The 72,089-nt window shown below is 33.0% G+C and overlaps 4 protein-coding genes across 6 annotated transcripts in view; 2 read left to right on the top strand and 2 right to left on the bottom strand.

Annotated features, from left to right (window-relative positions):
* Positions 1 to 43, top strand: part of LOC116342296 (nardilysin-like) — a 4,585-nt gene extending 4,542 nt beyond the window's left edge. Inside the window, exon 10 of the mRNA XM_031769819.1 lies at positions 1 to 43. This exon is cut by the window's left edge and continues 570 nt beyond it. The gene's annotated coding sequence lies outside the window, so the exon portion shown is untranslated.
* A 27,376-nt stretch (positions 44 to 27,419) lies between these two features.
* Positions 27,420 to 56,298, top strand: LOC116342381 (putative uncharacterized protein DDB_G0279653). 3 transcript variants are annotated; one of them, XM_031769962.1, is made up of 12 exons: positions 27,473 to 27,543; positions 27,660 to 27,693; positions 29,985 to 30,304; positions 40,209 to 40,390; positions 43,312 to 43,373; positions 48,797 to 48,886; positions 50,305 to 50,562; positions 52,423 to 52,607; positions 52,945 to 53,051; positions 53,253 to 53,406; positions 54,499 to 55,601; positions 55,694 to 56,298. In XM_031769962.1, the coding sequence occupies exons 3-12, from the start codon at positions 30,243 to 30,245 to the stop codon at positions 55,720 to 55,722; spliced, it is 2,232 nt and encodes a 743-aa protein (XP_031625822.1). In that variant the 5' UTR covers positions 27,473 to 27,543; positions 27,660 to 27,693; positions 29,985 to 30,242; the 3' UTR covers positions 55,723 to 56,298. The 3 variants fall into 3 exon arrangements, with proteins under 3 accessions (XP_031625821.1, XP_031625823.1, XP_031625822.1); XM_031769961.1 differs by lacking the exon at positions 27,660 to 27,693 and having other exon boundaries at positions 27,420 to 27,490; XM_031769963.1 differs by lacking the exons at positions 27,660 to 27,693; positions 40,209 to 40,390 and having other exon boundaries at positions 27,420 to 27,490.
* An 8,074-nt stretch (positions 56,299 to 64,372) lies between these two features.
* On the bottom strand, positions 64,373 to 67,562 carry LOC116342560 (17-beta-hydroxysteroid dehydrogenase 13-like). Its single transcript, XM_031770225.1, has 9 exons — positions 67,502 to 67,562; positions 65,779 to 66,122; positions 65,551 to 65,703; positions 65,305 to 65,481; positions 65,093 to 65,234; positions 64,988 to 65,034; positions 64,857 to 64,921; positions 64,665 to 64,796; positions 64,373 to 64,578 (listed from the first exon to the last, which is right to left on the bottom strand). The coding sequence occupies exons 2-9, from the start codon at positions 65,998 to 66,000 to the stop codon at positions 64,473 to 64,475; spliced, it is 1,044 nt and encodes a 347-aa protein (XP_031626085.1). The 5' UTR covers positions 66,001 to 66,122; positions 67,502 to 67,562; the 3' UTR covers positions 64,373 to 64,472.
* Positions 67,563 to 68,228: 666 nt separating this feature from the next.
* Positions 68,229 to 70,041, bottom strand: LOC116342525 (17-beta-hydroxysteroid dehydrogenase 13-like). Its single transcript, XM_031770179.1, has 9 exons — positions 69,802 to 70,041; positions 69,676 to 69,730; positions 69,503 to 69,526; positions 69,366 to 69,439; positions 69,143 to 69,295; positions 69,048 to 69,071; positions 68,904 to 68,946; positions 68,481 to 68,823; positions 68,229 to 68,399 (listed from the first exon to the last, which is right to left on the bottom strand). The coding sequence occupies exons 1-9, from the start codon at positions 70,006 to 70,008 to the stop codon at positions 68,282 to 68,284; spliced, it is 1,041 nt and encodes a 346-aa protein (XP_031626039.1). The 5' UTR covers positions 70,009 to 70,041; the 3' UTR covers positions 68,229 to 68,281.
* Positions 70,042 to 72,089: the final 2,048 nt, after the last annotated feature.

Below are 72,089 nucleotides of genomic sequence, written 5' to 3'. Positions count from 1 at the left end.
ACTCATCAAAGAGAAACATATAATAAATATAATGGAATTGGAATTTTATCTTTTATACAATTTAATTGGTTGTTAAATATTTATTCAAATCAATAAAATAGATTCAAAATCTCAATTTATTCTCATACAAAGACTTGATTTCAACAAAAAAAACTCATTCAAATTTAACTCACAAAAGCTTTCATTTGAGTGAAACTTATAATAGTTCACTAAAAAACTCAACAATCATCGCAGTTTTGTCAGCGGCCAATAATAATACATTTACAGACAGACAGACACATACAAGTAAATACATGCATTAAATGACTCTTAAAAGACTCATCATTTAAGCGAATGGTTCCCGCCCACTTTTGAAAAAAAATATTGCTTTCTGTTTTTTTCTCTTTCATGTTTCGCAACTCAATCCACACAATTTGTATATTTAACAATCAAGAATCGCTTTTCATAAATTCTGAAGAAAAAGTTGTTTGGTTTATGAAATTAATTTAATAATAATTACAAATCTTTCAGCTTTTATACAACAAAGATTAAGAAATATTTTCAGTTTTGAAAGAAGTTACATTTTTGCAAAATATTCTTCTTCATATATATGCGGGAAGACGAATCAGAACATTTTTTTTCTAAATTCGGAGCGTGGACGATTTTAAATTGTTTTTTTTTTTAAGAATACAATAAGAACGAATAGCATGAAAATTCAATAAATTCGAGAGTAAATTAAATATTCATAGAGAGGTGCACCGACCGACACACACAAAATATTATAATTAAGGCGATAAATTATATTGTTTAATTGAAAAATTTGTATATTCATGGGATTTGTTCGTAGCGATTATTGGTATGAGCCAACCAAATTCACACCTGAACATAAAAATACCATCGCCTTCGAAAACAATGACAACAACCACGATGTGGCAGCCAGCGTTGATTTTTTTGGCGTGCATTAAATACGCGATACGACAAGTTCGCATTTGTGTATTCGATATATTCAGTTTAAATATTGGTCGCGTGTTCGACGTGTTTTGAGTCGACAAAATAATTGTGCACGACTTATGAATGGTTTATAGTCAGCGACCAATAGTCATCTTAAATGCCTCAAATCGATTCAATTCGATAAAATGTATCGTTCTTTTTTTCTTTTTTTTTTTTCTGTGTATGTTTGTGTGATGTTACCTCAAAGCTTTGAACAAATATGCAAGACAACGAAAAATCATCCGATTGTGTATTCATATCATGGTGTGGTAGTCGTGGCGCATAACCTTCTGAGTGCGATACAGTAACGAGTCTAATTGGTGAGAGAGAAAGACACAAATAAAATAAAATACATGAACTTCCGGAACAATAGAATTTCAGAAGGGATTAACGACGGCGCGATCTGTCGCTGTTACTTCACACTTTCGTGTTTTTCTTGTGCCGCAATCCTTTTCCTTATTTAATTGTTTTTCATTATAAATCAATTCCTATTGTATTCACAACATTACTTTACTCATTTAAGGTACTTGGGCAAGACCACAAAATCAGGCCTAGCGATATTATAATTATTATTAAATCAAAAATCAAAAATCAAAACTAAAACTAAGAAGCTGCTGCATTTGGCTCGGCCTCAACCGCGTATGTATTGAATCCGTCGAAGTGTATTTCGATTCCCGCATTCCTTCTGAATATATCTGAAGTATAACCCATGAATAATTCAAAGCGACCTGAAATTAATTCAAAGCAAATGTATATTCTTAATTTGTACATAAATGTATACCAATAAAATATTACCTTTGTATAAAATACATCTAGAAGCCGCTATGTCGCAATGGCAAACGGTTTTCAATACTCTTTCCTCTTGATTTTGTTCTTCTTCGGCAGTATTCGCCATTTCAACATCAATCGCGTTGTCATCGGTAACATGCATTTCGGCCAATTGTTCAGCAACATTCTCCGCTTCAGCATTTGGTTTAATGATTGGACGCCAGTTTTTTCGGTATACTTCAACCTTAGACACCAATCTAAATAGAAATGGATCAAGAATGAATTTTATGTTCGTTTTCACTTTTACCTCAAAAAATAATATAAATACCAACCGATTGAGCATTTGATGATTTGGATTTGTTTTCTTAACGGCCTTTCGTTCTACTTTCAATTGTCGACGGCTCTTTTATGTCACAATTATTATCGGCAATTGAAAGGCTGGTTCTGGAACACAATTATGGCACGTCTTGAATCGATCACTTCTTGTATGTTGTGGATATCGATTTCCACATCTTGGGCATGTTTGTGACGTATAGTCTTCTCCCACGTATCGAACAACACAATTTCGTTTCTTCTTAACGCTTTTCACAAATTTCCGTGTGCCCGGACAGCGGACATGCTTCTTGATTTTAATCGGCAAATTTGGCGAAATCTCAACCGCACCCATGTAGAATAGGCATGCTTTGTTTTTCGTTAGCCGATTCACAAAATTGTCCATTGCTCGATTCTTCTCAACGTACTTATCAAATCGAAAACGTGCGTATTTACGAGAATCGTATGTTTCCATGCCACGTTTCAACATTCGCAGGCGATGACGAATGTATGGTAACCATTGTGAACCTCGTGGAGATGGCATCACTGGATGTGCCTTTAAGTCATTTTGCTCAAATTCAGTGAACTCCCGCCTGAAAAGTTTCATTTTCTTGTTGCGTTTTGGATATTTGGCTTCCCAATGGTAACGCTGACTACTGACTTTGATGTTTTCCTTATAAGTTGGGATTAAAAGGAAAAAAAATATATTAATTGTTTCATTGTAAAAAAAATTGCCGATTGAACAAATATGATATAATTTAATGTAAAATAAATAAAATACAACTCACTTCTTTGCAACGTTGCATGTCTACGTGATTTAATGTGCGTCTTACACTGGCATGCCATGTACGCATACCTGGATCGATGGCAATATCGTAGAAAAACTCAGGATACATTGCAAGAATATCCTCTGATGACATTTCTTCATTTTCTGGTATTGGTATGTTGAACAATACCGATGCCGACACGCTGTCAGTGAGGATTCTTCGGCGAAATGTAAACTTTCCTTTCACTAATTTGATGATTTTTTGCATGTCGAAATATGTTGCCCAATATTCATCACGATGTTCAAAGAAATAATTTTGTTGGAGTTTCGGTCCTTTTTCGCCAATGAATTCGTTGGATATGTACAGCAATAATTTCGTATCGATTGGGATGTGTTTTAATTTGAAATCATTCAATGGCACAACAGTAAAATTTCTCACTTTAAATGAATTCGGCGGTCGAAGCGCGCTCGGCTGCGGCATCATGCGATTTTTCATGTGTTCTGCCCATTGTATTTTTAAGCCGGCCGTATCGATTAGAAATTGTTCGATTTGACGTTGAATCCGCTTGAAGAAATAGAGTGATTTAAACCAATTTTCTGTCACAAATTTAAACATTTTGTCGTTCGTCGGACCACCCAAATCAAGTAAATCTTTTAACAATTCATCATACACTACTCTCTTTGCGTCGCTGTCAGGATTCAATGGTCGCTCATAGAAGAGAAACTTCAATATTCCCGTAATGTCGGCGTCACTTAAAAGTACGCGATAATTAGGATCGTCTATTTCACTCATTTCATAGTTATTCCACTTCCACATTTTCATATTTAAGTAAAACCGAAGTCTTTTCCATCGATGCACAAATATATTGTTTTTAACGTTCGTTTCATACATTTCATATGCATGATTCAAAACATTGCTGAGCAAATGTTCGTCGACCCATTCGAAATTTTCACCAATTTCATCAATAACCATTTGGCGGAAATTGGGATGCATGAACATAATGTTTGACTGATTTTTTCGGATTGTTGCATAAAAGCATAGTTTATTCTGTTCTATACCAGGGTGAGTAAAAAACAAAGCACGGCAGTGACAAAAAATGACCGACGCGCTCGCATCGGTTGCCAGATGAACTATAGCAATCCTATTGGTTGCTGGTACAAATTTGTGCCATTGTTGAGCACAAATTTGTGCCATTATTCAATGCTGCGTTGCCCAACTGTCACTACTGCCATGCTTTGGTAAAAAAACTTGTATGTCTGCCACTGATTACGATGTCTGTGAAATAATTAATGTTGTGTAAAAATAATAATGATGCCAGATTTAAAATTTTTGTAATTCTTTCACTAATGTCGGCGATTGTTTGCAAAAATCGTTCACGCACATATTCATCTAAATTTGTATTCACCAATGAATTTAGGGCACATTTACGGGCTACTATCGTTGTGCCATTCGTTGTGTCTTCGTCTACTTCGACGTATCTTCTTTTTCTACCCATTTTTTTCATTTCCACGAAACAATCACGATGTACATAATATGAAAACTGTCATCGAAACAATATAAACTAAAAAGCGAAAATATCAAATGTTCATCATTAACAATATCGATAAGTCTCTAACAATTTTACAACGTATGCTACTTTTCGTGTGTGTTCACTTGTTGATTTCTGATTTGAATGTGTGGCACAACAATCGATGATGCTGTTCAAATTCTCAGACTGAAATATGAAACGATGAACATTCGAAAAAAATACAACGCTGTCAGCGATATTATGTTTATCCAAAACACTCGTCACACTAAAACAACGACAGCGACAAAACACAGCGAACGTCGGAAGCAACAACAGCATTATAACGAAAGAAGTTCACTCGAGTTCAGAATATTTTTTATAGCGTTGTGAGTTTATGTTGCGTTGACAAACAATCATCGCCAAAAATGGACGATTGATTCAATTCAATAGTGTTTCTTAGGTCTTGTATTCTTTCTCATTTATTATTAACAGCAACATAACAAAAACAACGGTTACAACGAAATATGACAAGAATATTTCGAACGCATTGTGTCCAATGGACTGTCCATTGTTTATTTAAAGACAATTTCAAATGAACATTGGAAAATGGATTAAATAAAATCTGAATTTGAAAAGGAAAAAAAAATAAACTAAATTTGTTCAACCACTATGTATATTTCAAATGACACAAAACAGATTAACCATATCACTCATGAATACTAATTGATCTCACAAAATTATTTATTGTTTTTGTTTTCGTTTCCAATCCAAAAATTAAGAGCGCCTTCGTGTCGAAAGTGTATAATTTGCAGTTAAAAGCATGAAATGCACACCGCGCACGTGTGTCGTCAATTGTTTGGTCCAAGTCCAAGTGATATGTGCCACTGATGAATTTGATTAATGGCTTCTTTGAAATAATCTCTCGACGTTTTTCTCTCGTTGTGATTCGATCAAAGAAATAAGGAATATAAAAAGGTAGAAACAAGTTATAAAAGGAAATGCCACGTACTTAAATAGTTTGTTTACAAATGTCTTCAATCTTATCAACAGTGACATTAATTACTTCATCGGTATTCGGAGTATTTTGTTTCTTTGTTCTTAAATGCCTTTAACACAGAACTCTGAAAGCATTCAAATGGCAGTGATGTACAGAGAAAGAAATGATGACTTTCTTTTTTTTACCCCAAAAAAAATTGATGGCGCCAAATTCAATCAAAATTTTGCGTAATTCAACGAACGGATCAGTTTTCTTTTACACAAAAAATTATGTTGATAAATCTTAACAAATTATAATGTATATTGGAGTACGTCATGGAGCAGCGCAAAACAGGCACATTATTTATACTCAAAATTATGGTCCCGAACCAAAGAAAAATATGCAAATAATCTATACAAAAGCCCGCTTGCCAGCAGTTTGTGTGTGCTATGTCTGACCATGGATGGGAAACAAACAAATAGCTACTTGCAATTGTTGAACTAGCTCGATTTGAAAATAGAAAAATGAAGAATATTTGTTATGTGCTTATTTCGTTTTATGAAACCATGGAATATTTTTCTTTCTTTTCCTATGAAATAGATACGATACTGCTGTTGTTTTCACTTGCATATTGCCTTGCAGTTGAAACTGTTAAAATAAAATATAAATATTAACTTCAGCTTTAGGTTGGAAGTAAATTTCAACAGTTAACTCACAATTAAATCGACCATTTCAGTGCAATACTGTCTTTGTTGATCGTCAGTCGAGTACGAATAAAGTGGTTCAACTGTATGCAAAACCGCAAATGAAACAAAAACTGAAACGATTCATATTGTTATTTTGGTTTTTGTGTTTCTCGCGCTCAGTTTCTCGCGTTTGCAGACAGTAAAAAAAAGACCAATACTCGTCGAATTTTTTATTTTGCTTCTTTTTCGCCCGTGGACGTGTGACTCTCTTTTCATTTACCTTGCTGTATGCACTGGTTTGCCATAATATGTGGTTTTTTTTCTTTCGCTTATAATATTATGCATACATATTTTTGTTTGGGTCTTCACAATTTTCTCTGTTGTTTTTGTTGTTGTGCATGTGCATTACATTCACTAGATTGTTTGTTATCTTTGTCGCGAAGTGTTTTTTTTTGCGAGCGTATTCTCTGTTGTCTTTTACTGTTTAGCTCGCGATTTTGTCTTCTCTAAATTATACCAAGAAGCCTGCACACAAAAACTAAAGAAATTTAATTTCTACAGTACATTGCTTTCAGTTAAAGTCGTTTGGTTGTCTTGTGGAAATTCAAATGTTGTCGAATTTAGCATACAATGAAATTCTCACAGTGTCAAAAAAAGTGGAAAACATTTTTTTCTGTCCTGTATAGTATTCGGTTAAAAAAAATTGCCGTTCTTGAATGCATTTTCGGTTTCACCATACATATTTTTTGTCACTGTAGTCGTTTTCACTTAGATTATTTTCAAAATGTAAATCGTAAATGTGCGCGTTCATGAATGGGAAAATTCTGTTTTTTTTTTGCCATTCGTGGATGAAGTGGCTTGGTTGGTGTATGCTTACCACAACATAAAATTTGTCTGAAACGAAACAATGTAGAGATCGACATTGAATGCACCGAAAATTTGTCTAAAAGCAACGAAATGTCAGATTAAAAGAGACAAAAACAGTGACCACATATTTTGGGGTCTTCCAAGGAAAACAATCGATTGTTATGCACTTTATGGGGTGTGCCACGAATTATATGTTATGAAATGTATCGCATTGAGATTAATTCTTTGTTTTATGATTTATCGTGAATATATCACCAAAGCGTACCACAGCACTGTAATCGAAGGTCATATCGATTGTTTTGAGATTGACATCGTTTATTCGCAATGGGGTATCCAAAACTACCTTCTAACATTCATGTAACGAAATCGATAAATACAATACTGAAACAATTGAAATTTGTTGCGCCCGAAAAAGTTAATGCAAACATAGAATTTGCTATTTGGACTTTGGCTGAAGGTGATTCTTGTGTGCAATGAATTTAGCCAAAATATCCATAATTAAATCGAATTCGTTTTCATATTGGAAGACTCAATTTATAAAGCGTTCGCGACCTTCTTATATATATGGACACACTTAAGTGTCCCCAAGGCAAAACTTTTGCTGCATGCAACACATACATTACAAATGATCTTGATATTGAGATTAATGTACAGTCTATATTTTCAGCTATCTGCATTTACTTTTTCGTATTGAACTTGCAAATTGTACCTTTTGAAGTATATTTACATTTAGAATCAATAGAAGAAATCCATACATACAAATAACAAATAAACAATATTTAAATTATATTTTTTGCTCGTTTACAAAAACCGTGTAAATGTTTACAGCTTTTTTTAAAGTCAAACATCGCGTTTCAAATTCTATATTTGAATGGAAAACAATATAAAGAAAATCTTGCCATCGAACGAATGAATGTTTGAATATTTAAAGTGAATATGAATTGAATTGGCAGCAGTCTGCCGAGCAGAAGCAAATGCCACAGTCAGGCCAACTGAATCCAAGTTGCTCATAAAACAACATCGGAAGCAACATATTTTCATATATGTTGCATAGATATCGAGTTACCAATAAAACATCTAGACAATAAATATGCGAAAATGTAACCATAAATAAAATTCTGTTTGAAATAGTTTTGGTCTGTGTGAAATATCAAGCACAGGGTTATTGAATAGGTTAAAAAGCATTACAAAAAAAGACAAAAATGAATTATCCAAAAGCCATTGGAGACTGACAAAAATATAGAAAGTATTTGTGATTTTGATAGAAAAAAAACACTCATTGTTCATTGAAGCTGAGAATGACAAGAAATACATTTCTTTTTTAAATTGTTGTTAAGACAGAGATTTTATTCATAAAATCAATATTCCAAATCACTACAATCATATGATTAAATCATTAATTCAAAAAGTTTCCATTGAAATTAAAGATTAAACAGACAATGCATATATCGAACATGTTGAAAAAGGATCTGCCGATCAATGTGCCTTATCGCACTTGTATATTAAAGTCATCAGCCGATATTTCACTGTAAAATATTCAATAAATACATATCCACGGTGTATACCATGCAGCAAATGCCATTTTTAATTAACCTAGGGGAAAATCACAAAAGAAAAGAATGAATTAATTATTACTTATAATGGCAATAATGAAAAAATTCAAAAGAATTTAACTAATTAAAGTGATTTTTCCCTTTTAATTAACCCATCTATTATTTATTGTTCGATAAAGAAATAAAATGTTAAGAACAGCGATCGGTAATTCACCCAAACGTCGCATTTGCATGCACCAATAATAACAGCAACAAGAAATGGCACACAATATTGAGTTCAATCAGGTTCTCGCATCTCGTTTCTGATAAAATGTAATTCTCTATGCTACGCTTTTTAATTACCTGCGGCCAAGGAGGTATTGAATATTGATTTGGTTTGGTTTTACGCTGGTTAGGAGAATCCCGATTTTATAAAATACGTGTATTCTCTTTGATATCGACCGGCGCAACGATCGCGCGCGAGCAACTACAATTTAAAATGATTTAACAAATCTCTTCGTTTCGAATAAAATGAACCTTTGTTCTGCTTTTGACAAAATCTATCGAAACGATACGGATACATACGTTCGATGTACAAACGTTCGATGCCATTGTAACAAATATGAACGATGAAAGTATAAACTTGAAATAAGAAGTTTCTGTTGCGATTGGATTTTGGTGGCGCGAAATGCATATATGTTTTCAAATTGTCATGCATACATGTATATAGTTAAATCGTCGCCACAAACTTTTCTCATCGAACTCAAGAATCAACGATGACATGCAACAAGAAAGCAGCTAAAATAAATGAAACTCATTTTTCGGTGTAATGTAAAAACCCGTTCGATCGTTCGATTACAAAATGACCGATGATATTTACCAAAATGAGAAAGAGAGATCGAATAAGCAATACGCATAACACTGTGAAATATGAATATTCTATGGAACGCAGAATAATTAATTTATTTTCAATATTTCAATAAGTGTCCATATATTATTTCACGGCAACAATTCATTTTCCATTCAGTATTGTTTATGTTCCCATTTTCGGTGTTTACAACAATCAGCGTGCTCGTGTTCTTCAATCGTCCTGCACACTAACTGTGAACAGAGCACACTTTTGTGTGCCGATATCAGCTCCATTTTTCCACTGGCCATTTTTCATTTCGATTTCATTTCATAAATTTTGTACATTGCACTTTGTTTCAACTTCTTTCGGCAACGACGTTCATTTCTTCTTCTTCTTCTTCTTTTTTTAGTGGTAACATATCGTTATACTGGAAGAAAGATGTAAGAAATGCAACGCAATAGCGAGAGAAGGTGCCCGCCGAACACACACCACCAACAGACCTAACCTACCCGAAGACAGAATAATGAAATAATTGTCGAAATAAATTCGCATATAACAAATAAACCGAATGCGCTTCTCATTTTTATGAAGTCCAATTTACGTAAATACACTTAAATACCTATGGTTGAGACATTCGATCGATGTTGTATATACAGCATTCATTGTCCGGTTGCGTCGGATGTTTTCTCCAGTCAATTCAATAAATTTTATAAACTTTGAAAGATCGACTTTATATTCTGTCCAAATGAAAATGTATGTATGTTTGTGTGTGTGGTGTTTGAAAGAGTGAGCGGTGCTATTGAACAAGGCATCTTGTTTTGTTAGTGATTTTCTCACGTTTTACGTGCTATCTATTTGCTTGTTGCGCTCTTATTTTATTCTGTTTCATTGTCGATCGTAATATAAATTGACACATAATCTAATCCCATAAAAAGAAATGAGGATAAGACCAAAAGGCAAATAGAAAATTCATTCGCATTGAAGTCACAATTTTATGATTTTATTCTCTTCCTCACTCACTTTGTAATGCGAATACTTCATAAAACACTCTAGATTCAAACTGTGTCGATTGCAAAATATCGTATTGAATGTGATCGTGCGTCTTTAGAATTCAATTAAAAGTGTCATATGATGGATTTATTGTTCGTATAATAAACAAAAAAAAAATTAGTAAAAAAGTGAAAATCTTTTCCGTTTATTTTTCGGATTTCGTAAATCGTATTTTACATAAATTTCATTAAACACAATCCCAATTCATCCAATTACGAATCATATGGACTCGTTTTTTCTCTCACCTCCTTCTTTCTTCACTGTATACTTCAATTAAGTGCACTTCACTTCGCGCGTAACATAAAGCGATGTGCATGATTTTGTTTGTTTTTCCACTCATTTCAATTTTCAACAATTTGGCTGGCATTTTGATTGGAATGTTGTACTTCAGATCGTATAATTTTAAAAAGCCACACATATTCTCATCGCACCGCACAAACAGGCCACAACACTAATCGACAGTTGTTTCAATTTAATTTTTAGGTGCGTCACACTATTGAACACTTATTCATTCGAAAATCATCTGCTTTTGTAATTTTAAATTAATCGATATACACATACCTCCGTATTTATAATTACTTAATGGATAATTTTAAAAAAACACACAAACTCTACTTTTTTCCTATCCAATCGACAAACAAATAACAAGAGATTAAAGCTAGTTGTCATTTGAAGTTTCATAAATCATGGAAAATATCTGGTTTAAATCTTGTTTGATGTCACCGTGATGTCTACACGTTTCATAATTTATGATGGCGATGAGTTTATCATGAATTGAATAGGCATTCAAAACGATTATAAATCGCATAATTATAAGTTAAACATCCTCAAATCACAATTTTTCCATGTTATAGTGACTAGAAATTCAACATTTCAGAATATAACTGGTACTTTTGCATATGCATATTGTGTTTTTTTGCGACCAGTAAGAAACTATATTGCAACAACTATTAATAACCGCTTATTTTTAGCTATTGTTTCATTTTTTTTTCATATTAAATCGAATCATTAGAAAAATATATTATAATTTCAGCTGGAATCGATTAAACTTTATTCCATTTAAAACAGTTGCGCCAGCATTTTGGAATTTCGGAAAGGAAAAAACTGAGCATTTTTCATGTTACACAAAACATTAGCATAAACGATTGGAAAATATACAACAACGTAGAAAATATACAACATGGAACGGGGTAGATTTTTATCAGTAAATGATGTTTTTTTTTTCTATAGAAAAGGCGACACTATAATCATGGCATAAATGACATTGAATGGTTTAAAGGTTTTATAGTTCAAATGTTTTTTTTTTTGCTGACACAATGTTGAAAAATGAATATTTACAATATAATTAAATATCGATATTTAATGAGAATTTATCGACTAATGTCATGAATTGTTTAAGTTAAATATATTATTTATATAAAACTAGAGATGAAGTTTATCAATTTATTGTACACATTGGATGTGAATTTGAGAAAAAGTCATCAAGCCAAAAATGGTAATAGTCTAGAATATAAAAATAAAGTCGTTACGCGCGATTTGTGTTTTTGTGTCACATATAGTCATATCCGAAATATACTGTAAAAAATATAGAAGTTATGATTGTATTATGTATGTTTTAGAAGAAAAAAAAAACAGAATTTGACATAGCATACGTAGGCTGCTCCATATATTTCTAGAAAAGCATATACAACGCAATCGTTTTTTATCAAAAATGGCTTTATTGTTTTTCAAAGTACTCTCCACGATGATCGATACACTTTTGCATGCGCTTGAACCAATCGTCATATCATTTATGCCATTCCGCGTGAGACATCTTCAAAACGTGGTTTTTGAACGCATCAACTGCTTCTTCTGGCGTCGAAAATCGTTGACCACGCAGTTTTTTCTTTACGCTCGGGAACAAAAAGAAATCGTTGGGTGCTTAATCAGGACTGTACGGTGGATGACCCATTAATTCGATGTTTTGAGTGGTCAAATATTGAGTGGTTTGATGAGATGTGTGAGATTTGCACCAATTCACACGAGCTAATTTTTGGTCATCGGTCAATTTATGTGGAATCCAACGAGAGCAAATCTTTTTTACGGCCAAATGTTCATGCAAAATCGTGTGTATGCTTCTCATACTAATGCCCAAGGATGCCTCAATCTCACGGTATGTGACATGACGATCCTGCTTTATCATGTTTCTGACAGCATCGATAGTTTCTGGAACAACAACCGATTTTGGACGACCTTCACGGAATTCGTCGATGAGCGAATGACGACCACGATTGAATTCAGTAAACCAGTGATATACATACAGTGGCCTTGCATGGAGCTTCATCGCCAAAGACCAAATGAAGTTGATCAAAACACTGTTGTTGAGATACACCCAATCCAAAGTCGTAGTAAATTATCGCACGAAAATTTTCACGAGTAAAATTCATTTTTTTGTTGAGACGCAATTTAGATGTCACTGTAAACAATACAAATAGCGCGCGTATGACAGAACGTTCTGAGATCGTTTATGCTACCAAATGTCAAACTTAATGAATATGACAATGGTTTGCATCTAGCAACGTCAGTATTGCCAATTCTAGAAATATATGGAGCAGCCCTCGTATTTTGTTTTGCAACTAATTGCGTTAACTTTATATGCTAGCAAATGAAATAATAAACCTTAGCTAAGGGGTCAATGCTCAATTGAATCTGGTTTTCAAGCATACACCGCATGTTTATTATTTCAAAACTGGGAGCAAATTAAGCATAGAGCACACAGAAAAATAAACCGACTTCATCATTGTAAAGTTTACATGTATCGAGCATACTGATGCTGGTCATTCTTCTTGTTCGTTTTGTTGGCTGTGTGTCAAGCTAACAACGATGTTGGTATTTTAATACAGAATTACATGAAGCTACGATCTGATAAACTGCAACAACAACGGAATTGAGCATAAACCAACAAAGTCATCTGGAAGCATACGCGAAGGAGAATTTGAAAATGAAAATGATACGCATGAAAATCAAAAGAGTATGTGAGCCGAGAGAAATCACTTTTTTCCCACATCGATCATGGGATTTGCAGCCATTTATCGAGTGTACGACTAGATATACAAAATAGTAAATATCTTTCAATGTGGTGAAAAGGAAAATGACAAAACCAAAGATTAAACGAAACAAAGTAAGTCACCGAGAAGACAAAAAACTCACACAGCAAAAGAAAAAAAACAGCAACGAAATGGTGATATTTCGGTTTGAGAGCAAAGACAATGAAAGCGCGCAGTTCACTTTGAAACTTCTATCCAAAAAGCATATAGATTGACAGCACTGATGCAAATGGACAAGTATCAAGAGAGAAAACGAGACCACATGAACAATAACAAGATAAGCATAAATGCTTAGTAATCATAAAGAAGAAAAATTATTCAAAACTGTATCATTTGACGTTCTCTCGTTCGATTAATTAACATCATCCACAAATAGACACATTTATCATCGCATCAAATCGCTTAATATACCTAAAAAAACACAACGAAGTATTTCTATTCCATTCTACAAATCCAAAATAGTTTTCCATTCTACAAATCCAAAAAAGGCCCATTAAAAAAAAATTGTAAGATTTTTGTCTTTTTTTTCTCTTGAAGATAAATTACTTAATTCAATACACATATCATTCATAATTGTTGGTATTTGATTTTTGAATCATCACACAATTTGGTATGTTATCAGCGATTCTCCGAATTACGTTAAATGACAACTAAAGGTGAAAAATCCCTTTTATCGCAATTACTCGTTTCTTTTTTTATCATTCATTCGGTTGTCTGGAAAAAAGATATAATTTAAAGACAAAGAATTGTTTCATCCCAACATAAATGAGTAATACACAATAAGTTGATGCGTTTTTCTTATATATTTTTTCGTACGCAATTTTTATACATTGTTTATCGCTGCCATATCTCATAAAGGTTAAACCGTTCATGTTAATGTTACACCGTATTTATATGCGTTCAATTCGACTTGATTGTTGCTCAGTTCGCTATTTTGTATATGCTTTTTTCATTCTCGGTTCGGTCGATGCGCGCGTTTCTCTGGTGGGTTGTGTCTAACTAATCGATGTAAGCGCTCATAAATTATTTGAAAAGGTAGAATAAAAGGCGAAGCCAAAATGTTAGTTTGAAACTGTTTCGATCACATTCTCGATTATTGTGCTACATCTTTTTAATTAGCAGTTTTTTTCGCTGCTGCTGTTGTTGCGTCGCTGAAGTCGTATCCCAGTCTTGGCTGAAATATTCTTCTTTCAAGTTTTTTTTTCTCGATTTGTTTAGACACAATTAACTGGTGCACTATCTTCATGGCGAGAAAGAGAAAAAAACGTCTTTTATTTTTCCATTACGCTCTGATTTAGCAAATTTTTCCGTTACATTTTCACAACAACGGGTGAGGCCACTGAAAACACCAAACGAACTGGAGGAATAGAACCACATTACAAGAGCAGCCAAAAGAAATCACAAACAATGTGCTTCTTAAGATGAAAAAAGGGGCACCAATACACCAGCCGCGTAACAATATTTGTTTTCATGGTTCAAACAATGATGCGAACAACGCTTGCGATAACATGCTCAAACGAAGGAAACTTCTCTCAGAATTGTTGATTATGCCCCTTTTTTTGCTGTGATCGTTACTTGCGCTTGTACTCTTTTATCAGATAAGAGATTTTTACTGAATTTAAACAAATGCACATGAACTAAAAAAACTTACACGCTGCAAGAAAAAATCAGCTACAAGAAAGGCTGCATCCCCAGTTTGCTAGTGACAAACAGTTTACAGAGTGGGACAATGTATTTAGACAATTTGTTTTAAAACCATTTTCATCAAATAAATGAGAAAAAAACTTTTCGCAGGAAAAGATAATAAAAAAGAATGATATACCAATGACAATTTCAAAAAGTTTTAACTTAAAATTTTGGCATTCTTTGTTTACAAAAAAACAGGCGAAAAAACTTTAAAACAACGAAAAGTCTCAAGGAAAAAAACATGTCGAATATATAAAATTAACAAAATCCCGGGTAGTCAAGTAATGGCTCAATGGCTGAAGGAAAAAAACAAGTTCTGGACGAACAGTGCTATCATGCGACAATTACGGACCTCCATCAAACTTGGTATTGACACTGTGTGCAACGAAAGCATTACGTGTGAATGTAAAGAGAAGAGGCTTTACTGCGTTCAACAGTCGGAATTGTACGTAGCAAGTCGAGAGAAAAAAGTGCTGGCGAGTGTGCGCGTTGTTCACAAGTCTAACATCGAAAAAGATGAAGAGATAATTATGTTACATTTATGTGGTACTTAACATGTAACTTTTGTCTTGGTGACGATAAGGAGACTGTTCATGTGCCGAATGAACCAAACGAGAACTATATATCCCATGATTCTGATGAGGCTATGTGAGTTCTCTCTTTTGTGTTTTGTTTATGTTTATTTGGGCTTTGGAGCGCTTTTATTTTTCAATTCGGTTTCTTACATCCGACTGCCTTGCTGATGCGATTCAATCCAATTTTGCTTGCCGGACTTTAGCTGAGAGACATACATATATTTATGATCTGAAGTCGTGTGTGCAATGGAATTCCACGTTAAAAGAGCTATGTGTACGCGCGCTTGTTACTTTCAATTCACCATTCAATGTGTGCACCAATACGAATCATATATACATTGTTGGCCATATAAATAAGCTTCCATCGAATTGTTTAAAATGTGTAATCAATCCAAGATCGAGGCAGTTTTTACTAATTGACGTAATGCGGCGCCTGACCAGCGTTTTTTCTACGTTGGTTGTGTTTTTATTCCTTGTTTTTAGTGGTACGAGTTGAAAAAGTGAAACGAAGATTTAATGGACGAAATGAGGGTAAAGGAGAGACAAAAACACAACCAAATCAACCTGGAACCATCAAATTTCAGCGGTTAATGAGATAATCAATTAGAAATAGATTTTGCATCGTCTATGTATTCTATTCGTGATTTCAATGGTCTTTTAAATCGACGAAAGAATTTTTCCCAAGTTAGAAATTATTTTATATGGTTTGCAGTGTTAATGGGCAAATAATATGATCAATGTGATTTAAATGAGAAAATTATCCAAGTGAGAAGGAGACACTATACCTATTACTTTGTCATTTGAATGATTTTCGGGGAGCTGCTCTGAATATAATAAAGTCGACTACCTTGCTGTCGTTTGTTCCATATAAAATTTATAGGCGAAAGAGCAAAAAAAAATTGAATGAATTTGAAATTATTGGGAACACCAACTCTAAAAGTCTTTATTCATTTAACGAAGCTATATTCTCATTGACATAGTTAAATTTTATCAGATTTCAGTGTCAATTTTCTGTGTATGTTTTTTTTAAATAAGTAAAAAACACTTCTTTCGAAGTTCCCAGTGTGACGCAATACTGTAAATCTAAAAATGGTCTGATATAAATTTTCAGTGATGCGTTCACTCGCCTCTTTCGCCGCAAAAAAATATGGAAACATACACTCTTTGTAAAAATACTAAAGCGTTTTCCCATTTATTTAAAATTGTATATACTTGCAGCGGCTTAGTATTTTTTATGGACATATTACAAATAAATAAAATTGAAAATAATTGCTTTAGAGTAAATAACAGCAGATTTTTTGTTCAAAGTGAAACATAAGTTATTCAAAAATAAAAACGCTCTGTTCTAACTTTTAGACATGTCAATCATTTTGTGTTTGCATTTTAGAGGCAACGCAATAATAACATTTTGTACATATTTGAGCGAACGCGTCACTGAAAATTTATATCAGACCATTTTTAGATTTACAGTATTGCGTCACACTGGGAACTTCGAAAGAAGTGTTTTTTACTTATATCAATAGTTTTGATAGTATTTTGGTTACCGTTAATATGTTCAAAATGGCAAGAGATGAAGATTTTTGTATAGGAAATGTACCATGTACGAATTCTAAATAAATGTCATATTCGGTTTTCTCGTATAAAAAAACCCCCAAATACCAATTTTCATAGCAATCGACTAAAAACCATTTTTTTCCGAAATATTATTCCAAAAGAATGGTTTCAAGCCGATTAATCTCAAAAAATTGAACAAATTTCTCAAAATGGTTACCACGGTTGAATTCCTCGGGTCCGAATTATGTAAAATCAGTTGTCAAAGTGGATCAACAAAGTAAAAACCTAGCACATTACAGTGGATTAGTAAGATATTAAAATATTAAGGTGATCGCTTAAGTTCAAACTTTTTCCTATTTTCACCAAATAAAACATGTTGGTTCTTAAAAATGTGCAAGCCGGCTCAAAATTGAGTGCCCTCTCGATCTATGAGGAAAAAAGCCAAGCCAGTCATACATTTTTTTGAGATAAATGACGATTAACTTCGATTTTCATCGATTTTTCCCCATTTTTCGAGGTCTAGTCATTCTGATCTAACCTTTTCCGCTGAATATTTTTATATAAATGTCTTTATTGCTTCATCAAAATACCCCATCTACCTGTGATCAAAAATGGCCGAAAAATAGAAAATTGCCCGAAAAAAAATTTCAACTTCGGGATGCGAATTTTTTTTAAAACGAATTTTCCCAGATATGACACATATGCCAAATCATCACATATTTGGTCCCCAACAAACCCCTAGTTTTTTGATTTTTTTCATAGACAATTTTTTTTTTAAATTTGGATTACGTAAAAAAAGTCATGGTCATTTTTCGCCGAAAATGTCACATAATACGCCACCTCGTGGACATATTTGAAAATTTTTCCATTCTGACTTTGGATCCAGAAAGGTGAGGTGAGTCATTGAAATACCTTTCAGATGGCCAGAAAAATATCCAATTGATGAAAAACTCAAAAAGGGCCTCCCAAAAATTTTAGACCCCACCCCAAGAGATATGGGAGACGAAATCGAAAATTTCAAAAGCACATATATTCTCAGTTTTCCATCTATTTTCAATAAAAATTGGTTTCAAAACTATTTTTCAAAAACTACGGAAAAAAAGAGGACATACAAACACCCTAAGCAACCAATTTTGAGGTTTTTGGCCATTTTTAGTGAAATGACCATATTTAATCCATTTTTCAAGCGATCTTTATGATCCTTTTTTTTAACATTATCTACGCGGTCCCTAGATTTCGAATATGGCCCAAAAAAATCGAAAAAAGCAGGTTGGTGGTCAAAAATCGAGAAAAAGGAATTTTCAGCGATTTTTTCAAAATGCCACCTGGTGGCCAAATTTTGAAAATTTTTAAATTTTTTTGCGGATTCTTAATTTGGTGCCCGAGCACTACTAAAATATGCAAAAACCCCTTTACAAAAGTCAGCGGTATCGATTTTCATTTCTTTAACGTATATATAGAGTGACGCAAAATATACATATTTCATATGTATGGGGGTATTGCGTCACTTGGGGGACTGCCGTCCCCCGTGATCATTTTTTTTAAATTCTGAACACAGAGTTAGAGAGAACAAAGATATCTTCGAAACGAAAACTTAGCACTCATACAAAATTATTTCTTTGCTGCGAAGAGACTGAAGCAAAAACAGTTGTTGTTGCTGGCTTCGGAAAGTGTAAGGCTCTTCGTTGTTTTCAACTTCATGAAATTATCAGTATGGTTCAATCTTGCTCTATCGAGATCCAACACAGCACATTACTCGCAATGCGCCTTTGTCATATTAATAGCAAAAAAAACACATTTATGTATCGTTGCGGTTGTCTTGTTATTGCTGACTGAATATTGTTGTTTTTTTTTTTTCATTAGTTTCACATCCATTGCGTTTCATCCTTAGCGTAGAATTGATGTGGTTCTTTGGGTTGGCCCAAAGAAGAATAATAGTGACAAAAATATATAGTGAAAATAGTACAGCGCTCATTTATATTATGCTTTTGCTTGATTTTGCAATGAATGAGCGATGTGTACGCGCAAACATACATAAACGAAATGACTGCAGTCTTTAACTTGAAATGAACATTTTATTCAATTATTTTCACTCCCACTTGATGACTTGATCTATATAGCAAAAACTATTACTGGAAATGTGAAAAAAAATTTCTAGTGCTTGTTCTCGAGGTTTGGATTTGAATTTATCATTCGCTTTCTCAATTTCAACGCGTTTCTCAAGTCTTTCGCTTTATTCATCATTAGTGTCTTCTTCCGTTCGTTCAGCGATCTTGACTTTGTTTCAGTGTTTAAATTGCAGTGGGATCCGTGGATAGTTTTATATACCAAGCATACATATAAAAAAAATTTGGGTCGATTTACACCCGATTTGTTCAAATGCAAAACTGAAAGGTTTAGTTAAATTGTGCAGCTGAAGAATAAGAAGGGCCGTATTTTTTCTGTGCAAATAGATGTGGTTTGAGTTTCGCATAAAGCATAAAGCATGATTCTCTCCGTATTTCAATCTATAGTAAGTAGCAAACATTTTTTCGATCTTAACGTGTGAAATTGGAGAAGGAAATGAATAAAGAAGCGATTGATGGTTTGTTTATCAAATGTTTTATTCTTCGATTGCTTTGTTTTTTCCCCTTAATTTTGGCTTTGTTTGAGAATCTTATTATTCAATTGAAGGTTTTCTCTCATTGGTGTTTTCCGTTCTGAATGAATGGCAATCATTTGAATTTCTTTCTCTACTCCAGTCATTTTTTGCTAGTAGATTACTTCCATTGTGCAAGCGAGTTTGGTGCATTCGCACCAATTCAAAAGAAAATTGTTCAAGTGTACAGATAATTTATTAAGCTTCATCATGTTTATATTCGTTTCAAAGAAATTTGTGTTTATTACATGATACAAATAAAACAAAAACACGGCTAAACACCAATTTTAAAGACTATAATTGTGTTATCTTTTGAGATTTTTCGCGTTACTGGGTGGTTTTTACAATATTCATATTACATGCGATTTATTCATTTTCATTGGAATGATTCTACGGCAATATGTTATTTGAGCACATATATTTTTAAAAAAATGTGTGGTCGAGAATATCATAAGAACCAAGAGAATATCAAATCATCTAGTCTACAAACTACAATTACACGGAAAGATAAAAAATGAATGTCGTAAAAATGCATCGTCATCAGCAACATTCAGTTTTGAATGAAATCGATAATCGATCTATTATATTTCCTGAAAACATCAAGATAAACTCATTTTTGGAAATACTTTCATTAGAATTATCAAATTGTGAGTTAAAAACGTATGAAACAAAATAAAATTGCTTAATAAGTGAGGAATATCCACTTGCATATACTTTTGATGTTTTTACTTTTTTATTCAATGGTTCTGACTTGGTCGTTGGCTCAAGTCACAGCACTCTCAACTTTTTTGTTGAACAAAAAAAAAACATAGATATTTTAGGCACACGAACTTGATGAATTGAAATTTCAACGTTTTATAACTTACGAACAAACGTTTCAAACGTCATTACCTCTTCGTTTCTAAGGTTGAAGTTGTTTATATAAGATCTAATTACATCTCTTACAGTAACATGAATACCAGAACAAATCATTACCGTTTATTCTTGATTGACTTTTAATGTTCACAAACCTTTTTAATAAATGAATGATTGTCATTACAAAATATCAATACCGCAATCTATCAAGTTCTAAATGAAGACAATATCGTTCAATTGAATAATCATCTGTTTGGGACACGGAAATTAACGGTATACTTGTTGACGAGATGATAGATGGTACATATATTCATCGATTCTGGTACATTTCACTTTGACCCCATCGGATCGACAATGTTTATAGAATTGAATAAGAAAACTGGAACGGCACGGCCAATAATGTTCATTTAATGAATCTAAAGACGCTAATAGACATTGATTAATATATTTTTGTTTATGGTATATATTCTGTCTATATCATGGACCATTTGGGTTATGAGACCATTTCAACAATGGGCCATCATCAAAATGCGAATAATAAACTCCGAATGTGCGGTTAATTAATATAATTCCTAACAAACCAAATCCGGGTAGCATTTACGTGGAAATGTGATAGAAAAATATGATTTAAAAACATTCATATTATTCTTTAATTTTGAAGAATGTTCTTCATTGAAATGATGTGTTGGAACGCTATTTCCGAAGCGAACTTAAAACCCAAAACTTGAATGCAATACACATGAATCAATGTCATTGAAACAGATCAGCATGTGTGGCATCACACAAATTCGAAATGTAAATTAAATTAAAAATGTTCAAATGTCGTTCGACTCATTTGTTTCTTGCTTATTTAACAAATAAAAATAAAATTTAGTTTGGACCGCATCAATTAACATCACCTGAGCTGAGATGAGGTGACCAAATATATTTTAACAGAAATAAATTCAAATACACACACAAAATAATACAATGAGAGCATATTATTTTGTTGCGAAAGCAGTGTTTGTATTGCAAAGTGAAAAAACAAAAAGCACAAGATAAACGAAATTGATCATTAACTAAACAAGTTCAAAGTAGCGAAATTGATCGTTGTATCTAAAGGAGTAATTATCTTGCATGTAAGTAAGAATTAGGAACAGCAAGCAGCAACACCCTCTAAGCCAATTTGAATCAGATGAGTGAAGTGAAGGAAACAAAAAAATTGAAGAACTTGTTTTTCGTTTTGTGTTATTATTCTGTTTGCGAGCAGCTCCATCATATTTTTCAGTACTTGTTGAATTCGCATACAAAAACCAATTCGTTTAACGTGAGAGAACGAAAGAAAGAGGGGGAGAGAGTGAGATGGTTCGATACATTTGAAAGCGTACAAAAATCTTTTCTTCCCACGATCATGCCAGCCGGAGAAATCCAGAGTAAAGTGGAGATGCAAAAAGAAATTGAAATCATAAGATTGAATAGCTACTTATTCGCACACCATCTCATCATCTTATATCCAGCATACCTGCACTAGAAGAAAAAACCGAAATAGCCGAAAAGTGAATTTCAAACTGGCGTTTTGAAACAACAATCATTTATTATAGCTAACGCAAATGTTCATTTCACATGCGTTTTGTTGTGGCTTCAGCTTCCTCGGTTGGCTTTTAACGGATACCGATTAATAGATTTTATTTCAAATTTGGTCATATGAATTGGAATAGTGGTTATGCCATTTCGACTCAGCAATAAAACTGAAAACAGAAGCCGATAAAAAAATCTTTCAACTTTTTTTTTATTCATTCACATAAACAAACCATTTTCCCTGCGATAAATTGACTACAATATTATGATTTGCGATTGAATGTGAATAAAAATAATGAAAATGGTTCATTTAAACTCTACAAATCGGGAAGAATCGCATCTTTAGATGAAGAAGAAAAAACCACTGAGCAAAAGGGAAAAATAAGGAAAAAAAGAACCGCGCGCAGATCCGATGAAGTAACTGAATTACACCCACCGCGAGCGAAAAAAGCAAGTATAAAATTATTGCGCCAGGTTTTAACGGCAGAAATATGAGTATTTGACTAAAATCTCTTAGTATCTGAACATTCAAAGCATTCCGTTCGGCTTCAATTTGGATGATTTTGTGTGTTGTTCTGAACTGCTTCTTTCTGTTGATTACAACTTTTGTAGTGCTTCTCAAATCTTCATTTTTTTCTTCGTTGTTGCTGCCTCTGCTTTTGGGTAGAGAGTTTGGATCATTTTTTGATATGCGATTTTTGTGTTTGTGCTTTGAAATTTCTTTACTAGTTTGGAACACTACTTTACCATTACGAGCTGAAAGTTTTTTTTTGTATCTGCGTGTTATGTTGAAATGAAGAAAAAGGAAACACGAAAAAAACACTAACCGAACAATACGATTTCCATACTTTATTATTCGACAAATAGCCGCGAGGTAGCTAATTAGAGCAAGAACCAAATACACAGTCATAAACTACTGTTGATTCGTATATATATAATGTGCGTTTTGTACGTGCGATTATTAAATTTTTGTAGACGATGGGAAAAATAGTGAAGCGGCGATTTTTTTCCCTTCTGGTCAAATAATAAGGTCAGACCAATATATACATATAATTTATATGATATAAACACAGAAAATTAAGTGCATAAGTGACGCTTTATTGTGCGATCTATCGGGCGATATCTTTGTTTCGATATAGTTTCTTGAATTTATTAATATGGGAAATGAATTTCATAATTTAGTGGTTTTGATTTGATTCATTTAGATTGAATTGTATTGGTGATTGAAACTTGATCGCACAATAAAGCGTGTACTGAATTGAACTCTAAAAGAATATCAACAAATAAGAACAACGTCAAATTTAAACTCAATCAAGACCACCATTCAAAGTATTCATAACGGTTTAGTTTGTTATGATTTCCTTCGTGTAATAGTGTTAGATGTAACCAGGGACATTTTTACCCTTCAGAGAGGGATCAGGGGGGGTCAATATGGAAACAAAAAATGTTTGTCTTATCAAGGGCTACAAATTTGCTGAAGACTGCAATCGATTATCTCTATTCGTTTACGACATAGGGTATTGTAATCAGTTCATGGGTTCCATTGAAACGCCTAGAGCCATAAAATCCCTAAATATTAATTTCTTGGGCCCCTCTACCGATTCCATACAAAAAAATTAAAATCGGCGTCTCACATATTGAATTCATACATTTTTAATTGGTCCATTGTATAGAGAAAATTTCTATTTGCTGCGGTACATCGATGTCTCCGTCAATTAAAACAATGTGTTAGACCATTAGAAGTTGGTAAGCGGAAACAATTCTGAGTTGAATTATGTCTATGATATATGTATATGTTTTGAAGCTCAGAAAAATTAACAAGTTGGTGTCAAAAGAAACCATCAAAGTCTGATATATAGCAATATAAAGCAATCCGATTCAAGCATCTAGTATTATCAACGGAAGATACAAATTGAAAGTAATATATTTTGTTGAAAGGCAAATATTTGCTGAGGAGGTAAATAGTATTTTAATGCATTGTGTGTAGGTCGACCGACTATTGCATCAACTGAAAACCATTCTCTACAGAGAAAGAGAAAATTCGATGTATATAAATGCAACGATGCGAACAAATTGACACGCGTGGTGTGTGTTCACTGTTCATTTTACGGACAGGTAGGTACCAATTGACTGAAATCAGTTAACTGACTATAAATAAATGTATTTCACCATTCATTTACAGTCGAAACAAAATCTATAAACCTCCATTGAATAGAAGTCAAGCTGCAGCATGTATTTTGTGTGGCATTTTCACAAATATCAAATGTTTTATTATCGTTTCGAATAGTGACATCTCCATGAATTGGTTAAATTGGCTTACATTGACAATTATAATTTCAAGATTATCTGATGATATAAATGATCACAGCATCTAGATGATACATTTCATACAGATTCATTTACCACATGAAACGATTGTGTACATCCAAAAACGGAAATTCATAAGTCATCCAATTAGCATTAAAGTTGATGTTAAGGTGTTAAATCCGTTGCTACTGTTATCACACGCACACACACACACACACACACAATTTAATGATCGCGTACATCCCACGCATCTTACAGTGATTTAACAGTTTATTCCTGTGACGTCTATTGAAAAAAAATTTGGCATGTTTGTAAACACTACGTAATAGATCGATGATTGTATATAAAAGTCACTGCGAGTCGTGAAACACGTTTTCGATTTAAAGAAGTAAAAAAAGCCTATAAATGCCATGATTTTAACGACTTTGAATAGAAGAAAAACGAATTAGTTTTTCAATTGAAGGTCATGGGCAAAATTTTACACGTCGAAATCCAAGCAAATAAAATGGACTATAATTTTTTTAAACCTAATTCTAAATTAAAATGCGTTGTCTTCGTAAGCGTTGTCGCTTATCAACAACTGTATGGAAAGAAAATAAGTTTATTTCATAGTAAACTGCAAATATTTTATGGATAAAATCACAGAAATTGCGGTGGAATCGTTTTGATAATATCATTTGAAAGAATTTTGCACAATATTTTCTGAATTCTAATCGGCTACACACTCGAATATACCACACATAGATATTTAGGCATTTTGCTAGTTGAGAAATGTTTCTTTCTCCCAATAATCGTACAGGTGCGCACTTATTGCGACTTCTTTTAACCAATCATGTCGTTATAGTATACGCCCATCGAGTTAATGTGTGTACACGCTGTGGATTTACGTTTTTTTCACATTCATTTTTTTTACATTCTTATTCGTTGCGCGCGCGATCTGTTGTACGCGTTCGTACAGCGAATCCGAACTGTTTGTTGTTTCGATATGTCTTTTTCTTTCTCTTTCTCTTGTGTTGGATTGCGAACGTTCAAATGTGATGATTTTCAAAGCAAAAAAGAATGAAAAAAAAAACAACTGCTTATAGGTCCTAGAAAAACGAAACGTCATCGACATGTGTTGAAAATGACACAATAAAATGTGTACACTTTAAAACACAATCAACAGTCAAATAGAAATCAGTCTGTCGCGACAAACAAAACAAAATAAACCTTCTAATGGCATATTACCTATATACGCATTTATCAGTTTTGATTTCGTGAGCTAACTTTTGTTCCTTTTTTTACTATTTTCGGAAATCCGGAATAAAAAAACTGAACTCATTCAAAATATCGACGCGAAATGAAATCGAAGAATGAGAAAAAGTCATGTATCATCTAAATATCTATCGAAATCATAAGAATAAAGAAATTAAAAGAGCTAAAGGGCACGCACACATGAAGAAAAAAACATGCAAGAAAACAAAAAAAAAAGAGTCAAAAGGCACGATTTTATAACAATTTTTGTTGCTGTCTACCATTATTCCACTTACATTGCTACTGTTTTTTTTTCTGTCCGCCAGCCATTCACTTAAGTAAGTTTTTCTTAGTGTCTCTCTTGCGTTCACTAGCACCTCACATTCTTTTCACGCTCATCTCGACGACTTGAGTCACACTTTGATCCGAAAAAAAGAATCGGCATGATGTGTATACTTTGTGCATGGTATGAAAGAGTGCGCGGGAGCGACTCGCCGAAGAAGACACGCGAACGAATAAAATTTATGCATTTATAATTTGATTTTAATCCGGCTCTCTTTTAGGTTTTTGGTTTTTCACTCTTCACATACAAAATTAGCCTGGTAGTTTTTTTAATCACAATAAAAAAGCACTCGACAACCACAAGAGTGCGGTAACACGGGGAATAAATACACGGCTAAATAATAATATCAACAACACGTGGTTGAATGTAACAATTGATTCGTTATCGTTGTCATTCTTGATGACAACATCACAATAATCTTCTTTGGCCTGGATATAACTTAACTTGTTTGGTTCGAATACCTTGTATGGTTTTTACAATATTTTTTTTCTCATCTTTTTTGCATGCAAAAACCAAGTTAAGCGCCATGATGGGCTGTTATTTTTGCATACAGATTTGAAATGTTGTCATAATATTCGACATAAATTGTTTTCTTCTCTACGAAAGACATTTTTTTCTGCCTGACATCGCAGAAAACTATAAACAAATAATTAAACATTTTGTTGCTAACAAAAAGATCGAATGCATCTCTATGAATTCATTTAATCAGTCATCATTTCCAATTTAATTCAAATGGAATCGAAAGTATGTATGACGTAATTCTAATCGTGATTTGTTTTTGGGGCTCGATTTTGGCTATCACAAGTTGTATACAAACAATGTCATGTTCAAACTCGATTCTATTTCTTCTGTTGCACCAGCATTACAATCTATCATCGACGATTTACACGGTGAACGGTGCTCAACGTCAACAACAATTCCAACACTCACCTGGATATTAGAATATCCATATCGCATACCGTTGTCGTGTGTGTGTGTGTGTGTGTGTGTGTATCGGTGTTTAAAATGCGCTTACCAAATCAGCTCTCTGTTCTCTCAATAAACATAGAGCGAAAGAGAATGAAGCGCAATCACATTGAATGTGTATGAGCACGCACATGGGCATACTGTAAGTGCATTACGAATGAGAATGGAATACAACGCAGCTTGAAAAAGATGCAAAGAAACTTATATGTGCGCGATCGTAATAATAATGTGAATAGGTATAAAGAAAAGCAAAATCGTTTCGCCTTTGCCTTCTAGAAGAGAGCGAACGCTTCACCAAGTCTTTGGTACAATGTTATGATTCAGTATTCGTTTAGACCGCGACGCGATTAACCACTTTATTTTCAACGAGAGAGAGAAACAGAGCCGCACATTATTTTACCTGATCGTAAGTTCGTAAGATACGTTATTGTGTTGTCCCGGCGCAAAGACTCATTCCTAGTACGAAGTAAACATCGTTTGATTTCGTTTAATTAAACAAAGTTTCAATTTTTGAATAAAAGTTTTTCGATGTACAACATTCTCAAGTTTTAATTTTAATATGTTTTAATTTAAAGACGTTTCGTGTTCAAAGGAGACGATTTTTTGAAAGTATGTTTTTTAACAAATTAGAATCAATCTAATCTATTATTCTTTTGTTTTCGATAAAATCCAATCAAAAACAAAATAATTTCTTCAAATTCCAAAACGCAATTGATATGTGATTGGGCATATTTATGTGTATTCGAATGTAAGGTGTTAAGCATTAAAATGGTGTTCAAGAAATAGATATATTGATACATTGTAATGCGATTGTTGTTGACATAATTTGCAGCCGCCGTGCTAATGCTTTTTAAATTTTAATGTAAGCCTGAATACATACCAATTGCGCGAAGCCAACGGCAATGTAAAAGTGAAAAAAATTTCAATACCTCCCGCATAGATAAAAATTTGGTTTAAATGTTTTTCAAAACCACTATGAATATGCCAAACAATGAACGAGAATACGCAAAATCAATTGTGCTCGAGCAGAAAATATAAAAGACAAAGTGTGTGAAAAGCAAAAATAGAAAGACAAAAAATATCTAGAACAAAATTATCGCAAAATAAATATAAATGTAGAGACATTTGAAAAGCCAAGAATAAAAACAGAGAGAAACAACAATCAACATTTGCCAATGAATTTATGAGAAGGACAGAAAAATAATACAATGATATCGCTTTAGATTCGATTTCTCTCTCTCTTTCCTTAAATTGTTCACATTTTGTACATGGTTTATTGTTTCAAATAGTTGTATGAATACATTTTGACTTACCCGCGCTTTGAATATTTAGCTTTTTATTGTTTGTTATTCTTTATCATCGACTGAACTGTAATGATTGTTCAGCGAAGCAAAAAGGATTCTCAGTGACAGTATATTCTCATTGATTGTAGTTTTGATTGCGCTTCGTAGTCACTTCAGGAGCTGAAAGGAGCGAGTAATAAAATAAAAGATATTGTCATATGTTTCGAACGGTTTCACAGTCAGATGCAAAATATTTGTCGATATCCGATATTAACATTGAACCTTCGTCGGAGATAAGTTAATGCGCGGAAAAACATTATCTCTTTCTGCTCGATGCTCGATGTCATCGTACATTGCATCGAAAACAAAACAAAATTTTCGTTTCTACGGATTATGTGTGACTGTTCTTAGCAAAGATTTTCTTTCTTTGCTTACACTGACAATCGGTTATTACTTGGAACGAGAAAAAAAAAAGAAAAAAATATGATAATGTCGCGCATTTTGTTCGGATTTTTCCAACGCTTGATCCAACAACGCAGAAAAATCCATGTCGCACATACCATGGAAGTTTTTTTTGAATGCGATTTGTTGTTCCAGCATCCAAAGGAATTCGGTTCAATAAATTCATAAGCATGGCCCATTGTCTTTATATATGTAAAATAAAATCTCAATTTTTTTTTGCTGTAGTGGACATTGTGGGCAATGTGCACGTACACTTTTGTGTCAATGCATTTGTTTTCGCTCATTTCATTGGTCCATTGCAATTGTTGGAAAACAGTGTGCATGAAAAATGATTCGTATATAGGTTATATTTCAACCATAATCCAAACATTGTATTCTACTGAATTGATCCAGTTGCGCGAGCGCGAGAGATAGCGAGATGAGGAGAAAAAAAAGATACACAGAAATATATTAAAATTTATGATTTGTTGTTGTTCATATATTGTAGTTGCTGTTTTTTCTCTTTATTTTTATTGTGTATTGTAGTTGAACAAGCGACAGAATTATATCGAATTGGTAACATCTCTTTTTTGACATAGCTTTTTGTACTTAATATTTTTTATTGTTTATGTTCCAATAAGATTGCAGAACAATGATCAATTCCAACAGACTCATTGTGGTCTTTTTTTCCTTTTCATTTGATTTCACTTTAACTACGACAAAAAATGCTACCAACAAACAAAAGTCAAAGGAATTTTCCTAGCCAATGAACAACGACGATAAAAAGAGAGAAAGTTTTGCAATTTCATGTAAAAATAAAACAAAAAAATACATTGGGACCAAATGTGAAAGAGAAAAAAAATTCGAACAGCGGGTGGTTTTCAGAAGTAAGATTATGAACACTATAGAAACAATGCTCAAATAAAAAATGTCTAGTTATGAGTTGTGAAAATTGCATGCAAGCACAGACCACAGCACATAAACAATGATGTTGGCGAATAAAAGATTCCATGCGACAGTAGACGACGAACCCTTATTCAGGCGCCAACCTAAAAATGCGTGCACTATATTATTCTATCCATCGATGATGGCCTTTTTAGGTTAAACAATTTCTTATAATGAAAATTCTATCACAGATTGGTATTAATATTGAGCAAATATTTTCTCTCTTTCCAGTTTATGGTGATGAAGTGATGCACCGACGGGAAACAGCGAACAACTTGAACTTTAAGATTTAAAGTTTAATGCTTCTAAAAGTGATTTCTAATGAGAAAAAAGTGCTAATAACAGTGAACAACCAACGTATAAGAAAAAAATATAGACCTTTGGAGAATTATGAGTTCATAGAGTGATAATAGCAATAGTGTAGACTTGGTATTCTAATCTATTTATTTCCTTTACATAAACTTTATATTCAATGTTTATTTGGTGCATATGTTCGGAAAACTGAATCAGTGTGACGGTGTATTATTTGAATCAGGCAAAATGTTTACTCGGTAAGTTTTCTCACGCTATTAAAATACAGAGAGTTAAGAGTATTCTTTGAGTTAGAAGAGAAGGCTCGAATGAGTTAAGACACTGATTTAATAAAATTGATTGGGCTCATTTAAACGAGTAAAACTGATTGCATCTCGCTGGTCGATTGATTTCCATTCATTCAAAGTCAAATGAAAACAATTGCATGTGGCAAGTGTTGACATCTACTTGACTCTATTATCGCTTTGATTGATTCTCTTCGTTTAGTTCATTGGCCAAATACAATGCAACGGTACAAAGACCACCATCTAAGAGAGTACGGCGGTCGTAAGTAATATTCTACCATTTTTCCATTGAACTTTGTTTATATTTCAATGTCCGTATCAATTTTTGTCTTCCATTTGATAAATACGATTTTCATATCGCCAGATACTTAAACATTTTCGTATGGTGTCGGTGGTTATCGCGATTATAATAGACGCCAGACTGAGTGAAATACAAAACTCGTTATCCATTTATAAAATGTAATCTCTATAACAGCGAAATGTTAAAACATTTTACAGCCGTACTGTCAACTGTCACACCAACTGATTGGATGAAGTCAAGTCCCATAAAATTCAATCAGTCGTTCTTCCTACATTTTATGCTGTGTGTTTATGAACGATTGTAAGAGAGGAAATAGTACTTCAAAATCAATATCATCGATATCGTCTCCCGTTTTTATTGTGTCACATAAAGATGCACATTTGAATATCATTCGATAAAATCAAGAACTGGAACATAGTGAATTCTGAGTTTCTGAAGAATTTACATAAGAACAAACGAAAAATGCAAAAAAAATATATCTCATTGGTTAATTTGAGATTCACATGTGCTCATAAATAGTTGATTGAGTGCCGATCTCATTCAACTGCTTCGTTTGCTTTTCATGATGTGACATTGTCTGTGATCATCAGTGACATGGATGTCAGTGTTTTCGAATAAAAACTATCTTTCTATTCAAATACAGAAAACATAAGCTAGACATTGGTCAGATCGAAAACGAATATTTCACTCAAAACATTTGCAATGAGATGAAAAGATATTGCACACATTATTTTCTATTCTTCAAAAAATTTATTCAAAACATTTGCATTTAATTTTTTGTTTGCGGATTTCTGGATTTGGTTTCATTCAATTTGAGCTGTGTACGTAAATTGTTGTCGAAATAAATTGGATTATGCAATGATTTATAAGATTTTGTGGATATATTAGATTTTATTTTACAATAGTACAACTATTGCGACGATGTAGTCTATGCGAAGATATCCCACTGCTCGAAATAAATAATAAATAAATTAGATTCAATTTTTTTCATCCAACGAAAAACTTCAATAGAAGCCGCCTTTCAAATGACAAACAAACAAAATTGATGCTTGCCAAGTTGCTTCGATTTGTTTTTTAATTAATACATCGTTTCTTGTGAAAAATGCGCTAACGCCGGTAGCAAATGAATATCTAAAATTTGAATTATGCTGCAACCAGAATTTTGTCGTGGACACCAGAGTTTGAAACGCATACATGTTTTATTGGAAACGAAACTATTTTCAAAAATCATTTAAACAAATAATAACGGTTGAAACCACATATGTAAATATTGTTTGATTTGAGCGTCGTTATTTGATGTTGTCACCTGCGAGTAAAAGTTGGATATTCTGAAATAAAAATTATGAAAAAAAACTATTTTAGCGAAATATCCGAAGATAATTTATTCTATATTTATACCGGCAATTAGAACGCCCTCTTCGCGTTATTGATAACAAGAAAATTAAAATCACAAATGAGATTGAAAATGTGTAAAAAAAATTAATAACAGAAAAAATATTCGTCACTGCAATATTGTAAATAAATATCTTAAAATTTAAATTTAAATCTACAATCTTTGACTTTTTTCTCTGAATATTTGTTTAACGGCTTGACGCCAGAATGTATACAGTATACACATTATTGTTAATATATCGAGTGAATGACATTTTATGTGCATATGATTAAAACTGTCGTTGAGCAAACGAGAGAGAAATACATAATTGCTTCTTTTACGTAAATTGAGCGTGCATATTGCAAATATAAATTCAATGAAGCGCGTTCAACAATTTTACATTTTTTATGTTTTCCAAAACGACGATTCACACAAGTCAAAACTTGTCACACATCAGCTTCTGTTTGCACCGATATATTCAACAAATATTGACATAAATGTTGTAATGTATATTGAATATGTGCGCGCAGTTAAACGCGATTTTGCACTGTGATACGATTCAATTGAAACGAATGATTTGATTTGACATCGATCAAAATTGTTATTACAACAGTAACAACAACAAAAACAAAACACATGCATGGACATTTTGATTGTTCGCGTCAATTAAAAGAGAATAAAAAAAGGTAATTTCCACAAAGATATTTAAATTCATATTAATGACGATGAGAAATGATGGCTGTACAAATCTTTAGAAATAGTGAGGAAATACATTTGACAATGAACGAGGTGACTGATTTTAATGAGCTAAGTTTATGAATTCATTCTTAATTTTTCAGTTTCTGCTCCCCATTGAATTCTGTGAAAATCGACTTTTGTTTGCTAATAAATAAATACAGCAATGGGTTTCCGAACCGAAATACGTCCGACTCGTATCTTAGTTTGAGTATGCGTTTGTTTTCGTTCCTTTTTAGCATCAACGTGTTAATTGAATATAAGCAATAATATACGATAGCAAAGCATGTGCTTCTCTGCTACAGAAACGATCGACGGAAGAACGAAAACCGTAACAATATACATATTCTGTGTCTGTTAGTGAAACGATCAACATTTATTTAGTTCCTCACTTATAAAATGCAATACTATACAAACACATATTTCAAGCATTTGTAAATGCACAAGTTCAAAAGGAAACAAAACCAAAAATTACTTGATCAAATAACAGTAATTTGGAAAATCAACAAAAATCCACCAAAATAAATGTGTATATGTTTTCTTTTTGTAGATTTGAAACATTGAAATCACCTCAACTCAATCAAAATGAATAAAAAAATCGGGTTCACTTGCCTCGGGGAAATGCTTTTTTGATGTGCACGATTTGTATGGTTTGAATATGATGTGTATCACTGAAAGTGTTGGCAAAGCGGCCTTCAATTCTAATTTCATAATGCACAATAACGAAAATGCATCATTTTATTTGCTCATTCAGTAATTTTATTGTTTTATGTGTGTGATAATTTGATAATTTGACAATATCCTACACTTCACTTCAGCAAATATCTAATTGTTTGCATTCAAATTGCCATATGCAATTCATGATTTTTCCATTTCATCTCAATTAATATTTAGAAAAAAATGTAAATCGTTTTAAATATTTTATCGACGCTTAAATTTGAATTCAAAATTAATTGGATGAGTTCTCATTCAATTGTCTTGCGCTTTGATTGTTCAGAAATTGGAATTATAGCGCCTTCAATTTGAAAATAAAAATAAAAAAAATGGTTTGATGCTGAACCTTTTCTATCAAGAGCCCCGATATACAGAAGTTGTGTAACAAAAATAACAACACCATAGATGTTTGCTCAATCAAATACCAACAATCAAAAAGGGTCTCATTTTAGCAATTAAATAAAAGACTCTGTCCATTTATTCTCAATATAATGTTCGCTTGTTCCACGCATAGCGTTTATCTTATAAATTTGTGCACACCAAGAACTGTTTCCTTTTTGATACGTTGCTGCTTTCAATATCGAACTTGTAATGTGATCTTGTTACATGGCTACTGTTTTCCTGAAACATCGTCGCGTTTCATTTGGTATACCAAGAATTGAAACTCGTCGCTGCTGCTCGCGGATACATTTCATAAATCGATGCGTGTGAGTGTATTATGGAAGCGCGAGCATTTGTCCACACACTTACATTCAGTCTCTTCTAATTTCAAATAAAATGCAACACAACACCTGGTAGTCCAAGCGAAAACTGTTTAGACTTTATCGTTAAAGTCACTGAGAGCACAATTTATTGAATGATTCTTGCGATGCAGCAGAACAGATATGTACAACGGTGAAATATACCTTAACTTTTATCGCTTTGTGTCGTTTTCCATCGCGTCTTAGTTCTTGCTGGTTTTTTTATGCAATTCGAAACGCATAACATCCTATTGTTCTTTAGCCGATGGATGTGATTTTTGTTTTCCAACAAAATCAGTACATTTATACATATAGGTGTTCTTCATGCTTTGTGCGTTTTTATTTTCAAGACACCTACGTAGAGAAAATTCATCTCTTGAGATGTAATGAAAGACAGAAAGAGAGGGAGAGAGGGAGAGAGGGAGAAAAACACCGAACGCATATTGTCACATCGAACATAATATACAAAGAGTCAGCACCATCAACACGCGATGAACTCGTATCAAATGTGGAAAATAGTATGCAATTTAAAGATGGTTTTATTCTTATTTTATCGCATAACATTTCGAATTTGAACAATGAAAAGCCCAACCATAAACGCTAAATACTCAACGATATTTCTTCTCTTTGTGGCGCAATAGAAAGAGAGTGGAAGAGAGCGTGCGCAAAATGTACCTTCATTCAATTTATTTGGAAATTAAACCACACACAATTATGCATACAATTTAAACATATGGGTTGTAATTGGAACAATATTGTTTCGATGGAATTCGATAGCGAGGAACAAAGACAAAAACAATTAATTATTTCTTTCTTTCTATGTTTCTCTGGTTTAAGATTTTTTTGTCGACTATTTGTCTATGTTGGCGAGGATTGGTGGTTTACATTTTTCAAAATGTAGATGTTGTATTTGTGTGGTTTTTTGCTTTCAACCAGCAATGTATTGTACATACTGTGGGAAAATTGTCTACCAAGAGATGCGAACAAATGTGCTCGATTGCTTTTAAACTCAAATGAGATCCATTTTGTGTCACTCTTCAGTCTTATGCTATGTCAAAATCACTTCTCTTTTTAAAAAACAATGACAAATCTTTTTCTTGTTAATGAATTCTGTTGCACAGAGAAAAAAAATTTGGTAAATGTAAAGGGTAATTTGTAAGTTTAATATTACTTTACCAAATTACCGTACGAATTCTACCATTTTGTCATATTTTCAAAACAAACGACACGAACAAATTAAATTTACCCCAGCATAATATTACATTTACCAATTGCCGCGTAGCAGTCAAATCATACCTAACGTCGACATATCATCGACTGTGTTATTAAATTCTTCGTATTGAATTCGACGATTTTGATTTCACTTTTATCGACGATTTCTGTATTATTCATAAACAAATTATTAAAATTTGCCAATCCCAATTCTGATTTGATCTCTTCGCTTTTATTTTTTTGAGGACAAAAGTACACGCGATTAGACATGTTGTAGGTTGTGAACAATACAATGATATGTCGACGTTAGGTATGTTTTGACTGCTACGCGGCAATTGGTAAATGTAATATTATGCTGGGGTAAATTTAATTTGTTCGTGTCGTTTGTTTTGAAAATATGACAAAATGGTAGAATTCGTACGGTAATTTGGTAAAGTAATATTAAACTTACAAATTACCTTTTAAATTTACCAAATTTTTTCTCTCTGTGTGCAATCAACGATTATAATCATTACGTTTTTTTTGTACATATATGACTCACATCATCAATAATTTCACTCTTCATAAATTTACTCTTATAATCATTATATTTGGTGTTCGGCGAACATTCAAATTCAAAAGAAATAACCCGATCAGAGGTCTTTTTAGTGCTTTGATTGAAAAGTATTAATTGAAGCATAAACCAAAAATGACACATGAAATAAAATTTAAAAAAAAAAAAACATTTGAAAATAGTGTTAAAAGGTATGTATTAAATTCTAAACTAATTTTGCAATTGATTAAGTCGCTTATGGCTGGCCGCAAATGAGAAATGTTGACAAATTAAAAGGCAAAATGAAGCATTTGATTTCAGCAAAAATATTGTGTCAACAAATGCAATTATCTACAGAAAAGCCATTGATGTATGGTAGATTTTTTATCCAAACCAATGAAAACCCCAAGAAAAAAACTTTGAAAAAACTCCAATGCAAAAGAACTATTTACAAATGCTGCTCAAACACACACACACACATGACAATATTAGTTATTAAAAAATTTACTGCTTAATCGATGGTATAATAAATTACATTGTGGTCTCATGCTCTGAGCACGGTACTCAAACACATGGTAAATAACTGTCGTACGAAGTGTAAGCGTTTAATAAACACCTTTGCCGCTCTAAACGACCCGCGTTTTTATTCGTCTAAATGTGTTTGAATCGGTAAATATGAACAAAAAACAGCAGCATGTTAAACTTTAAATGTACTTAATAGAAGAGATAATTATATGGATAAATTCTATTGGTGCTGCTCAGCCGAAGATAGAGACAGAGATAGAGAGAGAAGTTGTTTGGTGAAGTCAACGAGCGGTAAATTCGATAGATGTTAGGATCGAAGAAGAAAGTGTGCACGCACCCGTTTCTTTTATATAGTAAATAGCACAAGCCGCACATAGCGTTAAATGAATATTAATTCGTTTTGTTTTAAGTTTTTATCGTTTAACGCATATTTTTCTGGATAATAAATGAACGTTCTCAGTCCGACGGATCACTTTTTTGGAACATTTTCAACGTCTTCATAATTAAAAAAAAATATTTTCGCTTCGGCTTTGATTTTTAATTTTCGGCAATTCGTTTTTTATATAATGATTCGGCACACGCGCGCACGACATTTACAACTTTGACTTTCATATGCGAGACAATTTAAAGTGTCGATGACTGTTTTGTTGTTCCGATCAAATTAAAATGAATTCACTTTGCATTTTAATCATAGACTAACAATAGAGACGCCCATGAATTATACGTTTATTGTAATTCAAATTGTGAATGAGATCAAACAACGATTTCAATTGTTAGTCGTCAGATTTAAGTTATGTTCCTGCGTACCAATTAAGTTGCTGGGGATTTTTTCGGCGATTGGCGATTGATCCTAATCGCACCGCCAAGGTTCCGTTTGAAAAACGGAAATAATTTAATGTTTAAACAGGATTTACCTGGAAATTAAAAAATACAACCCTTTGGTACGTGATTGTTCTTTTTGCTCCGACACAACTGTCTCTCCACGAATAATTCAGGAAATAGCGTATTGAATATTAAATCTCGATTAACGAATAACTCGTTATCAATTTGATGTATTCGTCTTTAATAACATTGAATTTCAGCGCATCAATCGGTCGCTGAAAATATAAAGAGGAGAAAAAAAAACTACGCCTTGGCTTTGATAAAACGCTCCGAGTGGGAGAAAATATCTGGATAATGGCGTAAAAATTGCAATAATAATTGCTGAATTATTGTATGATTATGTTCATCGTCGTCATCATTCCATAAAAAGAATATTCTCACAAGTAACGATCGCATACTATTCATACGAAAAATGCAATATGCAATATGCATGCGCTGCTTCAAGCAACAGAACAATAATGAAATTTGATTGCGAAAATTGTACATGTTCATAAAATAAGTTGGAAGTGGCAGTTGGCACGTTAACAAAAACACACCGAATGAAATAAATTTCATGAAAATAAAAAATCCAAACGTTTCAATTCAATAAAGTTATTTTTTTATTTCGATATATACATTCGATGCGTCTCGTTTAGAAATCTATGCGTTAGAAGATGTGTGCGATTGAAGGAAAATGTGTTTTTTTGACAATGAATTGTACAAAATGATTGCCCGTATTGTTAAAGTTGCATGTGCAAGGGAATTTAAATTACAGAGAATGTGAAACAAAGCCATCAATTGCAATCGGCATTATCGGTATCGAGTCTGGACATAGTTTGGTAAAATGTATGAGACAATAATGTTGAATACTCAAATTGGAGGTTTGATATGACAAGAATTCGATTTGCTGATGAAAGAGATGTGAACAGTGAATGGCAAATAGAAATATGCATGGCAATTTGCTTGCGCATGCACACACACATATGACTCGTTTATAACTGTCCAATGTGACGCAATTGATTATTCAAAACTTTTTTTGTGTATTGTATGTTTAGTTTTTGTTTTGTTGCACTTCAATTCGCAAATATTTTTCGAGCGCTATCTGTTTTCCATCTGAAAATTCGTCATCATTCCATTCGATAGCCAGACAAACCGACAACACAAAATTCTTCAGCAAAAGATGCTGATGATGATAATAATACGAACGCAGCAGAATACGTTTACATTCCATCCTTCTTTCAATTATAGTATCATCAAGTTAATAACCATGGTTTGGACAATATGAGCAATTTGATAAAGGAGAGAGAGAGAGAGAGAGAGAGAGAGGATGAATGGCATCGATATCTGAGAAGTGGACAGAGATATTGAGATGCATGTGAATTTGACAGCGCAATGATGTTGAACTGCAAAGAATCATAAGTGGCTTGGAATGATTTGGTTCTCATAAACTAAACGACATGCTAGGAAGCTATATTTTTTCTTCGCGGTGAAAATAATGTGTTTGAAGTGATTTAGTGTCAAATGGAAAGCATTGAACTTTATGTCTTGCAATGTGACATTTTCACGGTTGGATTTCTGTCTGGCATATTATTTGCCGAACAATGTGTTGAAAATTCTGTCACATAAAATCTGTATACACAATATTTAATTCTATTCTTCGATTTAAATCAGTCAGAAAGTCTACAGAATTGCTACGAACTAAATGAATTCTCAAGCGATGTAATCCTTACTTTTGTTTCTAGCAATGTCCAATGTTGTTGTTGCTGTTGCCTTAAGCGTTCTTCACATTTTGATCATGATGCGGTGTGAATTGGGGCGCGATAAAATTGTAAACAAAACTAATAAAATAATTTATGTTTAAGAGCCATCGCTTATGATTGTGTACAGATACGCAATTTGCATGGTGAAATGAAAAATGGAATTAAAATGAGAGGAATACATGGACGCGGTGATGAGTTTTTCACACTCATCCACAACTCATGTTGCACTGTGCAATGCTTGACCGTTTTATTCTGGTTGCTGGCCGCTCTTCAAATGTCGGTGCACAATTCATTTGGTGATCTTTTGCCCATCATTTTAACACATCTTCCTACTCGCGCATCGTCAACGTTTATCAAGCAATTGCTGTATTTATATTAACTCACTCAGCAGGTTACCGTGATGATTTACAAAAAAGTACACGTATACCAAATCTTATTGTATCATTTATACGACAGAACATTTTACATATGAAGACAGATTGCTTGATTAGTTTCTTGGACTGAATGAACATTGAACAACCAGCTCTTTTTTGCTGTTTTCATCATTCGTGCATCAATATATAATATGGAGTAACGTATAAAATAACAACGAAAAAGCATATCTCATGCGGTGCACGATGCAAACACTTATGCGCATATTATTTGACATGATTATTTCGCACATTTAACTGGTTTCTTTTTGGTTCGTTGCGCACTATCTCTCTCACATATACACACACACACACACACTGTTCAAAGTGTGTGTGTGTTGGCGTTTGAACACATTTTGACATTTCGATTGTGCGCGATCGAGATTGCAATTTTTGAACTTGCACTCGTGTGTTTTAACATATGTTATGATTTATCAACGGTTCATCGTGTATCAAACAGTACTGTTGTGTGTCTTTTGTCCGTATTTCTTTCAACGGCTTATTCGTTCCAATGACGTGTTGAGGTGTAAATCACTGACACTGAATGCCATTTTCAAGGGAATTTAAATCGAAATCAAAACAAAAAAAAACACACGTTCAACTCGGTGTGCATCATTTGTTTATGATTTGTTTGAATTGAAATAATTGTTTTATGTTTTGGATGTTATTGTTCTTGTTGTTGTTTTTCGTTTTACAGATTTGACACCAATAAATCAACCAAAGGCGCATCCAAGCTGCGACGCGATCTAATTAACACGGAGATAGCAAATTTACGTGATTTATTACCGTTGCCGCAATCGACAAGACAACGTCTGTCACAACTACAACTGATGGCACTGGTCTGTGTCTACGTGCGAAAAGCCAATTACTTCCAACAAGGTAACGTATCTTCTTTAATATGCACGAGATATCATGTTTGCAAATAAATCTTTATACGGAATGCTTTACATTACCGTTTTCGACCATTTTCCATTCGATTCTGTATCAATATATTTCATCTTCATTTTATTCAAAAGAACGAAAAACTAAAAATTATGAACACGAATAAATATTTCGTTTATACGCTTCTCTTCCGAAAAAATGCAATTAGAAATGCAACACTTTAGATAAAGTGTACATTTTACGCCCATTTCGCTCTAATTTATCTCTTATTTATCGGCTGAAGCGCATCATTTTGTGTGCACTCTCTCCCTTCATTTTTCCTGTACACACATTTTCACACTTCGAAGCAACGAGGTTCCGTTGACGTTGTTTGCTGTTTTTATTTATCTCAAGTGTCTATTTGAAATTATTTTTACACATCTAATTGTATCGATACATTGGTTAAACGAACGCAAAAAAATGCATTTTGCAAAATGACCCGAACCAATCGATTCACTAATAAATGAAAATTTGCAACCAACAATAAAAACAACAACAACAACCGCAAAAGTGTTTGCACGCGAAAGCAGTGCAATAATTTACTTCTATCAATATCTCTTGAGTATTTGCTTTTGCAGCAAGTATTTGTTGGTGGCAACAGCGGCTGAGGCGACAACGGTGGTGGTTGTGTACTGAGCTCAAGAGTGAGAGAATCGACGCGTTTAATACTCGGTGCCAAATGTTAAGGAGCACACGAAGCCATTGTGTACGAACCGACACAATAATCCAACACTGGTTCGTCTCTAATCGGACCAATCCATCTTCATTTGACTACGAAACGAAAACAACGCGTCGCAACAAATGAACAAGAGAAAATAAAAGCAACACATTACATAAATGCATGCTTATTATTATTATTCTTGTAATCGGACAAGCAATGCAGATCGTTTGTTTGTTTCATTTGGTTCAACAGAGGAATTGAACGGTTATTGCTTATGGATGTGAATCGAAATAATAAACAGCAACACTCTGCCCGTTGAACAGGAGAAACAAAAAAATCATTGCATGAATGTTTATAACCCGATTGCACTAATTGTTTAAAAACGGATCGAGTACTTTCCATTAGCACAATGTGTTTAAAATTCGCACGTGTTTTTGCACACAGTCGGACAAGATGCCTTGACTCGCGTATCATTTAAATTGAACCGCATCGTTGTTTCACATGCAAAGTGATAAACGAAAAAAACGGGATTCTTTTTTCTCTTTCTCTACATGCTGCAACGCATTACAAAATTGCAACAGTTACTGTTGAACAGTAATATGTGCGTGTTACTCATAAGCGCGCACAAAAAAAACAGACTGTCTGCACAACCAAACGAGGCAATATTAAATTGAACGAACTGTGAATGTATGTTTCACAGCCAACCAAGTTATCGAGCAATTAGATATCATTTTGGACAGAACGTTTTACGAGTATTTTTATTCGGTAAAATTAGAAGAGAGTTCAACCGTAGATCATGTGATGTGCTTACAATACATTTACTCATTTCGCTAAGGAAGTCGATACATGTACTCTTTTTCGACGCAAACATTTTACATAGGCTGATAATTTGTATTTATCGCTACATAGAATAGGCGCGCTTTCGATAGAGTTCATCCGATGTTTTCTCTATTCTGATATGAACAAGTAATTCAATAGTCTTGACATCATTTTTCGAAACAGTTGAAGTAAATTATAGCTTTGTTTCAATTAATAATTGTTTTCCACATTCAAATATTGCGTTCAATATGGATAATTGCTTTAAATCCAACATAGATTCAATAATGTTCGACGGCAAATCATATCGATCTGAACAAAATTTCGATTTGTAATTTAAATTCCTCGAAAATATCATGCTCGTTTGCTGTTGATTTTTTTATTCGGCAAACATTCCATTCTCATTTCGATAGTTCACTCATTCAATTGATGTGGAACTGGAACAAACCACAAAAATGCAATACAATGAAAGAACTCACCTGAAACCTGTGAACTAAAACCTGAAACTCGAAAATGGAAATAAACAAAAAACACAAAAGAATCAATTAAATTGTGAATACACAGAAAACAAAACAAATGGTTATCTAAATATAAATTTCTTTGTTCGCGATTGCGCATTAAATTGAATATAAACGAATTAGGAAATAAAAATTGAGCCAATGGGCGCAGATAAAATAGCGAGCTTGAATCAAAAAAAGAAGAATACAGCTAAATGTAGATTAGATTATTTTTTGGATCGAAAGAACCATGGAAAATAGTACAGAGTCATCATTATCAATTAATCGGAACACACCCATTCGCGCATTTTGATTGAGATCGAATGATGTGCGAGCATAGCATTGGCCCCATAAACCATCCAAAGAACGTTTATTAGAAACGAAGCATTTTCTTGGCTATTCAAACGATTTAACGCATTTCTCCTGCTGCTCAATGAATCCATTTAAATTCACTCATTCCGTTTTATTCATTCTTCCTCTCTCTCTCTCTCTCTCTCTCTCTCTCTCTCTCTTGCTCATTTCAATTGTGTGCAATGATGTCGACATAATTGTAAGTGATTCAAGCTCAAGACAAGATAAACACATAATTTCCATATTATTTGTAGTTTTTGTTTCATACATCGCCTGGAATTAAGTGGAAAATAAACTGAAACAAAACGAGAAGAGAAAAGGAGAAAAAAATCTTGACAAATTTATGCGTGTAAGAGAAATTGCCATGTGTAAAACCCAATGTTATTATTATGTAAACTAAATTCATAATTCGTTGCTTTCGATGGATGAGCAAGTTCATTGTAATGGAATATATTGAATGAGAGCTTACTCATTCCACTTTTTATGACATAGCAGTTTATCTTGATAGCTTTCATCTTTCAATTTGATATTAAATACTTTTTTCTTTATTGCAGTGTTCAAACGCTACGAACTCACAATGCACCATGTGCCAACGCCAAATATAGGATTCTCCAAAGTAAGTTAATGAAACAAGTATATTTTTTAAACAATTTTCGATGTCCTTGAAAATCAAGTAAAAATTGAATAACTTCTATAAAAAATATGTCACGAAATGTTAAGGATGCTAAGGATACTTCGAATGAAATAGATTTGATTTTTCGTCGCAGAAATGGCAATTTTGACGCGTGTCTCGTAATAATCAAAGTATTTACTGATGTAGATCGCTTTGAAGCACTACATTTTGGTTATGTATGTGTGTGTGTCGCTTATAATGATTGATTTGCATGTTGAACATCGTTTCGAGCATTTATAATTCTTCTGTACCTCCTACGAATTATAGCTCAACGTAGCCGTAACATAGAAAAGAAACAAAAACACAAATCTTGTGAACGAAACGGTATTAAAAGGTAATTCAAGCTACACAAACTGAAACATCTAGAATATGAGAAAAAAAAAGCGAATGGTCTATGAACACGAAAGAAACAGTATACTCGGGATCTGAAGTACTGTGATGCGATTTTTGTGCTTATATGAGAGAGAATCTAGAGTGCACACCTAAAACTTTAATTACGTTTAATAGCAATTCAAAGTTTGAATTAGATCTCGATGCGGTTTCTTATTGTAATGTTCAGTACTCAATTCAGTTAAATTGTCTTCTTTTAATATTGTATCCATGCGCGTCGGAAATGAGTGTGCAAAGCATTGAGAGTATTTAGCGTGTGGTCCATAATGCGAACAACTAACCGAAGAAAATCGAAATTGTGATAAACCAAATTTAGAGGAAAAAAATATGTATTCGATGGATATTTTCAAACAAAAAAGTGATTAGTGTGTGTTTTTACTTGGAGCGAAAGAGTCAACATATGACTCGTCGCGTTGTTGTTGACTTTTGGATGCTTCAAATCAAAAGTAATTAACCCAGTAACGTGTTCTTCTCATAAAATTCAAATCACATTGAGGTTTTGACTGGAGGCCACAAAACCACAAAATTTCCATCAAATTATCATTTCGAAAGATTGCCGTTTGAAAAATTGAGGATATTCAAATAGCTTGTTCCGAACCGTAAAATACCGAAAAAATTAAGTATAGAATAACGCAGAATCATTTTTGTTTTTGTGTATCGATCGAAATGTGGACATTTTCGTAATGAATACCGTAATTATGGTGCATTTTCATAATGAAACTTTCAATTTGTGTTTTATTTTTCGGTGATCTCTGATTTTCGGACCACATATTACGGTTTTGTATTTTTCCAGATATGGTTTGAACTGTGGGTCTGATTTTATTGGTCCATTGTAATTGTATTTTTGCTTTCTTCTTGAAAACAGTTTTTGGTTGGCTTTGAAGCATTTCTGTGCGTTTTCAACATCACTTCCAATCGCATGGCCGTAACAAACAACTGTACAGTGTACATATAATGCAATCATTAACCAAATTTGGCACATATGAATGACGCGCATTTTATGTGCTACATGTACAATTGTACAGTGTACACGGAATTGTTGTTATGGCTGTTGCTTCGTTTTGCGATGATTAATATCGCAATGACGAAATTGACTAGATCCTTATAAGAAGCTTCGACAATATCGTCATTGTTGTTGTCTGATCCATGCCGTTCGATTTCAATTGCATTTATTGTGCAGTGTTTCGTTCAATTGGCGATTCTATCGTTTAATTTGTAAACAATGGCACATTGAGACTCCATGAATTTATAACACGTTGAGTCATTTTCAAACCAAGTTAATTCGAATGTAAAAATTCAAAACTTTTTTTTTTTTTTTTTGCAAACGAAAAGCGAAAATTGTGTTGTCATTCTTTGCACGATGAAATATTATCAACGAAATTCCAAAAAAATTAAACACGATTCCGATTAGTCAAAACAATAAAATATGTTCGCTGTCAATTGCGAATGAAATCGATGACGTGACAGCGATAGATCACTTTTTTCTGCCATCAACAAATGCATTCAAATACAATGAATTTTGAAACCGACCGTTGTTGATTACAAATCATGTAAAATTCAAGCGAGGAAGTTCTGTTGGTGTAAAAATCTTTTCTTTTTCTTATTGGCCCATTTCTTATCGTTCGCATTTTATCTTCTGAAAAAGACTTTCGACGGGTTAAATGAATACGTATGAACTTGCAACATTCGGATCGTATGCAATCAGTATATCAGAAGAAGAAAAAGAGAAACGCAACGAAAGCAAAGTTGAGCAGAATGAACATTAGCCAAGTTAAACTGTTGAACGCATCGGTATGTTCGCGCACAATGCTGATCCATGCTCAGTTTATAAATTTGAATTAGACTCAATGAAATTGACCCGAATAATAACAATAATAATCACAATAATAATACGCACGCGATCCGTTCGCCAAAAATGTTCTCACGCCTCTTAATACGTTGATTGTGAAATGAAATAGAGGCATTCACACCGTTTGAACAGCAACAACAACGCGCACAAAGACGTACTTATGTAAAAGCAGAATCACATATAAGACAGCTCCAATTCTACTTCATACACATACTAGTATTTTCATCTTCTGCTGTTCAGATTTTTTTCGGTACGTGTGTGCGAGCAAAGTTTGTACTACTCCTAAAAATCCCGACGTTTTGATTTTGAATGTGCATGTGAACGAAAGCGTTTGTGTTTTGGTCGTTTATCGTTTTTTTTTGTGACTGGGGTTAGTTAGTTTGGCTTACTTAAGCAGAAACACACATCTATATGTATTTCACGTGTGCACTACCAAGCTCGACTTTATTATCAGGTTCGGCTCTTGTATTTCTCCTGTTTTTTCCTTCTTCGTTCATTTCAACTCTCGTTTCCAGCCATTTCGATTTATAATGATATAGCATCAGCAGCAAATCAGCAGTAATCTGGCGTTATATTCTAGTGAAAACAAAGCAGCAAAGAGAGTTCAAAAGGAGAGAAAAACGCACAGTGAATATTGTTTATGCCATTTTATGTGCTGTTCACAAATGTGTTCCGTGTGCGCATAATGCCCGAAAACAAACGCATCGAGTGATGATCGATCGTATTGAAATACAGTATAATAATAGCAAACAGCAACAGTAAAAGCCACAAAGCCCAATCGCAAGTTAATTCACCGTGCGTTCTTGCGAAATCGGCTGCTTTCAGGCAATTTACAATTATGCAAAAATTCCAAATATGCACATATTCACTACACATGATTATTGAAAATTGTGTAACCGAAACGCATACTCATTTCACTCTTCAAATCCATATGATTTTTACAATTCATCACGCAAAATAACATCAAAGATACTAAAAAAAATCTTTCTTCTTGCCTGTTAAAACCCGTAAACACTATATCACAGTGCAACTTCGGTTACCTCATACAAGTATAAGGCCGACAGTTTGCACTTCATAGCTATAGTACCGAAGTATCTAAGTATATATCACCATAGACCCATGGTGCATAGTATGCTACAACCCAAGTCAGTATAATACGCTTTTCGAAGAGTGTACACGCTCTTCTCACACTCTTCGTATAGTTTTATTCGACTCCCTTCTCACACTCTTCTCACATAAAACACGTTTATTGCTCAGTAGCTTCAATTTTTTTCTCTAAAAAATTTTCTTTTTTTTCCTTTATAATAAATTTTTCCACTGATGGATAGTTTTTGATTTTGTTTATTTTTGAAATTTTGAAAAAAATGAACGTATACAAAAAAAAAATGAATTTGTAGTTCTGTTGTATTTTGACACAGCTGATGAATGCTATAAACGTCAAAAACGTTCAAATATCAAAATACAAACATTACTTCCACTAGAATGCAGTGACAGCAGTCATAGCATTACCAATACCATTACACACTCTCTTCCCACTCAATATACGTGTTTTATGCAAAAGTGTTTTATGCAAAATCGTAAACAGAACAAAATAATTACGATAAGTTAAATAATCACCGAATGATTCTTTTAATTTTAAATCATTTTTTTTATTTTTCCAATTTGCCAAATAGCCGTTTTATATGCATACATATTGATTTTGAACCTTTTGTCAATTCAAATGAAGGTTAAAATATCCTTTCTTCCATACGATTTTGATTTTCATCTTTTCGCGATCTAACGAAAAGATGTTTAGATATCGTTATTATTTCTAGATAGATATTAGATTAGATGGCCAAATTTTGAACTATCTAGATGAGATGTTTAGATACCATCTTATCTATCTTATCTGAGTATCTAAAAATAGATTGTCATCTAAATCAAACTCTGACGACTTGAAAACATAATATGTTAAAACTTAAATGTTGAAAGTCGAAGTTTAGCGAATTATAAAATTTTGCAAAATGAAAAACGCATCATACGAAAACGAAGGTAAGAGCGAATGAAACCACTTCATATAAAACACATCATTCAATCTCACTCCAAGCGGCGAAAAAAACATGCAAATATACGGCACGCGCTAAGTATGTGTTAGTGCATTCATTGATTTTTCATATAGAGTCCTTTCATTCGCTCTTCTTCGAGAATATTCGCTGTCTTTTCATGTGTTTTTCATTGTGCAAAATTTTATAATGGAATATATGACTTTCAAAAATTAAGTTAAAGAATATGAAAAAAACATGTGTCTCAATTGAATAAAAAAAACGTTAAAAAAAATTCGCACGGAATCGAATATTTGACATCACTAGAGATTAAACGGATCGGCTTGACGTTGAATGGTTTGTGTGTGTGTGTGTGTGTTTTCTTCTTGCCGATCTTTCTTATAGCAGATCTTGTTCCACCTGGCCATCATTCCGTTTAATAAGCTTGTTAAACTATCCTTTTTAAACTATATTTTTTGGTGAAATGGAGAGAAAATATCAATATTTTCAATGTTTATTGAAATTTTGAAAAGTTGAGTAAAAACAAAAACGAACCAAATGCGTTTTACATGCAAATCAACACATGGCAAACAAACATTGCAACGTCAATTTTGATCGTTCGCAATTTTAATACAATTTCCATGTGACTGACGTTTCTTTCATCATGTTTATTTAAGTAAAAATAAATTCGATTTAATGCAGTGTAGCATTAATTTTAAATTTCAATCCATATATTGTTTTAAAATGAGGAACGTGAAAACCTTTTTTGACAAAGCGCAAAAATATTTTTTCCCATTCGAACGTGACACGGCCAAATCAAATACATAAACAGAATTTAAATAACAGAGAAATTGAAAAGTCTCACCCAAAAGCATTAAGCATTTGTGTCAACAACTTTGATTCAGTTTGACGTTTCATTCAGCGGGAAAAGTTTAGCCGATTTTCGGATTTGGCCATGGCAACACCAATATGCGTAAAACTGTGCGTGAACATTTTCTCACATGGCTTATCGCAGATGATATATCGTTGTCACCCTGATTGTTTTACTTTTTAATCGTTAATTCAATGGCATTTCACATTAAATTATTACATTTACGATTTTACAGGCAATGTCTGGATTTTTAATGATGCTAACGCAAAATGGAAAACTACTCTATATCTCAGACAATGCAGCCGAATATTTGGGACATTCGATGGTAAGTACCAGTTTATTACATGAATTATTTCCGATTACATGGCCGATTTTTCGTTAAATGAAAGACATTTCAATGATATTTAAACGAAAGATTTTTCATATGATTCGAAAGTATCACAAAATAAATCAGAATCTCTTTAATAACACATAAATTTATATTAATGGAAAATATAGAGAAAGAGTTTGAATCGAAAAGTGTTTAAAATGATTTATGCGATTTGAAATCGCCAGAAGGTTTCTTCACGGATTGTCAAACAATTCTAGAAAACGAATCTATCGATTGATACTATTCAAGGTGCACTTGGTACACGACAAAAAAAAAAGAAGTAAATTGTACATTTTGCATGTTAAACGTTAGCTAATCGTCTTTTGGAAACCAATGATCGCTATTAGTTATTTATACGAATAAAACTGAACACGTTGTAGTGATTCAGTCACTAAATTTGTTTGGATTTGGAACGCTCACTTCAATATTATGCGAAGAATTTTGCGAATAATAAATCAAAGTAATATCGACTGCTTTACACATTCAATGAAGTAATTCTTTCTATTTATATGGCTAACACATTGAGATCTCGAAATGATATCTTAAATTGAAGTTCTCATCATCGTTGTTGAATCCAAGGCGAATGCATAGTCTACGTGCGATTTTTTTTCATCTCTCGACACAATCACATGTGAGCAATAAATAAATATATTACATCGATTTAGATACGTAAACGCTAATTATGATTTATATACTTCGTTGTTTGTGGCTAAAGAAATTCAGTGACTCAGGCGTTTTATACACAATTTAACTCTTGATTAATGAAAATGGTGTACATTCAATTGAAAACTGTGCGGTGGCGCTGAAAAATTGTGTATTGTTGGTGTGAAATATTGGTACGTATACTCGATTAAATCGAAACGATAAGAAGAAAATCTCAATTTCGACTGCCAAACTGAAAAAAAAATCAAAATTGCCGGCTTCTCTTCGTGCTGTGTGAAATGAGCACTGAGGAACCGCACATAAATTGAGAAGTCAGATATAAAAGCAATCAACGCAACACAATTCGATCAATATGCATCTACATTGTTCTGGCATTTGGTGAGTTAAACCGGGAGAGGTTAAAAGGGAAAAAATTAACCACACTTTTCGATTTGTAATACAATGTACATCGATATTAAGTTCAATTACACGCCTATCGATTCAATTAATATCAATAAATCGTTTAATCGCTCGCCTCTCGAGCTCGTTTCGATGATGATTTCGTTTTTCACGTCTCTTTCACGTGTTTTCACGTCTTTACGCACCGTAGATTATGATTGACATGAGAACTCTGAGTCATTCTCTTGTTTTCCATTCCGTTTTTTTTTTGTTATTTTTTTCATTTGCGTTGTTACAATTTTCTCTTCTTTTTTTATACTTTTTTATAACAGGAGGATCTGTTGATTCATGGTGATTCAGTGTATGATATTATTGATAAACAAGATCACGGGTCAATTCAAGCCGAACTAAGTCGCAGTGTACCGCAACAGACAACCAGTTCAGGATCTCATCACCATCATCATAATCATCACCATCATCACAATTCATCATTAAATGCCACCGGTTTGGATGGAGAACACAGAATGTTTCTGTGTAGAATGAATGTTAGCCGAAATGCCCGGCGTCAAATGCGTTTTGGCGATCAAAAGGTGTGTGGTTAGAAAATGTCGTGCAAATCATTGACCACCCGCATTGCACTTAACATTTCATTTGTTGAATCAATGTGTAAATAACTAAAAACAAAATCACATGAAATCCTGTTTTTCAATGCAAATTGATCTGATATCGTTTGGTTTAAAGTTTTGACATGTTCTTACCGCATGAAAATTGAACTACTGTTCAAACAAACGCAATTCAATCCATTTTAAATTTGTATTGACTCCATTGTCACTTCATTTAAAATACCAAGATATGTCGCCCATACGGCAACAACACAATATTGATGTTTAGGTTACTGTTTTAGCTTGTTTCTTGCTTTTCTCTCTACACTGCATATCGAATTCGATTCAAAACAGTAGAAATGTATGAGTCATCGGATGAGCGCCACGAAGGACCACATGCGTATACGTAGCAATTATGAAACACACAAAGTTTGCCATCGGCCAAAACAGTTATATAAATATAAGCAACGACGACGACACATGTTTGGATTTGTAACGATTGTATGCATAAATATACATATATGTGTATACAAGAGAGAGAGGGAGAGAGAGCGCACGCATTGAACGCTCTTACAGACAGTGTGACGGTCTTCGTATATTAGCCGAAGGAGCTTGTGCATTCGAAAATTGAATCGACAACAACATTTTCTTTAATTAACATTAAACTTTTCTACCTCTCGTTTAGCTCGTTCGATTCCATTGTATCATCGCACACTGCCTTCGTCTCACTTCTAAGATTTTCCAATTGTATGCAGAAAGGCAAACACACATCATGTTATTTTTATCTGCCGAGTCTTTGAGTTGCATATTCGTAAAAATGTGTATTACATTGGGTGCAGCGTGAACGGTATATAGAATCAATATGGACGGTATTCTCTGAGAGAGACAAAAATGCGAAAAATCGACACTGATGCTGAAACGAAAACAAGTATCAAGATCAGATAAGCCACGATTAAATTCTTGCATTTGGAGCGTAAAACACACAATGATCGTAGTCGCCCAGAGAAAAAAGCCCAAAAAGAAGTTTCTTTTTTTCATTTGAAGTGCGCGAGCGTACACAAGCTAATAAATTCAAATTGTCGTTTTTTTGCATTGACAAAACAGTGACTAAAACGAAACACTCCAAACCAGTAATGTGCGAGCTACATTTTACAGGGGGGGTGATTTTTCAAAAACTAAAAATTCTCTCATCTGAACAACAAATTTCGTTTTTTTTTTTTTTTGCTCTTCACTTTTTTGGCGAAAATCCCTAGCAAATCGAAAGAATTTTCTCCGCGCAAAACCTCAGGAAATTACAATAAAATCGTTTTTTTTTTTTTTTTTTTTTTGGAAGTCACTTTTTGAGGCGAAAATCCTCAGCAAATCGGAAGAATTTTCTCAGCCAAACAAAGTGAAGAGCTAAAAAAAAAAAAAACACTTTTTTCGTGAAAAACCCTAGCAAATTCAAATAATTTTCGCGAAAATTTTTTTCTCCCCCAAACCACCGGGGGGGGGGTAAACCCCCCCCTACCCCCCTTCGCACATTACTGCTCCAAACAATTCAAATAAGAATGATTCAAATGATTCAACGGAAAGGGAGAACGATAGCGAGTGTGAATGGTTTTTTTTATTTCTGTTTGGTTTATCAATACAAATGCTTGTTTCATGTGTTGCAATCCGGTGATTTTATTCATTTGTTTTTTCACAGTTTGACTGCTCAAACTCTATTCAAGAACTCAATTTACACATGTGTGAAATCAAAAACAAAACCGTAATATATATCATTTGATATAAACCACGTTTGAAAAGTTTGAGTTGGTATTGTCAATGTTTATGTTTGTTTTTTTTCTATGCTTAAATTGATTGCAGGTGGTTTTAATTCAAGGACATTACCTGTCATATTTACCGCTTTGCAGTCGAAACGAACCAGTATTTCTAGCAACATGTACACCAATTGCAATGCCCGAAACACGTGAATGCATCGTACAGGGTGCAACTAATGTATTTACTACAATTCATTCAATGGACATGAAAATTATGCACATGGATAAAAAGTAAGTATTTGAATTCTTTATCGATTTGCGCGAATGAATAATAAGCATTAATTAAAATGTAAGAAGTCAATGAATATATACGGATTGAAGAATTTTTTGAGTGTATAATACACAGTTTTAGCTATGTTAACGCAATTATTCAGAGGTTTTTTTGCGTTTGCTATTTTGACTTTGGTGTTTCATTTCATTCATTAGAATGGAAAAGATTGCATTGACATTAGACAATATAGTGTTTAGACTTTGAGGTGACATTATTGCTTTTTATTCTTTGAGATATTTTATTGTAGTGCTTTTGTTAAATAAATTTTTTTGCATTTGTTTATTTTTTCTGCTGAAGTGGTGAATTTCACATGGGCTATACGAGAAATGAGCTGCAAGGCGTTTCTTGGTATCACCTATTACACTGGGAGAGTATGCGAGAAGCACAAAATAAACATCGGTTAAGTGAGTGTCATTTTATTGCTTTTAACAATATAAAGAATAGATAATGACAATTCTATTGCGTCTATTTAACTTTCGAAACTTTTATGACGATTACTTTTCAATGTTCCATGCATAATTTCGTAATTATTTTAATAATCATTTTTTATGTTTATGTATATGTACGTATTTGTTTTACTAATCTGGCGCTTAAACCATCATCAGTCACACAATCGGAACAAGATCGATCATGTATTCTTTTGGTCCAAATGCAACGTCGTTCGGGTTCATTTGTCTGGTTACATGTTGTATTGCAAGTTCGCGATAGTCAAGATAATAGTCAACAGCCGGTTATTGTCTGCACAAATCAAGTTCTAAGGTAAGTGTTGAATACTTGAACAATTCTATTCAAAAAAGAGATAAAAAAATAAACAAACAGACCATTGCTTAATGCGAAATGATTTATTTTATGCACATAAAATGAGAACTAAAATAAATCAGACAACGGCTCTCGCTATTGAAAAGAAGAAAAGCGACACAGAGAAAAAAAACAGTCTACCTTACCTCTCGTCATTCACGGTGTGTAAGAGCGGATAATTTATGGCATCGACAGACTGCTTTACAAGATTATAACAATAAATATATGAATTGCATAACGACAGCATAATCATTATCAATCTTAATTTTCCACAATACCAAGCATATGAGTCGTAAAGCATCTTGCCAAAACGGTAATAATCTCAAAATAAGACATTGATAAATTCAATGGAAACGAAAGAGTTAGTTAGAGTAAAAGAGATTGAGATTAAAAATCATCTAATCGTATGCTATTCCAACTCATTTAATCGAATGCAAATATCACATAGATTAAAACAAATAAAACCTGCGCGCAGTGCACATGAGAGAGAGTGTGTGTGTGTGTGTGCGCGAGAGATGAAACGGATGATAAACACAACATTATCATTAAATTGTTTATATTCGTAAATCAAAAATATTATTTTTTGTTGGCATAAAATACGCGCGCTCATCAATAACAATAATACTATGCTCATTTCTGCGTACGACACATGAATGCATCATGGCTGGCGGTCGCAACATTGAAACTTCACTTTGGTATTAGATATCGTACATAGTATCTGTGGGAACATAAAATCCAATACATTCTATAAAAGCACACGCAATTCTTTGCATTTTCTCTCCCTCTCTCTACCTCAGTAGAACGCACACACAAATTTTATCTGTGTCAAATCCAACGCCGTACAGAAAATAAATTACTGAACATTAAAGAGCACATATAATCGGTACAGTTCCGAATTCTTAACTAAAAGACTTGATCATTTCTCAAACAGCGTCACACACTGATTTATGGTTGGAAAACAAGTTTGGGAATTTATGTGATATGCACGTGATGTGTAAATAGATATTTTTTTAAAATTTTTGGTTTCGATCATTTCGTTCATTTTACAAATAGCGATCGTGAAGCAACGGTGATGTATGCAAACTCGTGGCTTTATCATTATTATACGGTTCAATCGAAAATTCAATTTGGAATTCCATACGAAGGACCGGCGAGAGTGCAAGCAAACAACGATTCGTATTTACAACAGCAGCAGCAACAACAACAACAACCGCAACATGACGAACAAAATGAGCTAGAAAATCATGCACACCACCATCTTCATCACCATCATCATCACAGTTTCCATCATTATTCGCCGAATTCATTGCAAACACCGTTAACGCATTCCTATTTGACGCATTCACATCATATGTCATCGTACGGTTATCATTCGCCAGTTGCACAGCATCAAAGTTCACCGGGTCTCGTAAATCACTATGGAAATAGTACACCTCACATAAGTTATCATGGTTCGAATGAAGGCTATCGCCCGTACGCTTATCGCATTGATCCAAATCTGCCAGTTGATTACAGTGGACAAGTAAGCCCGATGACAAATCAAAATACCAGTCCAAGCAATGGTAGAGAAAAATCGACAAATCAATCGAATTCCGATTTAGGATCACCACCAGCCAAACGAAGAGCAGTAAATAGACTTGAGCCATTGTATATACCAGAACAAGATACATCATCTGATGAAACCGTACACTCTGAACTCTATCAGACAACGACAGGTGATGGTGGTACTGTTTTGCTTACAACCGTTCATCCGGGTCGATATTCACACACGCATATTAAATCGATTTCGAATGAAGCCACTGATTTAATTGATCAGTGGAATCCATCACCACCTTGGTCGGAAACTACACAAAAGGTTCCCGACATAGCACAACAGGAATTATGTTATTTATCTCGAACTCCACCAACACCAACAAGTGTACCATTGACATCAGTAAATGGAGTTGCCTTTTCATTTGACTGGATGCCAGAGCAATTCGTTCCGATTGTCGATCCAACGCACAACAACAATAATAATCACACCGTTCCAAATGGTTTATTACACGCACATTCAGTGATAAATGGCTTACCAATCGCTTCAGCCCCCCTATCAACGTCACCGAATGAACATAAATGTTATAACCTGGATCGATCTCCCGATAATAATATATCCAGTGGTAAGTAGTTTTATTATTTTTTCAATGACATAATATATCTTTTACACTAAACACACGAGAATAAATGGTGTTTGCATAAAATTTACTTGCAGAAATTCAAGAAGACCGTCAATCTCGCTAGAGAGCATGTTTGCATTTTAAATTTCACTTTTTCTTCTTCCAAATCGAATCATTTTCTATTAAGAGTTTTCGTGCAATGTTCATTACGCACCGTCGTGAACAAAATTTTACATTTTTTTACTAGTTGACACATAAGGCTAAGACATCAGATCTATTTAAATTAGAAAATTGTAATCGAAAATTAAGTTTTCTTTCTCTAAAATAAGAAATACAATTTCACATTTGAAAAGTATTTCAGTATTTCAAGGTCATGAAATGATAATTTGCGCATACTTCTAGTTGAAAATAAAAGAAACTTCCTATTTATTTATTGTATAGTAGCTTCAATTTAGATTTTGTATTTCATTTTGTGAAATGTTTAGTGTATAATTTTGATTAAACAAATAAAAATTGTACATTTTTATAAACATTGAACCGAGTGGAACGAGGCTTTGAAAATCTTAGTTTCATACTTTTTTTACAAACGGGAATGTCCCACGATGAAAATGAAAAGCATCACTATATCTAGTTTTTAATGAACTTCCTAAATAAATATAGATAAAAATTAGGTTATTTGTATTTTCTATTTATCAATTCACAAGGCATTATTGAATATTAGAAAAAAATTGTAACTGATTGAGTGAAACTTAAAATAAACTGAATCTGTTTGTAGAAAACATGAAAAATACAGTCTTTTTTTTCGCTTTTTCTTTTCAATGTTTGAAATGGTGAGTCTTTTTGGGCGCTAGAACAAGAAATGAAAAATGTGAGTATTTTGCAAGAAAAATGTAAAAAAACCCTTTATCCTATCATATTTGAACATATATTGACAGACATTCAGGCGATAATCTTCCTCGTTCAAAGCATTGAAGCTGTTTATTCAATTTGTATGATCTTATCTCTTCTGTCTGTGGTCAGTGCATCAAGCGAGCATTTGTGAATTTCAATTGTTGTGAATGAATTTAATATGCAACGTTGACCTTACAAAGAGTCAACTATTTGAAAGGTTGTTTAAGACTGACACATTCCGTCGAATATTTAAAATTTGAAATACGCCTGCTGTGTTAGCGCTCAACATCGCATTGCTGTTATCATGTTCAGTTGTTGATTGAGTATATGTGAATTAGCTGTTTTTCTGAAAGATAATAACACTGACTAGTTAACATAATTCGCCTCTTTTTGTTTTATTTGAATCATGAATGGATCTCGACAGTTTTCAAAACTGAAAATAGAAAAAAAAACGATACCTTTGTTTTTCTTCCATTTCAAATTTTTAATCACACTTTCCCGCCATGTTGTGTGTTGCATCGTCTTCGTTCAATTTTTCCGAATGCGTAATTCGCTATTTTTTTCTTTAGAAAGCAGCGCAACGGACAGCCAATTAAGTGGAATACAATTACATTTTATTAGTTAAATGTTATCAGAGAGTCATTTGAAATGAGACAGCTGCCTGTCAACACATTGAATACAACGACGACAACGACAACCACAGCAGCAAAGATTGAATGTGTGTCAATTTGTAAAGTTTTTTTTCTTCTGAAAATTGCGGCAACTGTGATTCATTCATTTTCAATTTATGTGTATTTATCGAGTGAGACCCTTCATCGGTCGTTGTCAGATATAACAGCAGCTGTGGAACAGCATTGAACTCTAAGCCAAAAATGGCACGGAATCAGTATACGATTTTCTCATCATTGTAGCAATCTCGCACAATTGGCTGTTTCATAAACTTGCCCATGATTATTAGAAAATGCAACAAGCAAAATAAGCATGAAAAAAACGCCAAATGTCGATGTTTATTTATATTGGATGTCATTAATACGTATGTATTGCAAATCCATGTCATGTATAAAATGCTAATGATAATCAATTGAATGTAAAAAAAAATACTGTACGTCCGCTGTGCGCAATACGATCACCGCACTGTGCGCAAACGTATGGTAATGAGCTAAACAAAACATGAATATTTTGCAAACCATATTTATTGAAAAGAATATATTGCAAATTTATGCGCACAAAGTGCAAAAGGCTGTACGCTAGGCTGTACGTTCCTTGCCTTTAATTTTCAATTAAATAAATTATTTTAACTGCAACTTAACATCGGCATCGGGCCGTTTAAGTGATTTTATTTGTTTGTATTAATTAATTTTTTTCACTTAAGAAAAAAATCACTCACATAAGCGGTTTATAAAATGGGCACTTTGAATTTATCATCTGTAAATCAGAATTTATGTATCTCGACCCGACGGAACATATCGTTTTTTCTCTTTCAAATCATTGAAAATGTGACAAAATTGAAAGTATATTTTTTTTAGTTTATATTGTAAAACCGGGAGATTGTTATATATTTGTTCTCCGATTTTTCAATGTAATTTGCCTATATGGTCATGTGAATACAAGCAGCCCAAATGATTGGCTCATACACAGCACCTATAAATTTAAGCTTGAGGGTTTGTCAGTACATGAATTTGTTTAAATTTGGTCAAAATGTGGTTTCATTTAATGTCAATTAAGAGGTATGAAAATTTGTGACTTGATGTGTACACATGTGCGTTGGCGTTTAATTATTTTCTATTAAAATTGGACACTCACAGTTAAAACATTGCTCAACGTTAAATAATGTTTTATTACCATTTTTGGTATCATTTCTCAAAAGAATTCGGTTTCCCGAATTTGGTAATGAATGACACTAGTAATGAGACTTTACCAAGTAAATTTGTTGCACGAAACTGTTCGGATTCGGATTTGCATGCAAAAGTGTAAAAAATAAATCACATAATTGATATTTCATCCATATCCGTATGGGTATTGCATTTAAATTTAAGTTGGTGATCAGAGCTAAAAGCTATTTATATATGTTGATGTTAGGTGTCAGTCGGTTTTTATTGTATTGACAATTGATTTGATGTTGATCAATCTTATGATTTATTCAAAATGCTTGAGTCATCCGAACTCAATTGTTCTTTTTTAATTGACAGTTTTTCTTTACACACAGAAACAAATATCCGAGTACGGTTACTCGCACTTGCGGTGTTAGCAGAGAGTCTACCCTTCAAAATGAGTTAAGCACTCTATTTTACTCTATTTTTAGTGTTAATTTCATTCAAGTGAACACATCATAGTGAAAGAAGGAATACACGTGTAGTCATAGCCGCATGCATTCAACGTACATATGACTACACATGTATCTCTTTTTTCACTACGATGCGTTCACTTGGATGAAATTAACACAAAAAATAGAGCAACATAGAGTCAGTAACTCATTTTGAAGGGTAGACTCTCTGCTAACACTGCAAGTACGAGTAACCGTACTCGGATATTTGTTTCTGTGCAAAGACCAGTTTATGCATCATCCTTATAAATGTCGATTGATTCATCTATTTAATTCAAATTTTATAAATAGCTAGTTTAAATGTGAAACGGCTTGCCTGGGCTTGCCTATCGTATATACATTGATGCATCTACAATATGGACAGTGGACACACTATAAGCAATTCAAAAGAATTATTATTACTGCACATTAGTCATAGTAATGTAAAGTTATCAAAAGCATTGATCAAAGGTATGCAACGCGCTCTCGATCGCCTCAATCGTCTTAATTTTGCTTGATTCATTCCACAATATACACATAAAGAATAAGCAAATTGATTTAAATCTCTGTTAACATATAGCAAATGTGAATTTATCTTGCTTAACTTACTTGCATTTGCACCAATCTGAAAATCGCTAATGATATGCGGCACACACTTATTTTATCGATGTAAATCAATTAATAAACATTATTCTAGTGGTGTTGAATATTTAGCTGTTTCCCTGTACATATTGCATAACTGTAGTCGGTGTGACACAAGATCATTGTAGTTCAGCCAGGAACACAACTGTACTGTTTATTCTCTTCATTTTGGCCATGTAAAATACCAAAGATACTAAAATGGGGAATAGTATGTATAGAATGTGTGGCATACTTTTAACCCAATGGCTATAAATAAATTTATGGTTGGTCACATGCTACAGATGTTATAATTATCATGTACTGCTTTCTCTTTGTTCTGTGCTCTGTGGCTGTATGTTATTTACCATATACTTACTCTATGAGCGTAAACATAAATTTTCACTGCTCAGTTTGAATTTTATTACATGAAAATTCATCTCCAGGTATACATTTTCTTATGAATTATTAATGTGATTGCTGTTTGTTTATCTTTCGAATTCCAGCCCATTCGTTCAATCTAAGAAACATTATATCATCGAAGCACTAAATTTTCGTCAAAACTGAAACATTATGAGAATTTCCAAAGATAAACGCCATCAGCGAATTTACCATAAAAATAAATTTTTATGAAAATCAAATCATAAACTTCAGTCGAATTTTATTGATAAAGAGTGTAGCCACACCGAGTAGTAAATCACCGAGCTTAATGAAGATAACGTTTCAAATTGCTTTCTGTTATATTTGATTATTTCACTTATTGTTTCTTTACGTTTTCAAAACGTTTCAAAACATGCAACGGACTTTCGTATCATTTTTACGGGGAAAATTTATCAACTCATATTTCATATTTTTAACCAGATTTTGTTGCGTTTACCATTTTTCCCAAGCATTCACAGAAAAAAAGGCTATGCAATAAATAAAATTGTTTAAATAGACATGATGGCGCGCGCATCCAAATCCACAATATAAAAAAGCACATCCATTCAGTAAGATCGAAATTTTTGATAAAAACATTTTATTTGAAGGCTTGCCTATTTAGCAGAATCTGAACTATTGGTGTAAATGCGCGGTTTAAAGAGACATCATCTGATTAAAACGTACAGCACTGGGGTAATAAATAATGGCTTATTAAACGAACAAATAGAATTTAAAACAAAAAGAAATGCGCACACCTTATAGAGAAAAATTAAATATCTTAAATTGCTAATTATATCGGCATTTAGAGATGTTCTTCTTCACTTACAAGTGCGAAACAAAGCTCGAGTCACACCTCATTTTTCATTATCTTATACCGAAACTCAACATCCATGCTATTTTACCATCGTTTTTATGGTTATTGGTCGAATTATTTTTATTCAGCTCATTTATCTTTCCGAACGAATCGTTTCCGAATCAAAACTACATTTAATAATCTGTTTCTAAAACCACAATATTTTATATTTATAGAAAGAACTAGTAGAACGAAATTACTATTCTTAAATCAAATTCGGAGCAGTGTGAATATTTTCAAGGACATGTACTTTGAACGTCTCGTTCACTTTGTTCGCACAGTTTGATTTTACTGTGGCTTTTTATAACCGGTATCTGGTGTGGTATGATTTGCATTAGAAGTTCTTATGTGGGGAATGAAAATGTCATCCGCAAAGTCTTGAGATTTACATGGTATTGATCTGAAACATATTCAATTAAATTAATTTTTACATAATAACACTTTTTCATTTTCAACATACTGAAAAAATGTCACAAGGAACAAATAGAATCTGGGCACAGTGCAATATCTTTCACCACTACGTAGTGCCCGTACAGTTTCTGCTGCTACATATTCTGGTGTAAGCAGACCAAATCTCTCCAAACTAGTTGCCCTTCAAATTAAAAACAAATACCAACTTAAGTGATCAAAGCAAGAAAAATTTGTAAAATAAATATAGGTCAAAATGCTTTAATTTACATACGTAAGTTTCTCTTCCAAAGAATTTATGAATTCTTTGCGTATAATCAAAATCATTTTAAGACGAAAAGAAAAATATTTGAAAATGTATACCCAAAAATGACTTAACACTCATTACACGTCGAATATCGCTTGCATCACCATCTTGGAATGAATTTTTTGGTATTAAACCGGCATTATTCACTATAATATCAACAATACCCAAATCAGCGTTAATTTGCTTTTTTACATTCTCCAGTTCGTTATAACTAGTAACATCGACCTGCATTTGGAAAATAAAATCCATTTACTAAATACGTAAAAAAATTTAATGATGGGCATTTTGCTGTACTTGGTATCCTTTTGCATTTACTCCCAAACGCTTTAGTTCAGTACATAATTCTTCTGTAGCTTGAAGATCAACATCTAAACATGCTATATTACAACCACAACGTGCCAAATCCATACAAATCGCTCGTCCGATCCCATTGCCATTTGCCACCGCCCGTTACCTACGTTTATTTTATATGAATTCAATTGTATAATATATGTAATGTACAGCCGCGGCGTATGGTACTTACTACAGCCAACTTTCCTCGAATCTCTTTCAATGTATTTGGCACAATTAAATGGAAAATAGCAAGTAACAAATAATACAGTTCCACCAGAACAACAAGTAAACTTTTTAACACTAAAACGGGCAATTTGGCTCTGATATTCGGGGATAAATTTAATTTTCAAATCTCATGAATTCATATTTAAATTAATTTGTTGAACGTCTAGTTTGTTTAATTTGTTTTATTCATTCACATGTTTTTAAAAACAGGATTCAAATCTCACTTTTTAACTGATTATACACACTTTCCATTAAAAGTAAATTAATTTATAAATTTGATGTATGGTATTGATTATAATTTAAGAAATTCAAGATTCTTTAAACAAAATGATAAATAAAAACCTAAGAGACAACGAGTGCTTGAGTTGATCACTGCAGCAATTCAATTCAACTGAAAGATAAGCAAAACATATTGGTGCAATAAGCGACGACGTTTTTATACTCCGCCAGATGAAATACACTGCCAGTTTTTGGCCGTAGAGCTTAATGTGAAACGTGGAACCGTACTATTAATATTTTGAATTTTTGAGTGAAGAGTTACAATTTTTTTAAAATTAATTACACCTTGAAAATTGACTTTGCCAATATTTTCCTCACATTGCCTCAACGGCTACCTATGCACTGCCACTTCAAAAAGTTGGTTAACCCTATAATTTATATACCATTCAAAAGGTAATTTTATGGAGATTCTAAAACAATTTTTATCTTCACGTAACTGCAACTTATCTTCAATAAATTTCCCCTTGAAAGTTGACTTTGCCAATATTTTCACTAATTTGGCCTCAAACGGCCACCTGGGAAACACATTCACAAGTTCGATTGGCTAATAACCTATATACCGTTGGAAAGAGGGCTTCAAGAGCTATCATCTGGCAAAGTTTCATCAAAATCATAGAACTAGGTTGCTTGCAATAAGATTCGGAAGCCGATTTTTCTCACAATTTTTCATATTTCGGCCAAACGGCCAGCGTAAAACGCCAGCAAACATGCCGGAAACTCCATAATTTATATACCATTCGAAAGGTAATTTTATAAGGAATCTAAAACAATTTGGTACCTCGGGTGTCTCCAACTTTTTTTCAACAAGTTTCATCTAGATCCAAAGTCATCAAATTAACACTGAAGTAAAACTCATTTATTCCATCTTTTATCCAACAAATGAAGTTACGGATAAACGTCAATCCACCCGAATCCATTTGTGATCCACTCAATAAATGGTGAGTGGAATCGAAATATTTTTCAAAGTGGAATCCAAAAAAGAGGGTCCATGAATGAAAAAATTAAATGGGGAGCACTTATGGGGAAAATAAAAAATACGTCTGGAGGGTTTTTCATGCCCTATCGAATGTCGAAAACCCGAACTCTCTATCTTTTCTGGTTTTCTCTAAAATCACTGAACAAACATATATATATATATATATCTTACTATTCCATAGCTTAATGTATAAAACTACGTTTCACATTAAGCAAAAGTCAAAGCTTTGAGCATACTTCAACTTGAAGTGCAAAAGTCAAAATTAAATATAAAAAACGTATTAATTAATAAAGAAACAGGTTAAGTTTCTTTTGTAAAATACGTACATGCATTTTTTTTATCAACCCACTTTACTAAAACTTCGGAACTCAACGAAAAATATAAGTACTGCTTCATTCACATACAACGTAAAACAAAATAACATATTACAGATTAATTGTATTAATATTTATAAATAAAAATCTTTTTTGGTATTGTTTTGATTAAGTATCGAATTGTGTCGGCATAACATATATTTTCACCATACACCAGATACTTTGAAAGACATTTATTTACTTTTATGACGCGTCATCAAAAATTATCATTTCGAAACCTGTTCAATCAATATATTTTATTTCAATGCCTTATATTCATCGATAATTCTATGTGAATGATCGCTCATTTAAAATACATGCTGTTGTGTAAACGTAGAAGTTCCGAAGTTTATATATAGGTCCAATCAAAGGTTATAATCTTTGACAACGGATTGCAGCATAATTACTATATAATCTAATGAGTATAATTCGGTATAATTGCAAGCATTGACGAGTGGTCCAGAGACAACGAATTGTTTTAAACTCATTCAATGTGCATCACTAAAAATGATATTTGAAAAAATATAAACCAACCATTTGTTGATATTGTAAAACTCGATATGATTACAGAAGCATACATTACAAACCATATGTGGGCAAGGTCAAAGTTTCTTCGAAGGTACCAAAAGATTGGTCCTGCCACATTTTTCCAGAAGGGGAAAACTAGAAAGCCCCCTTCTCATGTATCAAATCACATTTTTAAAGCTTTGAGCAAAGAAAAAACATTAAATAAAATCAAAGTAATTCAAAAAATTATTAAAAACAACGATCATCATACAATCAAATTATTTTTTATTTGAATTCGTCGTTTAGTTAGTATTTTTTTTTTCAAGATTTATTGTATTTTCTCAAGAAAATGCAATAATTTTTGTGACATGAGAAACATTCATTACACTGATTCATCATTGTTCATTGCGACTTATTAAATCCGTTATCTATGCAATGATTTGTTTTGGAATTGACACGCGGCATAAACATCGAATCGGCAAAATCTTGGACTTCAGGTGGCAATGACCTGGAATCAATGTAATCATTGGAAATTGGAAAATCATCGGAATTGGAATTAAGATAACACAGAATGTATCTTCATTTCAAACTTACTGAAAGAATTTGCCAACCAACAAATAAAATCTTGGTACTGTGCAATATCTATCGCCACGTTGTATCGCTCTTACAGTTTCTCTTCCAACATCAACTGGGTTAAGTAGACCAACTCGCTCCAATGTAGTTTTGCTTTAAATAAAGTATTTGATAGTTATTTGAATAATGAAATTAAAATTAAAAGCGTCATACCTGACTTTCTTTTTTATATAATCTATGATTTCTTTGCGTGTGTTGCACACGTGTGGAAATATAGTCTGTGAAAAAATAGATTTTTTATTTATAAATTTTCTGTTATAAATAGACATTAATTGAATAGTCACCAGCGTGCTCACTCCCCAATTTTCGTGACGTGAATCTTGATGCAATGCTGAAAAACAAAATGGATTTTGAAAAAAGAAATTCGAGCAAAAGCGATACTAAAGTACCATCCATAAATCCTTTTACAGCATATTTCGATGTTGTATACGTAACAGCGATACTCATCGGATAAAAAGCGATCATTGATGAAATTGCAACAATCAAGCCGGAGCGTCTAGCTATCATATCGTCTATGAAAATTCGTGTAGTCTACAAATTCAAATTTGATTAGCGATTGTTAGCGACTCTAAAATATGCAAAAACCATTGAAAATGTATACCCAAAAATGACTCATCACGTTGGTCGAAATTATTTTTATTATTTCACTTGCTTCACCCTCTCGGAATGAATTTTTCGGCATTAAACCAGCATTATTTACTAGAATATCAACAATACCCAAATCAGCGTTAATTTGCTTCTTCACATTCTCCAATTCGTCATAACTAGTAACATCGACCTGCATTTGGAAAATAGAATCTATTTATTAAATACGTATAAACTTTTAATGATGGGCATTTTGCTGTACTTGGTATCCTTTTGCATTTACTCCCAAACGCTTTAATTCAATACATAGTTTTTCAGCAGCTTGAAAATCAACATCTAAGCATGCAACATTACAACCAGAACGTGCCAATTCCAAGCAAATTTCTCTACCAATGCCATTGCTACCACCTGTTACCTACGTTTATTTTGTACGAATGGATTTAATAATAAATCATTTAAATATGTTTATATTTTTTTTGAGTCTACTTACTACAGCCAACTTTCCTCGAATCTCTTTCAGTGGCTTTGGCACAATCAAATGGAAAACAGCAAGTAACAAATAGTAAAGTTCCAGCACAACAATGATCAGAGTTTTTAACACTAAACCAGGCAATATTTGTAATAAAACAAGTGATTTTCGAATGAAATTTGGCTCTTGTAATTCATCGGCCTTTTCGTACTTTCGGGTATGAAATGAATGAACGTCATCCATATTGATATTTCTTTTTTTCACTTTAGAAATGATTATACGAATACTACAATTTTTTTCAATTCAGTACAATAGCTTCTGCTGAATTTTAACTGCTGACATGAAACTAAATGAAATCGCGATCACTGTTAAATATTGAAAAAATATAAAATAATACTTCTGTTAATTGCATCAAGCAACAAATATAATTCTAAATGAACATCACTTGTAAATAAAACAGATAACCCCGTAATAATATATATAGAATAGAGGCGCCGATGTATAATAGAATAAAAGAACAACGACTTCCTTATCAAATTATGACTTAATCAAAATAAAATTGGTTTTGTCAAAAGCATTTATTTTAATTGATCGAAAGGTGTTCCAAGTACAACTGAACTTATTAACATTTCGTAAATCTGAAAACAACGACAATAAATTCACTATAGACAATATGCAATTTCAGCATATTGTGGCTTGACCGATATTTACACAAAAAAAAACCAAATAACCGGAAAAAATATGCTTTTTACTTTTAACTGATACATGATTGGGAATATATATTAAATGCAGGCCAAGTTTAATAATAAAATGTAACACAATTATATTTTCTATTCAAACCGCGATTATGGAAAATGTGTATTTGTCATGGTGCTCAAAATCATATCATGTTTGGTAGATATGATGATAATTTTATCGAAAAATATATATTTACCAATTGCATGGGTTCAGTACGACTTATGAGTGTATGTGACAGTACGAATTTTCACATCTGTGGATTATTTGCAATAATCACTACGAGGTGAACTTACTATGTTTTTGGGCTGATTGTATCCTAAAATAAATTCCAGTGAAAATAAAATACACATACTGTTCACTTTCACATGTAATCGGTGGCAGAAGCTCAATAGGAGCTCAGAAGTATTTTTTATTTGCATTTAAGTAATGATAATCTCATTTTAGCTAGTGAACAAATATTTGTTAACATAACTGATTATCGTAAATATGCAGTATGGTAGTCAATGGTGCATATCGCATTTTTCAAATCACACAGGCTTTGAATATTAACTACACACTTTTGAGGCTCTTCAGCCAAATTAATTTGTAGTAAAAAAAAATTTGCCTGCATTTTTTTCCCTATACAATATATAACAACATATATATTGTAACAACAACAATTGTTAATTTTATTTTGTGTGTGTTTCAAAAATACCCACGAAAATTTTGGAATATATACCCAATTCATACGTGTTCACAGAACTGACAAAGACTTAGTATAGCATTTATGTTTTAAATAGCAGTACTGTAAACTTTAATCTGAAAAAGATAAAATTTTATCGGAAAATACGTAAAATATAAACTGAAATGAAATAAATTCGATTTATAACTGATCTGGATCTTGAACAAAGAATTAAAATCATGTCGAAACTTCGAACGTGGCCTTATTATTGTGTTAATCACTTGGCTGATTATATGAAAGGAGTATAATTATAAATTTATTAGTTTTTATCAAATTTGAACGTACCAAGTATGAAAACCCAAATTTATTCTTCTAATCTGAATAATGATGACTTTTCGAGTCAAGCACGATAGTCAAACTGAGAGACAGGCGAATATATTTTGCGTAGTAAACATCAACACTTGATAGATACGTGACATTTGCCTTCAACAGATAAATACTTTCATCAAATGGTCAAAGACACGTCGACGTGAAATGCAATTTTCAAAAATGGGAATACATGTTAAGTTCAAGCTTACCTTTTAATTGATGATGCTTTTTGCGGTTGCTTTTTCTTATGCAAATAATGCAAGACGCAATCTTTAAGTGCCGGTGACTTGCAATAGCTTTTTAAGTACGATTATGTTTGTGCTAGAAGTCAATTTTGGTTTTTGTTATTTCATGCATAGCTGTCAACGAACGTTGGTTCATTCTACGAACGATCAAATACACAAAAAATATTCTACAAACGGTTCGTTTATTATTTATAAATGACACGAGCGCTCCCAACTCAAAATGTATCTTTACTCCTCATTTCGTTCAAAATTTGTTGATACAGCCGCCCGAGGTCGTTGATGTTTGTGGACAGCTATAGTTTCATATGTCGCGTGTTAAATATAAAAAAAACAACCGCAAATATCTTTCGTAATTAAATATCCATCTGTTATTTAAATTCATTCAAATAACACATCTATCAACAGCAAATACTTCGATAAATATATGGTTTCTGAAAACTTTATTTTTTTTATCACGTTATATCTTTTCTTTTTCGCATTTTGTTTGTTTCCATCAATAATTTAGTTTTCATCATTTGGTGCCGTTCATATATGGTGGTGGTGTTGCCAGTTTTGATTCATTTACCCCAGGTCCAACATTTGGTTTGAAATTGTCGCGAATGAGGTTTTGAAGTTCTTCTGGCAAAAGGCTAAAATGTAATCAATTGAGCGCAAATTATTTTATCCTATTGATTATGACCTGGATATGAAGAGTGAATTTGAACACTCACTTGAGGAATGTGATCATGTGTTTCATGAATTGCGGTATCGATACGTATTGCTTGTTTTTCAAGATGCCATCAATAGCACAATTGGCCACTTCCTGTGGCGTATAAAAAGTTAATTCGGAGGCTGGATTTAAACCGCCATGTGAAATGAACGATTCGATAAATTCCTTTCGTGTGTTTGTCAATGTAGGAAAAATTGTTGTTACATTTAGATTAAGGTTATCCAAACGAATCAAGTCGTAAAGGCCATCCATTAGACCACGAATTCCAAATTTCGTCGATGAATAGGTAATTGCACGACAGGTCGATTCTTGGCCCATTATTGAATCAATTGAAACAATATGCCCTAAAAAAGTGGAAATAATTTTTTTAGAAATAATTGCAAATATTATTGTCATAAAACTAACAAATAAACCAAATGTTTACCGCTATTTCTTTCGATCATGGATGGAACAAAAACACGAATTGTCTAAATAATTGTATAAATCGGATTTAATTAATACTCCATAAAACGAAATAATCAACGTAATCCATCTAAAATTGTTTTTTTTTTTAAGCATAAACACTTACCCAAAAGTAACTGACCAAATTTACCTGAAAATATATTCAATCAATTCAATTCAGTAGTTTCGACGTTTTTCTTTAAAAAAATGTTAACTCTTTACTTTTATTATTCGCAAAATGTCCTCTGGATTGCACTGAAGCAAGGAAAGCCTTGGTAACAAACCTGCATTATTCACTAGAATATCAACTTCACCTAGATCCACTGCTATTTTTTCTTTGAGTACAACAATTTCCTCGAAGTTTGCTACATCAACCTGAAAGTTTTTTTTGCAGAATTAAAGATTGTCTACAATTATGGAGAAAGAATCATGAAAATTATTTTACTTCGTATGCGAATGCTTTTACACCCAATAAATGTAGCTCCTCTACTGTGTCCAGGGCTCCATCCAAATCCACATCTTTACAATATTTCATGTCTTAGAAAGCAATCAACATTCATACAATTATTAATATATGCATACCTGCAACGGCAACATTACAACCACCTATTGATAATAATAAATATTTAATTAATATTCCTAAAAATAATATTTTATTTTAGCCTGCATTTTTTTCCCTATATAATAGTAACAACAATTGTTAATTTTATTTTGCGTGTGTTTCACATGTTTTCTGTATAATAAAAATTACCCACATTTTGCCAATTCAATACAAATCGCCCGTCCGATTCCATTTGCTCCTCCAGTCACCTGTTAAATCAAAACGAATCGATATTAGTTTTGTAACACTATCTTTTTCTTCTGGAAAATTTATTTCGCACCAAAGCCACTTGATTTTGAATATCTTTCGCGAATTTCGGTATCACAAACAATATGATAGCTTTGATTATGATGAAGACTCCCAAAACGGTGCACTTTAAAGCTGCAAAAAAAACGAGCAAAACATTTTTTACAATTCGAAAAATCGAACGATTTATTGGGTCAGCGGGTATGTATTTTGTTTTGCCAAACGAATAGAGATCGTCCATTTTTCACCGTATAAATTTATTCAGTGTTGCCGAATCAATGATTCAAATAAAAGTGAAACCAATGCATTACGATCAATCGAAAAATATGTACGCGGTTTGCACAGCAAGTAACTAGTTTTATTGAAAATGTATTTAAAGTTCAAGTTTACGATAGAGAATTTTAATTATAGTTGAACAGAATAAATTACAATGCGATCACCTACATTTGTTTTTGCAATGTGCAAAGCTATGCCAGCGTCAACTTGAACGCATAAACGAAAAAAAAAAAACAGAAAATAATATATAAGCCGGACACCAAAAAAGCACAAGTGAAATAAAAACAATGTGGTTCTATGCATGCGGCAGCGAAATGACTAAATAAAAGTAAACAATGAACTTAGTAGAAAAGTCGAACGATATGGATATGTCGTATACTCAAAGGAAGCGCCTCATTAAATTCATAATTATACTCAATTCAAGTGGAATTATTCAAAGTCATTGTAATTATATCTTTCAGAAACTCCTCGCTTAGCTAGAATTCCTTTTAATAATATTAATATTAACACAAAGTTTTTTTCGAATGATCATTCATATTTATTCAAATTGTATAAATCATAAATGCAAAGTATTTATATAATAAAACCATTTTTTCGGTTATATGTTTGGGTCAAAGAATTTAAAACTTGAAAAATTACGCTAGCAAAGAATATAAGTAAAAAAATGGGCTAAGCAATGAAAAACATCAAAGATGCAATTACAAAAGATACTCAATAAGTTGATTGTTATCAAATAATTAAAGTGCATTTGGTATTCTTCCCTTGATTTGACTATAATTGATCATCACGGGGGACGGAAGTAATGATCTATATGTCGTTGGAAAGCTACGAACCACAGCTATCCAGATCTGACGTCAGATTGGAAAAAAGTTCTAAAATGATCGCTAGATGGCGCGGCATGTGTTATTTTTTGGAAAAATGACAATGACTTTTTTCACACCGACCAAAATTAAAAAAATTACATACATAGTTTTCTGGTGGAAAACTGAGCGTTTGTTGGGGACCAAATTTGTGATGTTTTGGTGTGTGTGTCATATCTGGGAAAATTCGTAACGAACCAATTTTTTTCTATAAAATTAATTTTTTTTTTCGAAAATTTTCGATTTTTGGAGAATTTCTAGATTATGGTACACGGGCTGTTTTTCAACAAAGATACGTCATTTTTGGCTCTTTGGCAAGATATTGAGCTCCTCTAGAGCATACAGCGAAGAAATTTTGAAAAAAATTCAGTGGAGATGGTTCAATCCATTTATGACCATACTATTAAAAAATGGGGAAAAATCGATGAAAATCGTAATTTTGTTAAAAAAAATGTGTGAATAACGATTTTTCTTATCATAGATCGAAAGAGCACCCAATTTTGAACCAATGTGCACATTTCTTGGAACCAACATTTTTCAAAATTGGTCAAAGTTGAAAAAAGTGTGTATTTGGCCGACCACCTTTTTAAGATTTTTTTAATAATTGTTTTGATTTTTAGAGATAATCGGCCTGGAAACTACACCTTGAAATGATATTGAGGGCTTTATTCAATTGAAGAAAATGAATTAAAACATTGGTACAATTAGTTTTGAATAGATTTGGTAACCATACATACTAACTAGCATGGTTCAATTATATTTCGTATGGTACAATTACTTTTATAATAACAAAGTGTACTTACCGTCAAGTTTGTCCTTTTATCAATTTCCCTGTTGATATTTTGTATTATGGGAACATCTCTAAGAATTTTGAAATATATACTCTGTATACCAACCTTTTTTGAAAGGTACATTTTAGGTACAATTATTATCAGCCATAAAAATTTAAAAAAAATCGTTGAGTTTTTTTTCGTCATGCTATCACAATATTGAGATGTGAGCTCCAAATATTATCGAAACGAGTAAGGTACAATTAAAAATAAATTGCGGTACTATTAAGTACATTTTTGGTACAATTATTATCAGCCATAAAATTTTAAAAAAAATCGTTGATTTTCATTTTTGCCATTTTTTCGGGAAATCCCCCTTGAATTTTGAAGGACATGTTCTGCAGAAAAACACCATC

The sequence above is a fragment of the Contarinia nasturtii genome, unplaced genomic scaffold, assembly GCF_009176525.2.
Source record: "Contarinia nasturtii isolate CC-2019 unplaced genomic scaffold, AAFC_CNas_1.1 Cnas_scaffold_864, whole genome shotgun sequence".
Taxonomy (NCBI): Eukaryota; Metazoa; Arthropoda; class Insecta; order Diptera; family Cecidomyiidae; genus Contarinia; species Contarinia nasturtii.
The sequence above is the reverse complement of the archived record's forward strand: the minus strand, read 5'-3'. Positions and strand labels throughout refer to the sequence as shown.

Excerpts from the sequence above, each read along its gene's own strand:
- LOC116342560 (XM_031770225.1), bottom strand. The coding sequence starts at position 66,000 with ATGGATGACGTTCATTCATTTCATACCCGAAAGTACGAAAAGGCCGAT. Across the intron at positions 65,704-65,778 it reads TTCGAGGAAAGTTGGCTGTA|GTAACAGGTGGTAGCAATGG; the intron begins GTAAGTAGACTC and ends AAATAAACGTAG. Across the intron at positions 64,579-64,664 it reads TTGGTTGGCAAATTCTTTCA|GTCATTGCCACCTGAAGTCC; the intron begins GTAAGTTTGAAA and ends CATTGATTCCAG.
- LOC116342381 (XM_031769961.1), top strand. The coding sequence starts at position 30,243 with ATGTTCGGAAAACTGAATCAGTGTGACGGTGTATTATTTGAATCAGGC. Across the intron at positions 40,391-43,311 it reads AGCCAATTACTTCCAACAAG|TGTTCAAACGCTACGAACTC; the intron begins GTAACGTATCTT and ends TCTTTATTGCAG. Across the intron at positions 53,407-54,498 it reads TGCACAAATCAAGTTCTAAG|CGATCGTGAAGCAACGGTGA; the intron begins GTAAGTGTTGAA and ends TTTTACAAATAG.
- LOC116342525 (XM_031770179.1), bottom strand. The coding sequence starts at position 70,008 with ATGGACGATCTCTATTCGTTTGGCAAAACAAAATACATACCCGCTGAC. Across the intron at positions 69,731-69,801 it reads TTCAAAATCAAGTGGCTTTG|GTGACTGGAGGAGCAAATGG; the intron begins GTGCGAAATAAA and ends TTGATTTAACAG. Across the intron at positions 68,824-68,903 it reads CATGATCGAAAGAAATAGCG|GGCATATTGTTTCAATTGAT; the intron begins GTAAACATTTGG and ends CCACTTTTTTAG.